At 42.7% G+C, this 71,402-nt stretch overlaps 2 protein-coding genes and 1 pseudogene across 3 annotated transcripts in view; all 3 read left to right on the forward strand.

Annotated features, from left to right (window-relative positions):
- The first annotated feature begins 20,734 nt into the window (after nt 1-20,734).
- Nucleotides 20,735-51,253, forward strand: LOC147345765 (liprin-alpha-1-like). The gene is made up of 3 exons (XM_086372494.1): nt 20,735-21,260; nt 49,728-49,823; nt 50,294-51,253. Exons 1-3 carry the CDS (start codon nt 21,207-21,209, stop codon nt 50,513-50,515), a joined length of 372 nt encoding a protein of 123 aa, XP_086228620.1. The 5' UTR covers nt 20,735-21,206; the 3' UTR covers nt 50,516-51,253.
- A 285-nt stretch (nt 51,254-51,538) lies between these two features.
- Nucleotides 51,539-52,413, forward strand: LOC147345766 (liprin-alpha-1-like). Its single transcript, XM_086372493.1, has 2 exons — nt 51,539-51,659; nt 51,882-52,413. Exons 1-2 carry the CDS (start codon nt 51,561-51,563, stop codon nt 52,194-52,196), a joined length of 414 nt encoding a protein of 137 aa, XP_086228619.1. The 5' UTR covers nt 51,539-51,560; the 3' UTR covers nt 52,197-52,413.
- A 16,880-nt stretch (nt 52,414-69,293) lies between these two features.
- LOC147345767 (liprin-alpha-1-like) overlaps nt 69,294-71,402 on the forward strand; it is a 13,267-nt pseudogene continuing 11,158 nt past the window's right edge. The window contains exons 1-2 of the transcript XR_015153344.1: nt 69,294-69,399; nt 70,414-70,574. The product of XR_015153344.1 is annotated as a liprin-alpha-1-like (transcript). The remainder of the gene's footprint in view (nt 69,400-70,413; nt 70,575-71,402) is intronic.

The raw sequence follows: 71,402 nt of genomic DNA on the forward strand, positions 1-71,402 counted from the left end.
AATTATAAAATATATATATATGAAGTTTGCTGAAGAAGAAAAAAATAGGGTCTTTTTTTTTTTTTCCTTTTTTTTTTTCCTTTTTTTTTTTTTTTTTGCAAAGTAATAGGTTATAAAAGTGAAAATTAAAGGAACAATAGAGGACTTAAATTTTTTTTTTTAATTAAAAAAAAAAGAATGATCGTAAAAATAATAAAAATATCTAGGACTTTTTTGTTTTTGTTTTTTTTTTGTGGGTGTTGTGGGTTCAGTTCATTTTTGGCTAGTTCCTTGGTCAGATTTATATTTCTCAAGATCTATAGGCCCCTTCCTATGTAGTCCGTAGTAACCACAGGGTTTTGATCTATTGCCTGTAGCTTCCAAGGCGTTTCCCTCTGTTATATCTTCTTCTGTTTGCTAGTCTCTTCAGTATCTGGTTTCCGCCCTGACTCAAAGGGCACGGTGGAGGACACTTTTTTTTTTTTTTTTTTTAGGCTTACTTGTTCAGTCGCGCTGTGGGGAGGGAGGGAGGGATGCTGCAAACAAATAACACTGGCGTGGGCTCGCAGTGCCTCAGCCACCCTGGGTCTGCCCCCGCTCACGGCGCGTGTAGCCTCCCTGTCCACACTGCTCGGACTCTAGGTTGTTCCGCCGGGAACAATCCGAGGCTGGCCCTGGGCTGCATGCACCTCCCAGGTCCAAGCTGCTCAGGTTCAGGCACTCGGGTAGTCCTCAGAGGCGCAGACTCAGTTGGGCCTGCGTTTTGTGCTCTTCCCAGGTCCGAGCGCCAATTTGCTCTTCCCAGGCGAGCGCCAATGCTGCGACTTATCGCCTCCCCGCCACTTGGTTATCTGGATGTAAAACCGGCGCACCTTCTCAGGCAGATGTTGACCGTCCAGACCCCCAAGAAGTTTTAGTTAGCAAAGAAGCCTGCTTACAATTTTATAGATAATGTCTCTCTGGGGCTGCGATTGCCCCCTTCTGGCTCTGGCTGCCTGTCACCGGAGGGGGAAGGTCTGCAGCCGGCTATCTCTGCTCAGTCCTTTGTTTCGTGCGCGGGCCCGGCGGTCTTAGGTTAGGGCTGGCTTTTCGCGTGGTAGGTATCCCACAGTCTGGTTTGCTAGCCCAAATTATTTCACTCAGACAGCGCTCAGGGTATTCAGGCCAAATTCTTACTCTCAGCGATGCAGCCCACGCCGCGCCTCCCTGCCCAGCCCCGTCTTGCTAATGGCGGATGCAGGCGTCTGCGCTGCTTCTCTGCTGGGGGAGTTACTGTAGGGTTCGCAATCTGCGAGTTTTAAATTGTTCATTTATTTTTTCTCCCTGTTATGTTGCCCTCTGTGCTTCCAAAGCTCGGCACAGATTCGGCAGTGAGAAGGTTTCCTGATGTTTGGAAACTTCTCTCTTTTTAAGATTCCCTTCCCGGGACGGAACTCCGTCCCTCCCTCTTTTGTCTCCCTTTTTTTGTTTTTAATATTTTTTCCTACCTCCCCTCGAAGAGTTGGGTTGCTTCTCTGGGTGCCCGATGTCCTCTGCCGGCACTCAGAAGCTGTCCTGTGGAATTTACTCGATGTTTAAATGCTCTTTTGATGAATTTGTGGGGGAGAAAGTGTTCTCCCCGTCCTACTCCTCCGCCATCTTGGCTCCTCCTCCCTCTAAATATTTAATTTTTTAAAGTTCTCTATTACTCTGTCATGGTCTTTGTAGACCAGGACCTGGGAACTGGAGTTGACGAGAAGAGGGACACAGGGGACACAAGTCTCGAGTGAAACAAGGGTTCTTTATTTGCAGAAAAGCATGTTTATATATCTTCATACAAGGCAGCTTTAGGCAGTAAAAAAAAAAAAGAAAAAACCTGAGCAAAAACAAAGCCAAGCAAATAACAGTCTTCAAAGGGCCAGAAAGCATTGCGTGTCCACATAACTGAGCAGATCACGTTTCAGTGAGGTCCCTGGAGGGAGTCACTGAAGGGACTAAGCAAGTGCCCTTTCTCAGGATCTCAGTCCCAGGAACTGCGTGCAGCTCTGCTTGTACCTGCAGCAACTGATTAGGAATAGAGAATCCTTGAGAAATGGCACACAAAAGAAAAGAATAACATATTGGATTCCTTAAAGCTGAATGTCCCCTGACATTACTCCTTTAATTTTCATTTTTACAGGCTACTATTACCTTGCAAAAAAAAAAAAAACAAAGACCCTAGTTTTAAAGCAAACACCATGTATATATTTCATAATTTTTGTGACTTTGTTTTGTTTTTCTAATATTGTGTTTTTCAGCATCTAACCTCTACTCTAGATTTTTAATATTTTCTTTTTGGTATTTGTTATCAATTTGTACCTTTAAGAACCCAATCTTCAGTACCCATTTTTACTTGGGAGTGTGATTACTGGCTTGATTGCTCTCTGACCTTTTTGACCCTGCTTTGTCTCCACCAGGTCGCCTCTATCTCCTCCCTCCCCCTTCTTTTCTCTACCCAACTCTGTGAATCTCTTTGTGTGTCCCGGACTGTGGAGAATACTTAGGGACCTGATTAGTGCCTGGATCTGTCTCTCTCCTTTTCATTGACCCTTTTCTCCTCCTGGTCACCTCTGTCTCCTTCCTCCCTCTTCTCTTCTCTTTGTAACTCTGTGAACCTCTCCAGGTGTTCCTCGCTGTGGAGGAGCTTTTCATCATTAACCTAGATGTTTTATCATTGGTGCTGTATAGATGGAGAAGTCTTGAGGCTACTGTAAGAATAAGACTGAAAACCAGAGGCAGGAGGCTTAAGTCCAAAACTTGAGAGCACCAGAGAACTCCTGACTCCTGGGAACATTAATCTATAAGAACTCATCCAAAAGTCTCCATACCTTCACAGAAACCAAGCACCACCCAAGAGCCAACAAGTTCCAGAACAAGACAAGCCATGCAAATTCTCCAGCAACGTAGGAACATAGCCCTGAACTTCAATATACATGTTGCCCAAAGTCACACCAAAATCACAGACATCCCAAAACTCACTACGGGACACTTCATTGCAGTCCAGACAGAAGAACTCCAGCTCCACCCACCAGAACACCGACACCAGCTTCCCTAACCAGGAAATCTTGACAAGCCAATCGTCCAACCCCACCCACAGCGAGCTACCTCCACAATAAAGAGGAACCACAAACTGCCAGAATACGGGAAGTCCACCCCAAACACAGCAATCTAAACAAGATGAAAAAGCAGATAAATACTCAGCAGGTAAAGGAACATGATAAATGCCCAGCAAACCAAACAAAAGAGGAGGAGATAGGGAGTCTGCCTGAAAAGGAATTCAGAATAATGATAGTAAAAATGATCCAAAATCTTGAAAACATAATGGAGTTACAGATAAATAGCCTGGAGACAAGGATTGAGAAAATGCAAGACATGTTTAACAAGGACCTAGAAGAAATAAAAAATAGTCAATCAATAATGAATAATGCAATAAATGAGATCAAAAACACTCTGGAGGGAACCAAGAGTTGAATAGTGGAGGCAGAAGATAGTATAAGTGAGCTAGAAGATAGAATGGTAGAAATAAATGAAGCAGAGAGGAAAAGAAGAAAAGAGAATTAAAAGAAATGAGTACAACCTCAGAGACCTCTGGGACAATGCTAAATGCCCCAACATTCGAGTCAGAGGAGTCCCAGAAGAAGAAGACAAAAAGGCCACGAAAACATACTTGAGGTGATAATAGTTGTAAACTTCCGTAAAATGAGGAAGGAAATAGTCATCCAAGTCCAAGAAACCCAGAGAGTCCCAAACAGGATAAACCCAAGGTGAAACACCCCAAGACACATATTAATCAAATTAACAAAGGTCAAACACAAAGAACAAATATTAAAAGTAGCAAGGGAAAAACAACAAATAACACACAAGAGGATTCCCATAAGGATAACAGGTGATCTTTCAATAGAAACTCCAGGCCAGAAGGGAATGGCAGGACATACTTAAATTTATGAAAGAGAAAAAGCTACAACCCAGATTACTGTACCCAGCAAGGATCTCATTCAAATATGAAGGAAAAATCACAAGCTTTACAGATAAGCAAAAGCTGAGAGAATTCAGCCCCACCAAACCAGCTGTTCAACAAATGCTAAAGGATCTTCTCTAGATAGGAAACACAGAAAAGGTGTATAAACTTGAACCCAAAACAACAAAGTAAATGGCAATGGGGTCATACTTATCAATAATTAACTTAAATGTAAGCGGGTTGAATGCCCAACCAAAACACAAAGACTGACTGAATGGATACAAAAACTAGACCCCTATATATGTTGTCTACAAAAGACCACTTCAAAACAGGGGACACATACAGACTGAGAGTGAAGGGCTGGAAAAAGTTATTTGACGCAAATGGAAACCAAAAGAAATCAGGAGTAGCAATACTCATATCAGATAAAATAGACTTTAAAATAAAGGCTGTGAAAAGAAACAAAGAAGGAAACTACATAATGACCAATGGATCAATCCAAGAAGAAGATATAACAATTATAAATATATATGCAGCCACATAGGAGCAAGAAACAAGAAAAAAGTCAAACAATATGTAAGGCAAATGCTAACAAGTATGAAAGTGGAAATTAACAATAACACAATAATAGTGGGTGACTTTAATACCCCACTCACACCAATGGATAGATCAACTAAACAGAAAAGTAACAAGGAAACACAAACTTTAAATGACACAATGGACCAGTTAGACCTAAATGATATCTATAGGACATTTCACCCCAAAACAATGAATTTCACCATTTTCTCAAGTTCACATGGAACCTTCTCCAAGATAGATCACATCCTGGGTCATAAATCTAGCCTTGGTAAATTCAAAAAAATTGAAATCATTCCAAACATCTTTTCTGACCACAATGCAGTAAGATTAGACGTCAATTACAGGAGAAAAACTATTAAAAATGCCAACATATGCAGGCTGAACAATGCGCTTCTGAATAACCAACAAATCACAGAAGAAATTTAAAAAAAAATCAAAATACATAGAAATGAAGGAAAATGAAAACAAAACAACCCAAAACCTATGGGACACTGTAACAGCAGCATTAAGGGGAAGGCTCATAGCAATACAGGCTTACCTCAAGAAACAAGAAAAAAGTCAAATAAATAACCTAACTCTACACCTAAAGCAACTAGAAAAGGAAGAAATGAAGAACCCCAGGGCTAGTACAAGGAAAGAAATCTTAAAAATTAGGGCAGAAAGAAATGCAAAAGTAACAAAGGAGACCATAGTAAACAAAGCAAAAAGCTGTTTCTTTGAGAAGATAAATACAATTGACAAACCACTAGCCAGACTCATCAAGAAACAAAGGGAGAAAAATTAAATCAACAAACTTAGAAATGAAAATGGAGAAATCACAACAGACAGCACAGAAATACAAAGGATTATAAGAGACTACTATCAGCAACTATATGTCAATGAAATGGACAACTTGGAAGAAATGGACAAATTCTTAGAAAAGTTTAACTTTCCAAAACTGAACCAGGAAGAAATAGAAAATCTTAACAGATCCATCACAAGCATGGAAATCAAAACTGTAATCAGAAACCTTCCAGCAAACAAAAGCCCAGGTCCAGATGGCTTCACAGCTGAATTCTACAAAAAATTTAGAGAAGAGCTAACACCTATCCTACTGAAACTCTTCCAGAAAGTTGCAGAGGAAAGTAAACTTCCAAACTCATTCTAGGAGGCCACCATCACCCTAATACCAAAATCAGACAAAGATGCCACAAAAAAATAGAAAGAAAGAAAGAAAAGAAAAGAAAGAAAGAAAAGAAAACTACAGGCCAATATCACTGATGAACACAGATGCAAGGATCCTTAACAAAATTCTAGCAAACAGAATCCAACAACATATTAAAAAGATCATACATCATGACCAAGTGGGCTTTATCCCAGGGATGCAAGGATTTTTCAATATCCACAAATCAATCAAAGTAATACACCACATTAACAAATTGAAAGATAAAAACCATATGATTATCTCAACAGATGCAGAGAAAGCCTTTGACAAAATTCAACATCCATTTATGATAAAAACTTTCCAGAAAGCAGGAACAGAAGGAACATATCTAAACATAATAAAAGCTATTTATGACAAACTTACAGCAAACACTATCCTCAGTGGTGAAAAATTGAAAGCATTTCCCCTCAAGTCAGGAACAAGACAAGGGTGCCCACTCTCACCACTACTAATCAACATAGTTTTGGAAGCTTTGGCCACAGCAATCAGAGCAGAAAAATAAATAAAAGGAATCCAGATTGGAAGAGAAGAAGTAAAACTTTCACTGTTTGCAGTTGACATGATCTTCTACATAGAAAACCCTAGAAATTCCATCAGAAAATTACTAGAGCTAATCAATGAATATAGTAAAGTTGCAGGATATCAAATTAACACACAGAAATCCCTTGCATTCCTATACATGAACAATGAGAAAACAGAAAGAGAAATTAAGGAAGCAATTCCATTCACCATTGCAACGAAAAGAATAAAATATTTAGAATATACCTACCTAAAGAAACAAAAGATATATATATGGCCAAAACTTCCAAAACTATGTTGATTAGTAGTGGTGAGAGTGGGCACCCTTGTCTTGTTCCTGACTTGAGGGGAAATGCTTTCAATTTTTCACCACTAAGGATAGTGTTTGCTGTAAGTTTGTCATATATAGCTTTTATTATGTTGAGATATGTTGAGATATATATATGTTATATATATTATAACATATATATATATATAAAGACTTTCTATTGGTGGTTATAATATTGAATGAAAGAAAGATGGGATTAAAGAGAGCCCAACGCTTTATCCCTGTTAGATCTGAATATTTTTATCCCTGAAAATAAGGTCCCTTTCATTGATCCTCTCAACTAGCATCCTCTGGACCTCTCCTTGTTCAGCCCTTCATCAGTGTGACTGCTGATCCCCCAATGAACACCACCATTCACATTGTGTTCATGGTGAGCACATTGGCTCAATGTCCTTGAAAATTTAACATTACTTTCATTTAAAAATTTTTTTAATTCCTTTTAAAAATATTTATTTGGCTGCACTGGATCTTAGTTGCAGCACACAAGATCTTGGATCTTTAGTTGCAGTTTGTGGGATCTAGTTCCCAGTTGTTCTTCAGTCGCTAAGTCGTGTGTGACTCTGAAACCCCATCAACTGCTGCACTCCAGGCTTCCCTGTCTTTCACTAGTTCCCAGACCAGGGATTAAACCTAGGTCCTCTGCATTGGGAGGGTGGAATCTTAGTTACTGGACCACCAGGGAAGCCCCTCAACATTATTTTTAAAGGAAACATTTCAACCATAAAGAAAAGTTTACAGACTTGCCTAAGAAACACCCTTTTCTCCCTGCAGAGATTTTTTAAAGTGTTAACATTTTGCTTCATGTGTGTGATTAAGAGTTGAAGCCTCTTTTACATGCTGCCCAGATCTCATTTCCCACCCTGCCTGCCTAGAGGCATCCACTGTCATAAAATTTAGTGTGCTGCCTACTTGTCCACTTTTTATGCTTATTACATATACATGTTTGGCCTTGTAAACAGTGTGACTGTTTTAAAGAGCTATCATAATTTACATACTTTGTAGTTCGCTTCTTTCACTCAGTGGTCTATTTCTGAGATGTGATCATGTTGATACATTCAATGATAATTTCTACATCATTCCCACCTCCCACTAGGAGCCAAGATATGTTCTATGCCTGACAGTTTTCACAAGACCATGTGTAAATTGCATAAAAATGTGAGAGCAGCACATCTCTAGAGGATCTGAAGGTACAAGGGATCTAGAAGTACGCGAAGCACGTCTATACTGCTTTTCATAAATGCTTTTAGCTGCTTCACTCACCTTCAGTAGAGGCAGTGTTGGCTCCACAAGACACAATGACTTGATAAGAATCAGCCTATGGATCAATGTTATTTTTTTTTAAGTATTACTGCATTAGTGTTTATTAACGAAATTGAAAATGTCATTTCAGATCCCTTTTATGGTGCAATTCGCATAGCTCATCTTCTGACATTAAATGATATTTATGACTGTCTAAGCTCAGTATTTATTATCATTTAGGGAGCATCTTTAAAACAGATTGTTTCACTGGTGGCTCAAACAGTAAAGAATCTGGCTGCAATGCAGGAGACCTGGGTTCCATCCCTGGGTCGGGAAGATCCCCTGGAGAAGGGAATGGCAACCCACTCCAGTATTCTTGCCTGGAGAAGTCCATGGACAGAGGAACCTGGTGGGCTACAGTCCATTGGGTCACAAAGAGTCGGACACGACTGAGGGACTAACACTTCCACTTTTCTTTGTATAAAATAGTTGCCTATAATTAAAGATGCCACAGAGATGTGTCCCAAGGGTTTGGACAAACCACAGATTATATAGCTGTTTTTGGTCAGTCTCCTGACATGGGGTGGCAAAGATTCAGACAGAAGATTATACTAAAATACACCATTTTAACCAAGTGTACAGTTGAAGAACGTTAAGTACAGTCATACTAAGCTACAAGATCAAAGTATTTCTTTAAGTCCTGTGTGCTACCATAGAACAAAATGATGCCTGTGAAGTCTAGGTTGAAAAGGGAGGGAAAGGAAGAGAAAGGAAGGTAGGTAAAATGATAGAGGCAAAGGTAACAGCTTTGGCTTGGAATGAGTGAATCCAGACTCAGCCCTTAAAACGCTGCCTGGCTTTGGCTAAGTCTTTTTAACCTTTCTGGGCCGTTCTTTTCCGCGTCTGAATAATGAGAGGTTAGGTTTAGATGATTTCTAAGGAATCTTTAAGTTCTAGAATAGCTTATGGAGAAAAAAATAAAATCACTTACGAAGAAAAAGAGAGAAGAAACATTTCCTAAAGAACAGAAGATGGGGAATGCCACCAATAACCTCAAGCCCCACCTGCTGACTAAAGTGGGTGTCGGTAAAGAGGGTATCTGCTCTGCTGCTTCAGCCTGGAGCTCTGCAATATGAAAGCTGACTACTTCTATCTGCACCCAGTACCACTCTCAGCACCCACCTCTTAATCAATTCCAATCCCCGGGTTCCCAGGGGGCACGCTGGTTCTCAAACAGGTTTTGGTGGTCTCTCAATAATAGCGTTCCAGGCTTGAGTGATGAGAGTCGCTGCACTGGCTCAGCAGAGAAGGGAGGGAGAGCTTTGCAAAGGGGACTGAGGGCATTTAAGAAAAGCTTCCAGAGGGCAGAACGACTCCGTTGGAGCAGGACAGGGCCAGGCATCAGCCTCGGCGCGAGGTAAAGTGTAACGAAACCTGCAGACGGGTATCCAGAAGCTGGGTTCAAAATAGGAGCGCTTGGGCGAGCGTGCGCAGTGCGCCTGCGCAGTACGTGCGTGCGCATGTGCCGCGGCCATCGCGAAAGCTCTTGGTCGCTCGGAGGCACACGCTGGTGGTCCTCGGTGGGTCCGTTTACCTGAGGGACCTTTGGCCGCCCCCGGTCGGCGCCACAGCCCCCCGGGAGCCCAGCCCCGAGGTGTGAGGTGAGCCCTGGGCCGTGCAGGCCCCTTCCCGTCCTGCTCAGCGGGAAAAAGGACTTGGGAGTGGGGACTTAGGAGGTGCCGCCGCGGCTGCCCGCTCCTCGGTCTAAGCCTGTGCCAAAGAGCCACGAGCAGCTGCGGCACCTCCTCCTCAAGGATCGTTATTCTCGTCTCTGACAAAACAAAAGCCTTGGGCGCTGTGCTGTGGAGGGGTGTCTCCGGGCTTTCTCGGGTGGGTGGCGGGCCGGCAGGGGAGCCCGGGTTTGGGGCTGGGCGGACTGTGTGCGCGGACTGGATTAACCCTCTCGGTCCCGAATCTGCGCCGAGCAACCTGGTCGAGTGTGGCCCACGCTCCCTGCACGCCGCCCTCGGCCCAGCCCTGGGGCTCGGTTGGCGCCGCAGGGGCGTGTGGCACTCCCAGGCCACTGGGGGCTGTGGGTGGAACATGCAGCTGCTGGCGGGGAGGACGATGCACGGAGGGCTGGGTGCGGGGGTGCAGGCGGCATCGCAGCATCTGGACTGTTTCCTGTTTCTAGTCCTGAAAGTTGTCCCCTCTCCTCCCTCCCGTCAGTTTTGCAAAGTCTGCATATTCCTCCTCGAGGCTTTCCCCTCTGCCCCCTTGGACGCTCCGTGTGTTTGCCCTGGGGTACCTCGGGGAGGTTCATCCATAGCCTCTGAAATAAGGTTCTGTTAAACATTTCAAGACATTTTAACATCTTCCTAGAGGCCTTTTTCAGAATTAGTTGCCTTCCTCAATAAGAGAATAAGGGGTGGTTTTTTCTTTCTTTCTTTCTTTCTTTCTTTCTTTTTTCTTAACAAAAAATATGCCACTAATTTAGGCAGAGGAGTCAACTCGAAGTTGCAAAATATCTAGGAAGGACAAAAGGTCTGGTTTTGGGCCCAGAATAAATGAAATTTTGAATTTTTGTTCCCTTCTGAATGTAGGCAGACAGAGCAGCAGAGCAGACCAGCAGCTATAGAAATAAATGACTGCTCTATAAGATTGGTCGAACCATATCTTATTTTATAGAAGTAGTTTGGAGAGACCTGTAATGTTTATATACGGGAATTGGGTTACTTGGCAAAGCCAATACCGCAGGAGCAAGGAAACAAACACTTGACAAGGGGGATGTTAACCTCCCTCTTGAGCCTTCTGAAGCCTTTAGTGGCATGCTAACAGTCAAAGGGATGGATAAATCCATAGTTCTGTTATTAAGAACCATTTACTCCTCAAGATAATGATTTCCCTCCGTCCTTTTTTTTTTTTTACCCATCCGTACTTTTAAGCAAATCAATACCATCTTTTTCCTGCATAAGAAGAAGGGGGAAAAAAAGTGTTTGTTTGAAGTACCAAACCACAACATAGAGGTAATAAGATAGGAAAGTGATGTAAAAGTTTAAGTGGGCAGGCTTGCAAGGATGTAGCTGAAAATAAAAGATAATTGAGATGCAGTTCTTCTTACAGTGTTGCCTTTTATTTAGTGAAATAAGAGGTTCCTCCTCTACTCCCCTCCCCACAAATGCTTTGAAACTGTCAGGAAAATAAGGTAATTAGTTTTCAGGAAGCATTTAACAGGAGGCTTCCTGTGTGCTGTTTTGGATCTGTCAGAAATTCTCTGTTCCTTATTAATTCCTAAATACTCAAGCGTCTCCCGGGGGCTGAGGAATCCAGGCATTTCCTTCATTAGATTTTCTATACGGAGATAAGTACCCTCTCCTTCTTGTGAACCATACAGTAAAAGTGATTGTTTACAACTCTCTCTCTCTCTTTAATATGGATCGCCTATGTTTTATAAGTCTGGAATTTTAATCTTTATCTTTGCTGAGAATAACTACCTTGTAAGACAGTTTATATGCCCACACCATGTTCATTAAAACACCTTTGCTCCATCAGAGCTCTGATCCCCGTGTCTTTCTTTTTCTCTATCAGGCTATTTCTTTGGAGCACAGAAGCCCTCTGAATTCACTTTTCTGCCCAGGCTTCTAAGACCCTCTTGAGAAGGCGCTGTGTGCCTTCACCGCATTGAGAGGGAGCCTGAGGCCTCCGTGAACTGAGCGAGCCCCGTGCCAGGGGCTTTCTTGGCTTTCTGCGTAAACCAAGGACTATCAGCCTCTTTCTCTCCTTTACTTTCTTATCGTTGACTCTGGACCACCAGGGTCTGGTCCGTTAAAGGACCTCAACAATTAGTAAAGCCTATGGTCTTACCTTCTATTTCCTCCTCCTCCATTTTTTCTTATTTCTTTTTCTCTTCCACTAATATTCCCTGCCTCTACATCTCTCCTAAATCTACCAGTGCCCTATTAATAGAGGAAGAAAGCACTTTAGGTTCTTTGATCCCTTTTTTCATCTTAGGTACTATATTCCTCTGACCTTTATTTTGTGCTTTGAACATTCAGGTGGATTTTTCTAGAGAGATCCCAGCCATGATTGAGATATTTGAAGTAGGGAGACTTGTTGCTGCTGCCACCAAGTCGCTTCAGTCATGTCCGACTCTATGCGACCCCATAGACAGCAGCCCACAAGGCTACCGCATTCCTGGGATTCTCCAGGAAAGAACACTGGAGTGGGTTGCCATTTCCTTCTCCAATGCGTAAAAGTGAAAAGTAAAAGTGAAGTCACTCAGTCGTGTCCGACTCTTGGTGATCCCATGGACTGCAGTGCACCAGGCTCCTCAGTCCATGGGATTCTCCAGGCAAGAGTACTGGAGTGGGTTGCCATTTCCTTCTCCAATGCGTAAAAGTGAAAAGTGAAAGTGAAGTCGCTCAGTCGTGTCCGACTCTTGGCCATCTCATGGACTGCAGTGCACCAGGCTCCTCAGTCCATGGGATTCTCCAGGCAAGAGTACTGGAGTGGGGTGCCATTGCCTTCTCCGGGGAAGCTAAATAGTAAAGTGCACGTTCTTTGTTTGTATAGCACAGTGTTGTGAGCGTGTCATCACTGGGCAAAGAGAGGGGGTTTTAAATTCACTGTAAGTCCTCTGTTGCCCACTTGACAGGCAAAACATCTCTCTCCCCGACTTAAATTTCGTAAGTGTTAGTAAAACTGTGAGATTTCATACTGAAAACTTATTCTGAGCATGTTAGTTTGTTGATGGTAGACTGCTGTTGACTTTTATTTTCTTCAGGAGACATGTGCTAGGAAACAGTTCTTACTGCATCTTTACCTTCTTTCACAGGGAAGAGCAGTGTTGGCCTCAAGCATTTTTTAACCTCTAAATCTCTAGAATTAGAGACATTGAAAGCTGCAGCTGCCCACAAAAAGAGCAGTAGTGCAAATGAAAAGCAAAACTTTGAAATATGTATGAGAGGAATTGTTCAGTATAGATTTGGGAGAAGAAGGGTCGCAGCGTCTTAAGGAAAGAAGTGAAGGTTTTTAATAGTGGCATTTCCAGAAGGTTAGGAATGAATGTTTGAAGAGTACCAGCTCCTCTTTGAGTAGAAATTAGTTTTAACTGACTGTTGCATCAGAAATGATGAATCTGTCTTTGAGTTACAATTTGTTACGCTGAGAACTAGCAACAGTTTTGGGGGATCCAAGGAATGCGCTGTGAATGAAGTTTAAGAAAAAACAACTAGGCTGCTGCTGCTCCTGCTAAGTCACTTCAGTCATGTCTGACTCTGTGCAACCCCATGGACTACAGCCTACTAGGTTCCTCCATCCACGGGATCTTCCAGGCAAGGGTACTGGAGTGGGGTGCCATTGCCTTCTCCAAACAACTAGGCTAGTAGGCCTAAAAAAAAAAAAATCCTGGTCCTCAAAGTTTATCTCATTAAACTAATTTTATAGTTAAAACATGCAACCATGCTAAAGGGGGAAAAAAATCAGGAGCTTGATATTAGAGCATTTCCTGAACACATTTTAATGGAACAGGGAAACGAGGCTGGAATTTCAACCAGGTTTTTTTATTTGTTTGTTTTTTTAAAGTCCAGACTCTGGCCATCTTTTAGGACTTCCCTGGTGGCTCAGATGGTTAAGTGTCTGCCTACAATGTGGGAGACCTGGGTTCACTCCCTGGGTTGGGAAGATCCCCTGGAGAAAGCAATGGTAACCCACTCCAGTACTATTGCCTGGAAAATCCCATGGACAGAGAGGCCTGGTAGGCTACAGTCCATGGGGTCACAAAGAGTCGGAAACGACTGAGAGACTCCACTTCACTTCTGGCCATCTTTTAACTTTCCGGTTTTAGTTTTAAAAGATCTTCTGCTTCTGCTGTCTCTAGAATTAAAAGTATATATAAGTTGTAAGATGGACTGGATTTTGATGCCTACTATTCATTTTAGTTTTGAACTTTATTTGTTTTTCCTGTATTTTTTTAAGCCACATCACTCAGCACACTGGAAGATTAGATTATCTTTTGTAATCAGTAGATGACTAGACGGACTTTAAAAATGAGATAATGTAGCAAAGTGATACCTAGAGATTTGTAAGAATCTAGGCCCTATGAATTAAATATGCTGCTGCTAAATCGCTTCAGTCATTTCCAACTCTGTGCGACCCCACAGACGGCAGCCTACCAGGCTTCTCTGCCCATGGGATTTTCCAGGCAAGAGTACTGGAGTGGGTTGCCATTGCCTTCTCTGATGAATTAAATATGGAGCAGAGATCAGCCCTGGGATTTCTTTGGAAGGAATGATGCTAAAGCTGAAATTCCAGTACTTTGGCCACCTCATGTGAAGAATTAAATCATTGGAAAAGACTCTGATGCTGTGAGGGATTGGGGGCAGGAGGAGAAGGGGATGACAGAGGGTGAGATGGCTGGATGGCATCACTGACTTGATGGACGTGAGTCTGGGTGAACTCCGGGAGTTGGTGATGGACAGGGAGGCCTGGCGTGCTGCGATTCATGGGGTCGCAAAGAGTCGGACACGACTTAGCGACTGAACTGAACTGATGCTTTAGCAACCAGAAAACAGTATCCTGAGAACGAATTTATTTTTTAAACAAGATATGGAAAACAAAAGGCCAAAACCCACATGAGTTTTAGGAAAAGGAATCTAGCACTTCGAGCAGTGATATGCTCTCAGTGTGTACTTTGCTCTCTTACAAGATGATGATTTCCTTGAGAGAAGAAGCTTTAGAGGTAGTGAGTGCTAATCCTTATAATGCAGTCTTGGAAAACTCTGAAAGAAGACAAAAGAATATCCTCCAGTTCCCATTGTAGCCAGTGTGTTTGAGGCAACCTTTAATTTGTGAATTGGAAACGCAAAATGCTATGTATATGTATAGTGTGTCCAGATAAGTAAATCTAAGCTGAGAAAGATGAAAGGAATCACTTTCTGTACAGAAAATGTGAATTGGAATAGAATTGCTAGTATCTTTTGTTGCAGGGCCTTGCTGACAAGCCCCCAGGGCCCACTTTTGTCATTGTCTCTTCTGGGATTCTGCCGGCTTTCTTTCCTCTTCACAGTTGCCATCTCTTGCTTTTCCCACCTGAGTTCTTTGGGTCTGGCTTTGTAGCCAGCCTCTGAAGACAGTCTTCCAAGATTGCATGCCCTTTATTGCTGCTCTTCAGGACAAATACTCAACTTATTTTCGGGGCTTTTACTTTTTAACATCAAAAGGGAACTGGTAAATTGGGGAATATCAGATTCCTGATGTTACACATTGATAAAAATTAAACAGAACTGGACATGGAACAACAGACTGGTTCCAAATAGGAAAAGGAATACGTCAAAGCTGTATATTGTCACCCTGCTTATTTAATTTATATGCAGAGTACATCATGAGAAACGCTGGGCTGGAGGAAGCACAAGCTGAAATTAAGATTGCCAGGAGAATATCAATAACCTCAGATATGCAGATGACACCACCTTTATGGCAGAAAGTGAAGAAGAATTAAAGAGCCTCTTGATGAACGTGCAAGAGGAGAGTGAAAAAGTTGGCTTAAAGCTCAACATGCAGAAAACGAAGATCATGGCATCTGGTCCCATCACTTCATGGGAAATAGATGGGGAAACAGTATCAGACTTTATTTTTGGGGGCTCCAGAATCACTGCAGATGGTGATTTTAGCCATGAAATGAAAAGACGCTTACTCCTTGGAAGAAAATTTATGACCAACCTAGATACTATATTAAAAACCAGAGATATTACTTTGCCAACGGTCCGTCTATTCAAGGCTATGGTTTTTCCTGTGGTCATGTATGGATGTGAGAGTTGGGCTGTGAAGAAAGCTGAGCGCTGAAGAATTGATGCTTTTGAACTGTGGTGTTGGAGAAGACTCTTCAGAGTCCATTGGACTGCAAGGAAATCCAACCAGTCCATCCTAAAGGAGGTCAGTCTTGGGTGTTCATTGGAAAGACTGATGTTGAAGCTGAAACTCCAATACTTTGGCTACCTCATGCGAAGAATTGACTCTGGAAAAGACCCTGATTCTGGGAGGGATTGGGGTCAGGAGGAGAAGGGGATGACAGAGGATGAGGTGGCTGGATGGCATCACCAACTCAATGGATATGAGTTTGGGTAAACTCTTGGAGTTGGTGATGGACAGGGAGTCCTGGCTTGCTGTGATTTACGGGGTTGCAAAGAGTCGGACATGACTGAGCGACTGAACTGAACTTTTTATCATCAAAAGAGAACTGGTAAATTGGGGAATATCAGATTTCTGATGTTACACATTGATAAAAATTAAAATGTAGGGTTAAATGTATCTAGTCCTTTTTGTTTTCTGAGGAAATAGTCATCAGGTCACTTAATTGGAAATTAGTTTTCCACATATATTGCTCTGTAAAGAAGTGAATGTCTTCGCTCAGGGTTAGGGCATGAAAAACTGTTGCCAGACCCCTCACTTTTTACTGGTCCTTGATGCCTGAGACTGTTCCCTCCAGTTAATCCACCAATTCCCTTTATTCAACTGAGATTCTGCAGATTGCTATAGTAAAAGATATAATATCAAAAAGAATGGAAAAAAATCTTTTAACCTTTATGTGATCAGTTGCTGTATTTGGTCAGTATTTCCTGGTTTCCTCAATCTTCTGTGTCCTCTCTGAAACTTACAGCTTCTTCAAGGATGGTTCTCTTAGGAAAAAGGACTGTTGCTATGCATTCTCACGTGATCCTGATTAGAAGCATTCATTTCATTATGTTATTGAAAAGCAACTTAGAATATATATCAAAAGTTTGTTTTTTTTTAATGTGCATAATATTTGGTTCATGTGAGAGGTGATCTGATTTTTTTCAGTATTCAAAACCAATTTTTGACCCATTCTAAATTTATCATCATTTTTTTTTTTTTTTTTGCTTTTCTTGCTACCTGTAGTAGGGTATTTTTGTGTCCCTTGGCTTGTTATTTAATCAACAGCCAGTAAATCATTGATTCAAGTAGTAGTATTGTCAGCACACATTCATAGATTTAGCACTTAATGTTCCCATACATAAATAACATGCGACAGACTTTAAAATAACATTGCAGCGTTTATAATACTGTACTACTTTTTTGTTTTGTTTTTGTTTTTTGACCACGCTTTGCAGCTTGTGGGACCTTAATTCCCTGACCAGTGATGAAATGCGAGCTCCCTGACATAGAAGTGTGGAGTCCTAATCACTGGATTGCCAGGGAAGTCCCTATAATATTGTATTTTTAAACAGTTCAGGTAATTTTATTCTGTCCTGTGTATGTATATTTTTGACAGAAGTGGGAGACTATATGCTGTTTTGTAAACCATTTAAAATTTTATTTTTCAGTTTTTGTATTGTTACTGTCTTTTGAAGTCAGTATATACAGATCCTGCTCATCATTTTTAGTTAGTGTATTATATGTTGGTTGTACCTTAGTTTAACCAATTCCTTATTGGCAGACTTTCAGATTGTCTCTGGGTTTTTGTACTAACATTTCAGTTATACATCATGTGTACTTGTGTTTACTTTCTTAGCATAAATTGTAGAATAGGTCTGCTGAATCAAATTATATACATTTTAAGGGCTTTTGATGTACATAGCTATTTTTTTTTTTTGAAATACCAACTAGTTTGCTTTTCCTCCAGTAGTATTTGAAAATGGAGAATTTCCTGGTGGTCTAGTGGTTAGACACTCCACTACTCTGGCCCGGGTTCAGTCCTTGTTTGGGGAACTAAGATTCTGCAAGCCGTGTGGGACAGCCAAAAAAAAAAAAAAACAAAAGAAAGTACTTCCAAGTGTTGGAATGTTGAATATATTCCTTTTTCTGCACCCTCTCCTATACTGTGTTCTGTTATTCTTACTTTGCTCATCTGATTGGCAAAAATGTTAAATATCATGTTTGTATGTTTTTATTAGTAAAGTTGAGTATCTTTTCATATGTTTGTTGGCCATTTGTAAATTTATGTCCTTTTTCGATTCTTCTATTAAGGTAGTATTCTTTATCTGCTTTTTAAAAAATTCATTTTATATATTACTTTTGCTAAGCACATAATTATGTGCAAATATCCTGTACTATTTTAAGTTATTCTATTTTAGGATAGCATTTCTCAAAATATGACTTATAGATCACTTGTAACAGTACAGAGATAATCGTTAGAAAGCATGTATATCATTCATTTTCCAGAGGTTCGGATTTCTTAGACCCGTGGGGTTTCTATGAATCTACTGCACATTAAAATTAGGGAACCTCTAATTTGGAAGAAATATGAATTCCTTAATATTTTTACTGTTCCTATTTTTCTTCTTGTCTCATGGCATTCTACTGTTTTTTCTTATTTATCTTAATAATCATAAACTACAGTCTTAATGTATTAAGGTTTTATCCTATTCCAGCCTAACAATAATTTTACAAAAATGTTTGGATATATGGAAATTTGAATGTTAAAGTACATAAAGGAAAGCACTTTTGTAAGTCTGTGAGAAGTATTGTTTGTAAATGAGGCAAAAGGAATAACTGAGGGAAAACCAAGTAAAATAGAGTAGACAGAAGTATAAGGGGGTTTCTCATCTAGTTTAAAAAACTCAATATTACTTTGTTTCTTCCTCAAGTTTTGTGTGGTCATCTTCTTTGAACCGTCAATTTAGAACCCATACAGCTTGAATAATAGTCTAAATGAAAATTTTGAAATTCTCATTGTTATACACATATTCAGTAGGGAGCAATGTTCCCTTTAATTTTTTTTAAGTTGCAAGCAGATGAACATGCTGCATAAGGAGCAAACTACAAACATGGAACTTCTATGGATGTTTGATACTGTAGCCAAATAAAGCTTTCAGGGCTTATTTGACACATTTAATGATAGGCATAATTGTTACCATGCTGCATGATAATTAAGCTTAAATATACATGACTGTGTTTAATATCTCTTTTCCATAGCCAGACATCACATTTCTGGGCCCAGCTTGAAGGAGGAAAAAATATGGCAGGCCAAGAAGCTTTAACAAATATTTCTGGTTTAGAGATTTCCGTATTAGAGAGATGAAACGTTTGGGGCAGAGGTTGCTTGTAACTTTGGTGTCTCTAATTCCTAAGGTTGTAGACTTTACTTTTCTCTTCTTCTAAAGACCATATGCTTGGGGGAGAAATTGGGAAGATTCAGCCATGGCTTGACTTTCTCCAAATAGTTTTTTCTGCCCAGTAATGAAAGCCTGGGATGCAGAGGGCCCTGTCATTGGTAGTGCGCAAAGGACAGTTTCTTTCTCTGCTTTAGCCAAGACGGTTCAAGTTCTCTGTCACAGGCCCTAGTATCTATTTGAGTTGTCCTGTTAACCTGGGTCTCTGAGAATTTCTGAACCTGACTTTCTCATGTTTTCCCAGCTGAGGTTGTGTACTTCAAACAGAAATATTTGACATCTGTGAAGCAAAAATAAAGTAAAAGCAGACTTAACATCATTACAAAACCAAATGGAAGTATGATAGTTTTAGAATACGCTTTTTTCCTACCAATCCTGCCTTCCACTCTACCTACCCTTCCAGCCCCAAAAGAGATGCATGTTTTTGCCCCTAGAAAAAAAAGTGAATGTGAAAGTTGCATCCAACTCTCTGCGACCCCACGGACTGTAGCCTGCCAGGCTCCTCTGTCCATGGCATTCTCCAGGCAAGAACACTGGAGTGGGTTGCCATTTCCTCCTCCAGGGAATCTTCCCAACCCAGGGATCGAACCCATGTCTCTAGCATTGCAGGTGGATTCTTTACTGTCTGAGCCACCAGGGAAGCCCCCAGGAAAGGCAGTGTCAAATCCAACTCTGAAACTTGGTAGAAACTCTTCACTGGAAATCATTCATATTCCATGCTGTAACTTTCTAGAGTTGACTCTTCTCTGCAGCCTGACTCTGTATAACGAAGCATTTGTTGGTCAAACGTTTTCTCCATCTATGTACTGAATTTTTGCACTATCTAAAAGGATGAAGCATTGTTGGGAAAATGTCCTGATAGTACTTTTAGAATCTTCTGTTTGCCAGTTCAGTATTGGTTGATAGAAGTAAGTCTTTGTATCTGCTGTCATTCAGTAATAAAACTACCTAAAGTTTGATGTTGCTTTACCTTTTATAGAGTGCATTATTTTATAATTTACTCATACATCTTTGATAGGGAGGTGCAATTTTTAGAAAGGAAAATTCTGAGCTCAGAGAAGTTAAGTGATTCACATAGTTGGAAAGAGGCTTCAATCCATATCTTTTGATTTCTTTATAGTTTACACCTTTCACAGATACCATCTGCTGAATCATGTAATGATTAAAACGTATATAATAACATTTAAATAACTTGTTATTAAGTGTGGCAGATATTTAAATAAAATTTAGGACAACAGCATGCAAGTTTTTCAAAATGGATCAATTATGTCTTGTGACAAAGGAACAACTACCACTGTAGATGGGAAATTAAACTAGATGTTATATAAACAACTGAGGGAGGAAATAATGCTTTCCTTTAAATGCTGTTTATGGATTCTCTTGTATATCTATAGCAAGAATGAGAAGGTAGAGAAACCGTCGTATTTTTTCTGAAATATCCATGTATTTTCTCTGTAAGGCAGTCAAAGTTTGTGATTGTTGTTGTTGTTAGCCACACGCCTGGCACTTGGAATTTTAGTTCTCCACCAGGGAGTACACTGGAGCTCATCAGTGGATGTGTGCAGTTTTAATCACTGGACCACCGGAAAGTCCCAAAGGCAGTATGTTAAAATTTCTCTTTCTAGTACCTGATTGTTAGTTTGTAGAAGCACAACTGATTTTTGTATACTGATTTTGTATCCTGCAACTTTACTGAGCTAATCAAAGTTTTAATATCAAGCTTGCAATATTTTAAGAGGAAATTGCTAATTTCACCCAATTTTTTTTCAATTATTTTTCAGATACTTCAGTCAAAGGAATAAATAGCTCTTCTCCTAAGATGGAACCTGTTGTTTGGGAATGTGGTTGATCAACTTGACACGTTGGCCACATGGTACCCGATGTAAGAAAATGAAAAGAAGAGGCAAGATGATGTCATTTTCCCATATTGTGAAACCAAAAACAAATGCCTTTTGTGAGACCAAGCTAACAAACCTCTGACGGTGCAGAGTAATTCTGTTTGAAGAACTTAACAGTAAGAGAGAAGAAGTACTTTCAAGCTGAGACCTGTAGGTGTACAAAGATCTAAAATACATACTGAGTAGGCCTGATCATCTGAATCCCATTCAATCGAGAAAGCGTGGCTATGGGTTGGATCATCTTTTAACTGTGGCCCTTGACTATGTTTGTGGGCCAAACCGGTGGGCACAGTTTATTTTCTTTGAGCCTATTACCTTGAGGGTGTGCCAGGATTTGCCTTATAACACTGCCTTCATGCCCAATCTTCTGAATCACTATGACCAACAGATGGTAGTTTTAGCAATGGAGGTAAGACTTCATCTATTATTTGGCATATCGTAGAAAATTATTCTTGTATTGCCCTTTTAATCAGTCTAATGAATGTGTTTGATAAACAACAGGAACAACTAACATGTTATTTTTAATTGCATCTTGTACATTAAAAAGTTATGTATTTAGGCTCAGACTCTGATAGATTGAAGATTTCATGTTTGGGGGATGTTACTTATCTTAGTTTTCAGATATTATTCTTTTATGAAGAACTTTGAAACATTGGAACTGGGGAAGTAATAGCTTTTCAGAAGTTTAAATTGTCCAAGTTATGGTTACATCTTTTCTGTTATTTGATAATAAGACTTTAAAGAGCAGACTATAATAATAATATTCATAATTCACTTAGTAAATATTGAAGGTAACATGATTTTGAAAATGGGTGCTTTGGTTCAGCCTTGAGGCTGGTGGGTTTACAGTATTTACATTGTCTTAAATACTTAAGATGGTATCCTGGTCTTACTATCTTTACATCAATTTAAGAACAGTGACTCCCAAGCAGTGATAGAGGTTTTGTTGTGTGAATTATCTGTTCTTGACCTCTCAATACGTCATGAAAATCTGTTGCCTTAACTTGAATTTTTCTAATGATAATTCTTTAGGCACTTTTTATTTATTTATTATTATTATTTTTTTTTTTTACTTTACAATATTGTATTGGTTTTGCCATACATCAACATGCATCCATCACAGGTATACACGTGTTCCCCATCCTGAACCCCCCTCCCACCTCCCTCCCCATACCATCCCTCTGGGTCATCCCAGTGCACCAGCCCCAAGCTTCCTGTATCCTGCATCAAACCCGGACTGGCGATTCGTTTCTTATATGATATTATACATGTTTTAATGCCATTTCCCCAAATCATCCCCCCTCCCTCTCCCACAGAGTCCAAAAAACTGTTCTATACATCTGTGTCTCTTTTGCTGTCTCGCATACAGGGTTGTTGTTACCATCTTTAGGCACTTTTTAATTATTTTACTTTAGAAGCTATGACAAATTAATGGATACAGTTAATAATAGGTTTAAATAATTTTGTATGTGTTTCGACAGTGGTTTTAGAATTGTGGACAAAGATATGTTTACCAGATAGGAATTAGGGGGCAGTAAACTGTGACAACAAGAGGTAAAAGCTTTGGAATTGTATAAACTGCAGCAGCAGCTACCACTTTCTACCTGTATTACTTTGGTCAAGTTACTTGGGCTTTCTTACCATTGTCACTTTGCTTGTAAAATAGAGTTAACACTTTGGAAGATACAAAATGAAGTGTTGATACAAAATGAAGCGTTTATAAAGTATTTGGCACAGTACTTTTGGAGTAAGTTCTGTTAAAGTGATAGCTTTTACCGTTTTCTCATATTCTAAGATTAATGTAGCTACATAGTACATAGAATTTAAAGTTGTTGTTTTAATTTTAGTCTTTAAGTCTTTGTTACAGTGCTTTCAGCAAATCAAATACTACTTGTTTTGGAATCTTCATTTTATTGTAAAATTCAAAGATTTAATACTTCCAAGTAAACTAGCCTAAATCTGGGAAATTTTGTAGAAAGATGATTATTCATAGATTTTGAAACATAGAGGGCAAGTTGTATAGTCCAAATACTTGAAAATATTGTAGAGGTTGAATAAAATATTTCTGCTCTTCCACTGACTACACACAGTCTAACTGGTAAGGAGAGATTTGGTATAGACTGTTAGAGTGGGTATATGAAAATGGGTATTGGTTTAATATAGGAATTTGGTTCCTTGCATGGTAGTCCCTGTTGGGTGTTAAAACTACCCAGTTCTCTCACCAAAAAAGTGAAAGAGGACTATCTTTGGTTCTGGTATCATTTTAAGTCAGTATAATTCCTTTGGAAAGCAAATAGAGTTGTCAGAAATAAGTCATAAAGATTTATATAGTGATTTGGGTTTAACTTTTGCCTCTTTCACGTAGTAGCTTTCAGACTTTGAAATTAAGACACCTAACATCTCTGTGATCTGGAGAAGGAAACCCACTCCAGTCCTCTTGCCTGGAAAAGCCCATGGACAGAGGAGCCTGGTAGGCTACAGTCCATGGGGTCGCAAGGAGTCAGACACGACTGAGTCACTTCACTTCACTTCACTTCAACATCTTTGTGAAAATCATTTGTGAAAAGGCACTAATAACAAAAATACTTTGAATGGCTATTAGGATTAAATGAGAGATTTAAGTAGCTAGCACAATGCATGATGCAGAATAGATGGTCCAGAAGTGTTACTTCTATTCCAAATTTCATTTCTAAGTGACCCTAGAGAGAAAGTACTAGAAAGACGATGTATTTGTTTCATATGAATTTGCATCTCTCATTGTGGGCTCCTGGGGCTTTCATAATGGTCTTTCCTAATGGTGGCATGGTGAGCTGTCTCTGTCCTCTCTTCAAACATGCCCATATAGGCTAGACATTTTGCTGGCAGTGAGACTGCATCTTTTTGAATTTCACTCCTTCTAGGGAGAGCACCTAGATGTGTAAGAGAAAGCTCTGGTGATATGAAGTGATGTCAGGGATAGTTGGCTTGGTTGTCATATCAGGCCAGTGATGCCACTGACAGAGTCTCCTGACAGTCGGAGAGTGTAAAGTTTCTGTAATAGCAAAGGATATGGAAATTCAGCAATCAACACAGCACACTTGCAAATAGAAGTAAGGATTCTTAGATCCTTACAAGGACTTGTCTGCTGATGACACCCTCCTGTCTCTGATCCAGGAACTTTGGATCAGCTTGCCAGCTTTTAGTGGGAGCAAATAATTGGAGCAGGTAACCTCAGCACATTCTTGAGTGTTCTTTGTGGGACTGGATGAGTTGAAAGACATTTCCTAGGTAAAGCATCTTTCAGCAGACCCAGGCTTCAAGCCTGCCTTGGGTTCATTCCTGTACTGATGTTTGGTGAAATCAAAATGAGTGCTTCGAATGAAATAATATATGGTATTGAGCTAAGGATGCCAGGAGAGAAATTGCAGAATTTGGGTTATTTCAAATTGGCTTATTATTGTTCACAATCAACAAGTTGGGTGTTCTTTCATTGGGTAGAGAGAATTCCTCCTCAATACTTCGATTGAAATTGGAACATGTTCAAATAAATGGGGTGAATGTCCATTTATTAAATTGGAGAAAAGATCCTTGTTAGTATGTTAGTATGTTTATTTCTCTTTACAAAACGTGCATTTATACACAAACACACATGTTAAATTTTTCTTAAGTTCTTAACTTGATGTCTGTCTTTTCCCCGAGTATTGTGGCTTTTGATAGAAACAAGATTGCTCATTCCTGAGTTTGGCACTCTGTTTTGAACTGTCTCAATTGCCAAGTACACGGTACAGTACAGTTGTCTCCAATGTACAATTGACATTGTACAGGAGACAGGAATCAAGACCATCCCCAAGAAAAAGAAATGCAAAAAAGCAAAATGGCTGTCTGAGGAGGCCTTACAAATAGCTGTGAAAAGACGGGAAGGAAAAGCAAAGGAGAAAGGAAAGGTATCCCCATTTGAATGCAGAGTTCCAAACAATAGCAAAGAGAGATAAGAAAGCCTTCCTCAGCGATCAGTGCAAAGAGATAGAGGAAAACAATAGAATGGGAAAGACTAGAGATCTCTTCAAGAAAATTAGAGATACCAAGGGAACATTTCATGCAAAGATGGGCTCAATAAAGGACAGAAATAGTAGGGACCTAACAGAAGCAGAGGATACTAAGAGGTGGCAAGAATACACAGAACTGTCCAAAAAAGATCTTCATGACCCAGGTAATCACGATCGTGTGATCACTCACCTAGAGCCAGGCATCCTGGAATGTCAAGTCAAGTGGGCCTTAGAAAGCATCACTACGAACAAAGCTAGTGGAGGGGATGGAATTCCAGTTGAGCTATTTCAAATCCTAAAAGATGACACTGTGAAAGTGCGGCACTCGATATGCCAGCAAATATGGAACACTCAGCAGTGGCCACAGGACCAGAAAAGGTCAGTTTTCATTCCAATCCCAAAGAAAGACAAAGGCAAAGCATGCTCAAACTACCGCACAATTGCACTCATCTCACACTCCAGTTCAGTTCAGTTCAGTCGCTCAGTCACATCCGACTCTTTGCAACCCCATGAATCGCAGCACGCCAGGCCTCCCTGTCCATCACCAACTCCCGGAGTTCACTCAGACTCATGTTCATCGAGTCGGTGATGCCATCCAGCCATCTCATCCTCTGTCGTCCCCTTCCCCTCCAGCCCCCAATCCCTCCCAGCATCAGAGTCTTTTCCAATGAGTCAACTCTTCACATGAGGTGGCCAAAATATTGGAGTTTCAGCTTCAGCGTCAGTCCCTCCATTGAACACCCGGGACTGATCTCCTTTAGGATGGGCTGGTTGCATCTCCTTGCAGTCCAAGGGACTCTCAAGAGTCTTCTCCAACACCACAGTTCAAAAGCATCAATTCTTCAGCGCTCAGCTTTCTTCACAGTCCAACTCTCACATCCATACATGACCACTGGGAAAACCATAGCCTTGACTAGACGGACCTTTGTTGGCAAAGTAGTATCTCTGCTTTTCAATATGCTATCTAGGTTAGTCATAACTTTCCTTCCAAGGAGTAAGCGTTTTTTAATTTCATGGCTGCAGTCACCATCTGCAGTGATTTTGGAGCCCAGAAAAATAAAGTCTGACACTGTTTCCACCATGTCCCCATCTCTCTGCCATGAAGTGATGGGACCGGATGCCATGATCTTCGTTTTCTGAATGTTGAGCTTTAAGCCAACTTTTTCACTCTCCTCTTTTACTTTCATCAAGAGGCTTTTTAGTTCTTCTTCACTTTCCTGCCATAAGGGTGGTGTCATCTGCGTATCTGATGCTATTGATATTTCTCCTGGCAGTCTTGATTGCAGCTTGTACTTCTTCCAGCCCAACAATTCTCATGATGTACTCTGCATAGAAGTTAAATAAGCAGGGTGACAACATACAGCCTTGACGTACTCCTTTTCCTATTTGGAACCAGTCTATTGTTCCATGTCCAGTTCTAACTGTTGCTTCCTGACCTGCATACAGATTTCTCAAGAGGCAGGTCAGGTGGTCTGGTATACCCATCTCTTTCAGAATTTTCCACAGTTTATTGTGGTTGACACAGTCAAAGGCTTTGGCATCGTCAATAAAGCAGAAATAGATGTTTTTCTGGAACTCTCTTGCTTTTTCCATGATCCAGCAGATGCTGGCAATTAAGTAATGCTTAAAATTCTCCAAGCCAGGCTTCAGCAATACGTGGAAAGAGAACTTCCAGATGTTCAAGCTGGTTTTAGACAAGGCAGAAGAACGAGAGATCAAATTGCCAACATCCGCTGGATCAAGGAAAATGCAAGAGAGTTCCAGCAAAACATCTATTTCTGCTTTATTGACTACGCTAAAGCCTTTGACTGTGTGGATCACAATAAACTGTGGAAAATTCTGAAAGGTATGGGAATACCAGACCACCTCACCTGCCGCTTGAGAAACCTGTATGCAGGTCAGGAAGAACTGGACATGGAACAACAGACTGGTTCCAAATAGGAAAAGGAGTACGTCAAGGCTGTATATTGTCACCCTGCTTATTTAACTTCTATGCAGAGTACATCATGAGAAACGCTGGGCTGGAAGAAGCACAAGCTGCAATCAAGATTGCCGGGAGAAATATCAATAACCTCAGATATGCAGATGACACCACCCTTATGGCATAACGTGAAGAAGAATTAAAGAGCCTCTTGATGAACGTGAAAGAGGAGAGTGAAAAAGTTGGCTTAAAGGTCACCATGTAGAAAACGAAGATATGGCATCCGGTCCCATCACTTCATGGCAGAGAGATGGGGACGCAGTGGAAACAGTGGCTGACTTTATTTTGGGGGGCTCCAGAATCACTACAGATAGTGATTGCTGCCATGAAATTAAAAGATGCTTACTCCTTGGAAGGAAAGTTACGACCAACTTACACAGCATATTAAAAAGCAGAGACATTACTTTGCTAACAAAGGTCTGTCTAGTGAAGGCTATGGTTTTTCCAGTGGTCATGTATAGATGTGAGAGTTGGCCTATAAAGAAAGCTGGGCGCTGAAGAATTGATGCTTTTGAACTGTCGTGTTGGAGAAGGTTCTTGAGAGTCCCTTGGACTGCAAGGAGATGCAACCAGTCCATTCTAAAGGAGATCAGTCCTAGGTGTTCATTGGGCGGACTGATGTTGAAGTTGAAACTCCAATACTTTGGCCACCTGATGCGAAGAGCTGACTCATTGGAAAAGACCCTGGTGTTGGGACAGATTGAGGGCAGGAGGAGAAGGGGACGGCAAAGGATGAGATGGTTGGATGACATTATTGACTCGATCGATATGGATTTGGGTAGACTCTGGGAGTTGGTGATGGGCAGCGAGGCCTGGCGTGCTGCGGTTCATGGGATCACAAAGAGTTGGACATGACTGAGCTACTGAACTGAACTGATATGCTTCTTAATTTATAGTTTCTCCTTCCCTTTCCCATCTTCCTTTTTTCTCGTAACACACTTGCCCTGCAGATTGTCTCAGACTTTATTTTGCTGTTTGCATCCCTGTGATGCTTTTGACCATGTTCCTCTGTCTGTTTTTGTTTTGAAAGAATAGTTCCAAGGCCCTGTAATATCTGCTTGTTACTCTGTATAATTTTAGCAGCCGTCGATCTTTCCCTAGGTCAAGAATTTTATTAGGGGTTTGTAAAATGGTGATATTCTGTCATTCTTCGTTTCTCAGCTAGAATACTTTATCAACAGAAACTTCCTCATTTTGATTATTGGACTGTTGAGTTACTCTTGTGTTCAGTTTATATAAAAAAGACAGTAAATATGCAACTGTTCTCCTTTGTTAGTTTTTAGGATAATAAATTGATTCATAAGAATCTTTCAAAAGTGACTAATGAGATCTTTCTCCTTTCAAATATCATCATTCTCCTTTCAAGTATCATTATGAAGTCATGGATTTTTATCATATTTTATGTGTTTCAGTCCTTTTGCAGTTATTATTTTGTTGCGGCTCAGTCTGTTCTGCTTTTGGCAGTGAGCACCTCTTCAAGATAGCTCCTAAGTGTTTTTGATACTATCCTAGTGGTTTCTGACTGCTTCCTTGCTTTCTGGTATGATCCAACCTCATTTCGTAAAATTCTGCCTCAGAAGTTGAATTATCAGTTTCTTTTGTGAGCGCTGGTTCCTTTTAGTTGGAAGGAATTTTCACGGATTTTTACAGACTGCTCTCTGGGTGCTATGCTTATTGATACTAGGTTAGTAATTGATAGGTCTCTTCAAAGATGGAGCTAGGAAATACTTTTTTAAAAAAAGAAAGTTCAGCATGAGTTTATACTGATAACTTGTAATGAAATATTATTGGAGAGTTTTTATTTAAAATTTTAGAATTTTTGTTTCTTCTCATACCGAAACCTTATGATATACAGACATTACATAATTTCAGAATAATATCAGTATCATTACTGAAAGCACTGTAAGGTTTCTTTGTATTCCTTATGTCCTTAGGATGCATTTCACCAAGGATGTGCAGTCAGATTGCTGTGTTTTAGAGTTAAGCACTCCTCTGTTTGGTTTAACTCAATACACAGTGTAGGTTTGTTTTTCATTTTGATTTTGAGGAATGACTTAAAAATATTTTTTTGTTTAAATTTATTTTATAATCATGTTTAACAACTTGATATATATGACAAGGTACATTGAGAGGAGTCTAGTTTCTGGACTGTGTTTGTGCTTAGTCCCTCATTTGTGTCTGACTCTTTGAGACCCAATGGACTGTAGCCTGTTAGGCTCCTGTGTCCGTGGGGATTCTGCAGGCAAGAATACTGGAGTGGGTAGTCATGCCCCCCTTCAGGGGATCTTCCAAACCCAGGGATTGAACTCAGGTCTCCCGAATTTCAGGCAAATTATTTACCATCTGAGCCACCAGGGAAGGCCATGAATACTGGAGTGGATAGCCTATCCTTTCTCCAAGGGATCTTCCCGACCCAGGAATTGAATCGGAGTCTGCAGCTGGATTCTTTACCAGCTGAATCCTAACCTTATTCTTTCCTTCCCTTGGGGGTAGTTGTTTTTTTAAAGCTTTTTGTTTATCCTTCCATTAAAAGTTATAGTAATTGTAGAAAATGTCTATATAATATCTGTGTATAGCTATATATTCTTCCACGCTCTTTTGGTATAGTGTCATACTGTTTGTTTTCTCTACCTTGTTTTTTTTTTACTTAACAATATATCCTGGCTATTTCATAGTAGCACTTATAGATAATATTCCTCAGAATTTTTTTTTAAATTGTGTCAAAATATATATGTTGCACTAGTGGTAAAGAAACTGCCTGCCAATGCAGGAGATGTGGGTTCGAGCCTAAGGTTGGGGAGATCCCCTCGAGGGAGGGCATGGCTTCCCAATCCAGTATTCTTGCCTGGAGAATCCAATGGACAGTGGAGTGTGACAGGCTACAATCCATAGTGTTGCAAAGAGTTCGACATGACTGAAGTGACTTATCATGCATGTACACAAAATATATATAACATAAAACTTAACCATTTGAATCTTTTCTTGTTTGTTTTTTGGCATGCCATGCAGTTTGTGGGATCCTAATTCCTCAACGAGGGATTCAACCCAGTCCCCAGCAGTGACAGTTCAGAGTCCTAACCATGAAACCACCAAGGAATTCCCCCATTCCAGTCATTTTTAAGTGTGCAGTTCAGTGGCATTAAGTACAGTCACCTTGGTATGTCATTACCACTATCCTTTACTTTTTCAGCTTCTGAAACTGAAACACTACCTATTAAACACTAATTCCCTGTTCTCCCCTCCCCTCAACCTTTGGCAACCACCATTCTACTTTTTTTCTTTCTCTCTGAATTTGACTACTCCAGTACCTCATTTAAGTGAAATCATAAAATAGTTGTCCTTTTGTGATTGGCTTATTTCACTTTGTACAATGTCTTCAAGATTCACACATGTTGTAACAAGTGTCAGAATTTCCTTCCTTTCTAAGACTGAATAATATTTTGTTGCATATTTATGCCCAACGTTTAGTTTAATCATTCATGCATCAGACACTTGAGTTCCTTCCACTTTTTGGCTATTATGAATATAGCTGCTATGAATACAGATGTATAAATATTTGTTCCAGACATTGCTTTAAATTTTTTTGGTTATTCTCAGAAGTGAAATTTTAGGATAGCATGATAATTCTGTTTAATTTTTTGAGGACCCTCTGAACTGTTTTGTATAGCAGCTGATCCATTCTACATTTTTGCTAGCGATGCGCAAGGGTTCCAGTATCTCTGTATCCTCACCAACACTAGTTATTTTCTGGGTTTTTGTTTTGGAATAATAGCCATTGTATTGGGTACGAACTTGTCCTCATTTTTTAGTTCAGGTCCTACTGCAGGACACTTGCGTTTGAAAGCAGAACTTGCTATTGAGGTCCTTATTCATCTTTGTAGGGCCAGCAGGTAACATAGTACCTAACACATCAGATCAGATGAGGTCAGATCAGTCGCTCAGTCGTGTGCGACTCTTTGCGACCCCATGAATCACAGCACACCAGGCCTCCCTGTCCATCACCAACTCCTGGAGTTCACTCAGACTCATGTCCATCGAATCAGTGATGCCATCCAGCCATCTCATCCTCTGTCATCCCCTTCTCCTCCTGCCCCCAATCCCTCCCAGCATCAGTCTTTTCCAATGAGTCAACTCTTCGCATGAGGTGGCCAAAGTACTGGAGTTTCAGCTTTAGCATCATTCCTTCCAAAGAAATCCCAGGGCTGATCTTTAGGCAGGCAGGGTAGGGAGTTCTGAGATATCATGGAAACAAGCCACAAATATGTTCCCTCAGATATCCACACATTCTTTCCTCTTAAATGGCAAAATGTGCATTGACTCCTATACTTGCAACAAAGTAAATGATTTTTGGAATAAAAAAAAAAAAAAAAAAAAAAACTCTTTCTGTGCTAAAAAAAAAAAAAAAAGAAAGAAATCCCAGGGCTGATCTCCTTTAGAATGGACTGGTTGGATCTCCTTGTAGTCCAAGGGACTCTGAAGAATCTTCTCCAACACCACAGTTCAAAAGCATCAATTCTTCAGCGCTCAGCTTTCTTCACAGTCCAACTCTCACATCCATACATGACTGCAGGAAAAACCATAGCCTTGACTGGACGAACCTTTGTTGGTAAAGTAATGTCTCTGCTTTTGAATATGCTATCTAGGTTGGTCATAACTTTCCTTCCAAGGAGTAAGTGTCTTTTAATTTCATGGCTGCAGTCATCAGCTGCAGTGATTTTGGAGCCCAGAAAAATAAAGTCTGACAGTGTTTCCCCATTTTTTCCCATGAAGTGTTGGGACCGGATGCCATGCTCTTCGTTTTCTGAATGTTGAGCTTTAAGCCAACTTTTTCACTCTCCTCTTTCACTGTCACCAAGAGGCTTTTTAGTTCCTCTTCACTTTCTGCCATAAGGGTGGTGTTATCTGCATATCTGAGGTTATTGATATTTCTCCCGGCAATCTTGATTCCAGCTTGTGTGTCTTCCAGGCCAGCGTTTCTCATGATGTACTCTGCATAGAAGTTAAATAAACCGGGTGACAATAAACAGCCTTGACGAACTCCTTTTCCTATTTGGAACCAGTCATAGGTAAGTGCTAAATAAATGTTTGAGTGAGTTAATGAACTTCATAAACTGTGAATTCCAGAAGAGGTGGTGGTAGTCGTGTAGAGGTTGTAGAGCTGTACCCAAGCACATGATCTCCTGGAATTGTAAGTAGCTGTGAGTTTGTTGGGGTTAGTAATGGTAGTCCTGACAGGAGTACCAGAGATACCACTTTTCTGTGAACACCAGTGTTTTACTTGGCCCCCCCCTTTTTTTTTTTTTTTTGGAGCAGGGAAAGGTCAAAGTGACTTGAAGCTTTCGACAGTATGTGTTTACACTTGTAAGTAGTATAGTAAAGTAAAGGACTAAAACAAACCTGCTTTCTTATCTCTAGACCTCTCATTCTCTTTCTGCCTAAAGAATCATCTCATCTCCATCTTTGCCTGTCAAATTCTAATGGTTATACTTGATGGATCCCTCCAGGCTTCTCTGTCAGTGGGATTTCCCAGGCAAGAATACTGGAGTGGCTTTGCCATTTCCTCCTCCAGGGAATCTCCCTGAGCCAGGGATTGAACCAGAGTCTCCTGCTTGGCAGGTGGATTCTTTACTACTGAGCCACCAGGGAAGCCAAATCTGATACATTAATTAATAGGGAAAAAAAAGGAAGAGATAATAAAATACTATATATGGTATCATCCTGTTTTTGTTGAAGAAAAGAAGTATATTCATGTTCATGTAGTGTAAGTGATCTGGAAAGATTTTTGTCAAGACCAACAGTGATTGTTCTTGAATTAGCACAGTTTATTGTGTTTTCTGTGTTTTTCATTTAATGTTTGTGTTTTCTGCGGTTTTTTTTTGTAAGAAACACATTGTATTTTTAAAATAGTAAAATTAGTACAGAAACTTTATTTTTAAAAATCCCAGCTGTCCTTTTTTGTCTAGCTCCCAGTTGCAGTGTCTAAGACTTAGTAACTTTTATTAAATATGTTTTTATCTGAATGACTGAAACTTAAGGAAGAACTTGGTAAATGCCATAAATAGGCATATAGTGCTGAGAGGATTCAAAGAGAAAGAAAAGGATCATGTGTGGAAAGGATCAGTTGCAGATGATGTTTGAATTGACCTTGAAAGACAGAGTTTTCTGTTGTTTTGTTTTTAAGAGGATACTATAATTTAATACCTCTTTGTACCCGTGATTAACATTTTGTGGATAGGCATTTGAGGAAATGAAATTTCTTTGATTGTATTTATTCTTTAAACTCATGGCTTATATTTTTAGGATACGTGCATTATCCAGCAGACTGACTTATTATCTTCTATTTGGGTTAGTATTATTACGGTGGTTTTCCCTAAGCAAACAACAGCCTGGTGAAGTGGATTGAAGAGCCTATTGTGTGATAGGGAAAGCAGCCAGGAATTAGGAAACTTCTGAATCGAAAAGTGTGGAAAATACACAAGTAGTGGAGAATTAATTGCATTTAGTGATTTCTGACTTGAAGAAAAAATAAGCTTTAAAAATTTTAATTGATTATCTTGCATTTTAGATCACTTTAAAAGAATGCCTTAAAATGCTTATTGTAAAGTATTAATTGTGATGAATTTGGTTTGTAAAGTTTTATCTTTTGAGTCAGACTATAATTCACAACCATTCATGATACTTGAAATGTTAAAAGTACTTCCTGAAGAAAAGTCAGATTTTATGGGCTGCTCCAGGAGCTCCCCTTTGACTTAAGATAAATATACTCCTGTGATAAAGTCATATTTCTGCAAACTAGCTCACTGAACTAATATTGGAAAGTATTTAATATGCTGTCATAAGACATTAACAAAATGAATTTGTAAAAGAAAAGCAAATCTATGGGACTAAAGGTATTTTACAAACATAGAATTTTTTATATATTCTATATAAAGTAATTCTTAAAGTTTTAGACCTTTTCTCTTTAGAATTTTATTCTTACAAAAACGTTTTCAAAGGTCTTATTTTACGTCACTTAAAATTATTCTAAAAAATTGTTTAAAATAATGTCTTACTCTAATTTGGATCTAAAATAGAATGAATACCATATTTGAATTTTCAAGGCCGTTCCACATTTGGTTTCACATTTAGTAAATTTAGTCATAATATTCCCAAACCCAGTAGGATACAGTTTCTGTGGTTCTCAGACCCTTTGTAGAGTGACAGAGATTGGAATTCTGAATCTCACGAGTCAAATGTTGGCCTTTGACTCTGTTCCCCTTTCACACTCCTTGCTAAGCTTGGGCTGTTGCTATGCTTGAAGGCTTGTCAGCTAGCAGGTTCCTATGGTAACAGGAATGGAAATTTCAAAGAAGAAAGAGAATAGGAGCACAAAGGCTTGGTTGATTTGACTTTGAACAAAAAATACAAGGTTCCCTGTCTTGCACCTTTGTTGAAGAAACCAGAAATTTAATATTAGAAAGTTATTTTTGAGTTTGTAAACTTCATATACCCTGGTCTTAATTTAGTGAATAAAAGTGCTGCTGCTTAGGGGAGGACTCAGTAAGAATCTTCTAAAAACTTTATCAGCTGAAGGTTCTTTTTTCCTCCTTTATAGAGCTTTGATAGTCTGTGTTCCTTATATATATTCTCAACTTGGCAGTATGCTGGCTAACATTTAATTTTTACTTTGATGAAGTTAAAAATTGTGAAGAGTTCTAATCAGGGCAGTTTGCTTATTTGAAAAATATTAATGTTTTTTGTTTTGACATAATTGTATTGAGGTATGATTTGTATACGGTTAACTGTACCCATTGAACAGTGTTCAGCTTGAGTTTTGACAGAAGTATATATCTGTGAAACCATCATCACTATCAAGAAATCATACATTTCCATCACCTCAAAAGCTTCCTAGGGATCTTCCCTGTAGCTCAGACACTAAAGAATCTGCCTGCAATGCAGGAGACCCAGGTTCGATTCCTGGATTGGGAAGATCCTCTGGAGAAGGGAATGGCAATCCACTCCAGTATTGTTGCGTGGAGAATCCCATGGACAGAGGAGCCTGGTGGGCCACAGTCCGTGGGGTCGCACAGAGTCCAACACTACTGAGCGACTAACACTGCTGCTGCTGCTGCTAGGTCGCTTGAGTCATGTCCGACTCTGTGCAACCCCATCGACGGCAGCCCACCAGGCTTCCCCTCCCTGGGATTCTCCAGGCAACTGACACTACTACGCTGCAAAAGCTTCCCTGTGCCCATTGTAGTCCACCCCTCTGAGTTGACTCCCTGCAGAAACAGCCACTGATCTGCTTTCTGTCACTGTGGATTAGTGTGTTCATTTTCTAGAGTTTTATATGAATGTACTTTTTTATGTCTGGTTTCTTTCACCCAGAATTGGGATTTAGATTTTAATGCATGTTTTATTTTGCTTCTTAAAAACACCATTCCAGTTGACAATTGACTTTTTCACTTGGTAGTTGATTGCGCACAGGGAATTGAGCAGGGTTCCTGGTGCCCATCAAATAGGCCTTCTGCAGCTTTATTAATTTGTAACTCTTTCCTAATCTGTTTTTAAGCTGTCATTTACTAGGAGCTGTATCCTATTTTATATATTCTTATTTGTATATGTTGTTGTTGTTCGGTCGCTAAGTTGTGTCCGACTCTTTGCAACCCCATGGACTGCAGCATGCCAGGCTTCCCTGTCCTTCACCATCTCCCGGAATTTGCTCAAACTCATCTCCATTGAGTCTGTGATGCCATCCAGTCATCTCATCCTCTGTCATCTCCTTGTCCTCCTGCCCTCAGTCTTTCCCAGCATCAGGGTCTTTTCTAGTGAGTCGGCTCTTCACATCAGGTGGCCAAAGTGTTGGAGCTTCAGCATCAGTCCTTGCAGTGAATATTCAGGGTTGATTCCCTTTAGGATTGACTGGACTGGTTTGATCTCCTTAATACTTCTATATATATTAACACCATTTTATAGAGGAAAAGCTGAAATTTAGAGAGGTTACAGAGAACAAACTGGTTAATAAGCTCAAGGGCTCTGGACAAGAATGCCAAGGTTGAACTCTTGGGACTGTCTCTGTAGCTCTGTGATCTTCAGCGAGCTACTTAGCTTTCTGTGTCTTCTTTTCTTCACATTTATTATCAAATGGTATGACTAATGATAGTACCTGCCTTATGGGATTGTTGAGAAGATTAAGTTAGGTGTGTGAAGCACTTACAGCACTGCCCAGCCTGTAGTGAGCGTCCATCAATGCTAGCTGAGCCACAGCACAAGATACTTAGAGCTAGTGAGTGACAGAAGCATACACTTAAAGCCTTATACTCAGTGCAAACAGCACAAAATGGTGATTCAAGTCAGTTTTATAATTCATGATGGGGCTCACAAATGCAGGTTTTACTAACATGGTAACATATCAATGTCAGATTAGTTGGTATTGTATAGTTGAGGACTAAGCAAGTTTGAGACTTACTTAAGGCATACATATGCTTGTATGTATGATGTCTATACATACATCAGCATGTGAATATAATGCATTTTTAAGCTTTGAATTTTTTTTTTTTTGGTGGCACTGGGTCTTTGTTGCTGTGCACAGTCTTTCTCTAGTTGTGGTTTAAGAGCTTCTCCGTTGCAGGGGCTTCTCTTGTTTCAGGGCACAGGCTCGAAAGTGCATAGGCTTCAGTAGTCATGGAGCGTGGGCTTAATAGTTGCAACTTGCAGGCTCCAGAGCTCGGGCTCACTAGTTGTGGCCCACTGGCTCAGTTGCCCTGTGGCATGTGGGATCTTCCCAGACCAGGGATTGAACTGGTGTCCCTTGCATTACAAGGTGGATTCTTAACCACTGGACCACCAGGGAATCCCTAAACTTGAAAATAGTTATAGACTCACAGGGAGAAGGCAATGGCAACCCACTCCAGTACTCTTGCCTGGAAAATCCCATGGATGGAGGAGCCTGGTGGGCTGCAGGCCATGGGCTGGCTAAGAGTCGGACACGACTGAGCGACTTCACTTTCAGTTTTCCCTTTCATGCATTGGAGAAGGAAATGTCAACCCACTCCAGTGTTCTTGCCTGGAGAATCCCAGGGACAGGGGAGTCTGGTGAGCTGCCATCTATGGGGTCGCACAGGGTTGGACGCGACTGAAGCAACTTAGCAACAGCAGCAGCTCAGGAAATTAAAGGAGTGTAGAAATTCTATATACTGTAGCTAGTTTCACTGGGGGCGGGGGGCTGGGGAACTGTGCCTTGCTATCTTATGTAGCCATTAGTATCAAAACTGGGACCTTGGACTTCCCTAGTGGTCAAGTGGTTAAGAATCCTCCTGCCAGTTTGATACTGGGGGCACCAGTTTGATCCCTGATCCAGGAAGATCCCACATGCTTCGGGACAGCTGAGCCCAGGTACCACAACTACTGAAGCCTCTATTCCCTAGAGTCTGTGTTCTGCAACAAGAGAAGCCGCTGCAATGAGAAGCCCGCACACTGCAACTAGAGAGTAGCCCCCACTCACTGCAGCTAGAGAAAGCCTGCACTCAGCAGTGAAGACCCAGCACAGCCAAATAAATAAATAAAAAGTTTTAAAGGCACAGGTGATCTAAAAAAAAAAAAGGAAAGTTATCATAGGTATACTCTTTAGCCCGTTATCATATTTCACCCGTTTTTACATGTACTCATTTTTGTGTCTGTATATGCACATGTCCATGTATTTTTATTGTCTTTGCATTTGTATCACATGTATAAGTTCATGTAGTCATCACTTTGGTTAAGATACTGTGGAAATTCCCTGGCAATCCAGTGGTTAGGATTCTGTGCTTCCACTGCAGGGGGCACGAGTTCAGATCCCTGGTTGGGGAACTGAGATCCCACAAGACCCCCAGTGTGGCAAAAAGAAAACAAAACCCCAAAATGATACAGAACTGTTTTTATCACCACATCTTTCTTGTGCTTCCTTTCTCCCTACCACTCTTTCCTGTTCCCAGGCAACCACTAATTTGTTCTCTGTCCCTTTAATTTTGTCAAGAATGTTATATAAATAGATTCATACAGTGTATAATCTTTTGATTGACTTTTTTCATTTAGCATAATACCTTGAGACCCATCCAAGGTGCTTCATGTACCACTAGTGACTGTTTTTAATTGCTGAGAAGTATTCGGTTACAGAGGTGTTCTGCAGTTTGTTTAATCATCCACTGAAGAATACTGAGTTGTTTCCAGCTTTTTGCTATTGCAAATAAAGCTGCTCTGAACATTCATGTACAGGTTTCTGTGCAGACGTAAATTTTCCTTTCATGTAAATAAAGGCCCAGGAGTGTGATTGCTGGGTTGCAGGATAAGCATGTATTTGAATTTTTAAGAAACTACTCAGCTATTTTCCATAGAAGTTCTACCATTTTACATTCTACCAGCAGTGTATGAGAGACGTATGTTCTCAGCATTCTTACCACCGTTTGGTATTTTCACTATTTTTTATTCAGCTTTTCTCAGATGATGTGATATCTTACATGATTTCAATTTGCATTTCCCTTATGACTAATAATATTGAACATCTTCATGTGCCATTCATGTATCTTCTTTGATAAAATGTCTGTTCATGTCTATTGTTCATTTTCAGTTGAATTGCTTTTTACTTTTGAGCTTTGAGAGTTCTTTATAGATTCTAGATACAAATCCTTTGTTGGAAATATAGTTTGTAAATAGTTTATTCTAGTCTGTAGCTTGCTTTTTCAGCCTTTTAACAAAGTCTAGGAGACTAGAAGTCTTAAATTTTAACAAAGTCCAGTTTACCAAGTTTTTTTCCTTTTAGGGACTGCATTTTTGGTGTCGTTTCTAAGAATTCTTCAGTGGGTCTGCAAATTCTCTGAAGTTTTATAGCTTTATGTCTCACATTTAAATCTATGATCAATTTTGAGTTAATTTGTATCAAGTGAGTTTCATTTTTTTGCCTGTGAATATCTAATAGCTTAAGCACCATTTGTTGGGAAGGCTATCTATCCTTCCACCATTGAACTACTTTTGCTTCTTCCTCAAAAATCAGTTATCTGTCCTTGTATAGATTTATATTTGGGTTCTCTATTCTGTCTTGTTGATCTTTGTGCCTACTTCACCACCAATACCACAGTGTCTTGATTTTTGGAGCGCCAAAGAATTGATGCTTTTGAACTGTGCTGTTGGAGAAGACTCTTGAGAGTCCCTTGGACTGCAAGGAGATGCAACCAGTCCATTCTAAAGGAGATCAGTCCTGGGTGTTCTTTGGAAGGAATGATGCTAAAGCTGTAACTCCAATACTTTGGCCACCTCATGCGAAGAGTTGACTCCTTTGAAAAGACTCTGATGCTGGGAGGGATTGGGGGACAAGAGGAGATGGGGGACCACAGAGGATGAGACGGTTGGATGGCATCAGCAACTCAATGGACATGAGTTTGAGTAAACTCTGGGAGTTGCTGATGGACAGGGATACCTGGCTTGCTGCAATCCACGGGGTCTCAAAGAGTTGGACACGACTGAGCAACTAAACTGAACTGAATATTAAGTAATCTGGACTTCATAGAATTGGTTTGGATTAGTTCTCTGCTGTTTTCTGGAAGAGATTGTGTAGAATTGGTATCCCTTTAAAATTGTTAGATTTTACCAATGAAAGCATCAGGCCTGAACATCTTTGTTCAGGAGATTTTAAACTACAAATTCAATTTGTTGAATCATTACAGGACTGTTCATATTATCAGTTTCATCTTGGGTGAGTTTTGGCAGTCTGAGGAATTGGTCTACTTCATCTAAATTGTCTGGTTTATATGCATAGAGTTGTTTGTAATATTACTTAGGTATTTTTAACATTTTTATTGGAAAGTGAAAGTTAGTTTTGGTTGTGCTGGGTTTTCATTGCTGTGTGCAGTCTTTCCCTAGTTGCAGAGTGTGGGGGCTACTCTTTGTTTTAGGCTTTTCATTGTGGTGGCTTCTCTTGTTGCAGAGCCTGGGCTGCAGAGTGTGTGGGCTTCAGTAGTTGTGGCACATGGGCATGTCACTATGAAGCATGAGGGAATTTCCTGGACCAGGGATTGAACCCATGTCCCCTGCATTGGCAGGCAGATTCTTAACCACTGGGCCACTAGGGAAGTCCTTCCTTATTATATTTTTAATGTCAGTACAGTCTCTAGTGATACCCTCTTTTTCATTCTTGATATTGGTTAAGTTGTGTTTCTCTGTCGTTTTAGATCATTTGTACTAGAACCTTATCAATTGTACTAAAGTTTTCAAAGAACCAGCTCTTGGGTTGTGTGATTTTTTTTAAAAAATTGATTTTCTGATTTCAGTGTCATTGACTTCTCTTCTTTGTTATTTCCTTTCCTTTGCTTGCTTTTGCTTTATTTTGCTCTTTATGGTTATTATGAATAACACTGCTCTGTTATGAACATTCATATGCACATTTTTGCTTCAGTTCAGGTCAGTCGCTCAGCCGTGTCCAACTCTCTGCAACCCCATGGACTGTAGCATGCCAGGCCTCCCTGTCCATCACCAACTGCCAGAGGTTGCTCAAACTTCTGTCCATTTAGTCGGTGATGCCATCCAACCATCTCATCCTCTGTCGTCCCCTTCTCGTCCCGTCTTCAATCTTTCCCAGCATCAAGGTCTTTCCCAGTGAATCAGTTCTTCCCATCAGGTGGCCACAGTATTGGAGTTTCAGCTTCAGCATCAGTCCTTCCAATGAATTATTCAGGACTGATTTCCTTTATGATAGAGTGGTTTGATCTCCTTGCCGTCCAAGGGACTCTCAAGAGTCTTCTTCAACACCACAGTTCAAAAGCCTCAATTCTTTGGCACTCAGCTTTCTTTATAGTTCAATTCTCACATCCATACATGACTACTGGAAAAACTACAGCTTTGATGAGACGGACCTTTGTTGGTAAGTAATGTCTCTGCTTTTTAATATGCCGTCTAAGATGACCATAACTTTTCTTCCAAGGAGCAAGTGTCTTTTAATATCATGGATGCAGTCAGCATCTGCAGTGATTTTGGAGGCCCCCAAAATAGTCTGTCACTGTTTCCATTGTTTGCCTGTCTATTTGCCATGAAGTGATGGGACTGGATGCCGTGATCTTAGTTTTCTGAATGTTGAGTTGTAAGCCCACTTTTTCACTCTCCTCTTTCACTTTTCATGCAGAGGCTCTTTGGTCCTTCTTTGCTTTCTGCCGTAAGGGTCGTGTCACCTGCACATCTGAGGTTATTGATATTTCTCCCAGCAATCTTGATTCCGGCTTGTGTTTTGTCCAGTCTGGCATTTCACATGATGTACTCTGCATAGAAGTTAAATAAGCAGGATTATTTTTGCTTAGACATGATTTAAAATTATTTGGGGTATATTCCTAGGAGTGGAATTCTGGATCACGTGGCAGTTTTATGTTTAACTGCTTGAATAGTCACCAGACTGTTCTCCATAGTGGTTGCCTCATTTTACATTCCTATCAGCAAATTTTTTTTGTACCTAGTCCAGCAATCTTACTCTCTTATGTAGTCGATAGTTCATTTATATATAATGCAATTGGTGATGTACTTGGGTTAATATCTGCCATCTTATTATTCGATTTCAGTTTTTCCAAACTGTTTTTCTTGTTCTCTCTCCTGTCTTGACTTCTTTTGTATTATTGTATTTCTCTCTCTGATTACCTAGTTAGTTGTGCATTCTTTTACTGCTTACCCCAGAAATTATGATATGTACTCTTGACTTACAGTATTCTAATACAAATAATAACTTGGATCACTCTCCCATTAGTGTTCCTCTGACTCCTGCTTTATCATTTTATTATTACACATAATTATTTTGTATTTTATATGTCTCTTCGGGCATTATTTTTTGTTTTTACAGAGAATATTCATTTCTGTTTTCCCACATCTTCCTATTTATTTAGGGGCTTCTAAGACGCTCAAAGCATTTTATGAAAGAGTTACACATTTCAAAGTTTGTTGATATTTCTAGAAAGCCATTCACATGTAACATATTTATTAAGAACATGGGGTTTACAGTCCCATCTGTAACACTTTGAGTCTCAGTTTCCTCATGGAAATATAGGGAATAATATGTTAAATACAGTAATATCTACCTCATAGGTGGCTGTGAAGATTCAATGAGAAAATAAAGTTAAGCCTCGTACTAGAATGCCATACACAAAGAAAAATTTCATTATTCTGTTGTGGCAAGTACATAATTCCTGAGGTTTAAAAAAGAATTGTTCTTATATTCTGTATTAGAATCATCATTTTGTCGTTTAAACATTGATTTTCAAAAGAACATGTTTCCTTTCCTAAAGTTTCCCCCTTCATTTTTTTCTCTTTCATCCATCTAATCCAATTATCTATGTCCCAAGGAATATTGATACTAGAACCTGTGTTTCAATAATAGAAATGTGTTACCGTAATAGAAGCAGCTTAGCCAAGACCGTCAAGTTCACCTTAGAGCCATTTGTAGAATTAAAACAAAAATTATTTGTGTAGAAAACAAACAACCCATTATTTCTATTTTCAGCCACAGAAGGCAGCCCATCTGTTGTTTATCTAATCTTGATTCAGAAACATCCAAAAATAGAACAATAACATCATATCTAACTTATAATTTTAGTTTCATTTTCTGATAACAGTGTTTCCCCTTCACCAGACAATAACAGAAGGACCTGACAGAGGAGCACAGAACTAGAGAAACACTGTTTATGTGTTTAAAAGACAAACTAGAGAAGCATTGTTTATGAAAGGACCATAAGGAAATGGGAATGTGTTGCTCTTCCAACATTAATGACAGCAAGTAATTCTCTATGAATATATAGTATATACTACTAATCTCTTTTTTTTTTTTCTGCTACTAATCTTTAAAGTTGGTAAGTATCCTGCCTGTGACTTCCTAGCACCAAAATGATTTTTCCTCAACATTGTTCAGTGCCTGTCATAGAGGGAAAGAGGGAGAGTTACTGAAAAAATATTCAAAGTCTCTTATAGGAAAATATTTTGAAATATTATATTTTAGAAGTATAGACTATTAAATTTATTTTAAAAGTATTCATCCTATTATGTACAGGCTGTAAAATGCTATCAAGGGGCACTTTTGGATAAATACTTTAAAATATACGAGTCATTTTGGCCTGTGTGAAACAGACTAAATAGCCTAAGCCATGAGTTCCGTTTTAGTCTTAACTCAGATCAACTGGTGGTGGTGGTGGTCATTCGTTAAGTCGTGTCCGACTCTTTGTGACCCATGAACTGCAGCACGCCAGGCTTCCCTGTCCTTCACTATCAAAGAGCCCTGTCTTTTTCACTATCAAAGAGCCCTGTCTTTTTCGGCTACTGTTGTAAATCCCGTAGACTAGCTGATAAACAACAGAAAGTTCTTTCTTGTAGTCCTGGAGGCTGGGGAGTTCCAAGATCATCAGCAGGTGCCACGTCTGGTGAGTCATGTTTCCTGGTTCCTAGACTGCCTGCTGCTTCTCCCTGTCCTCGCAGCACGGGAGCCCATTCCTTCCTGGCCTGACCCCTCCCAGAGTGCCTGCCTCCTAGGATCATCACCACGTGCGGGGTGAAGTTTGAGGGCCCATAAACTGTCAGCCCATTGCAGTCCCTAAGTATACTCTGCATTATTTCAGTCTTTTGAAATAATTCGAGCTTTCCTAATAGCCCAGTACATGTTCTTTTTGTTATATGTTCGTTGGGCTCTTGAAAATAATATGTATCAGTGGGAATGCAGTGTTCCGTGTGTATCAGTTACATCAGGTTTGTCACTCATGTAATTCAGATTCCAGTAGCCACATTGAGTAAAAGCAGAAGTAGGTGAAATTACCTGTAATATATTTTATTTTAACACACCCCAAATATTGTCATTTCAGTGTGTAATCAACATAATAAAACCTAATGCAATAGTTCACGTTCTTTTTTTCATGCTAAGTCTTTAAAATCCAGCATGTGTTTCAGGCTTGCAGCGCATCTCATTGTAGAGCCAGCCACATTTCAGGTACTTCATGGTTGCAGGTGACTACGTACCAGGGAGCCCAGTTCCAGGAGAGATGTGTCTTTAACGTCTCCCACTGGGATTATGAACTCGGCTGTTACTCCTTTTCTATTTCTGTCAGTTTTTATGTATTGATATTTTGAGGTTATGTTATTAGGTACATTCAAGTTTAGAATCCTCATCTTCTTGCTAGACTGAACTTGTATCAGTATGAGATGTTCTTTTTTATTGCTAGTAATGCTTCTTTCTTTAGACACTATTTGACAGTGATGTTGCCACGTCAGTTTTCTGTCCATGTTAGCTTGGGTATCTTTTACCTTCACCTGTCTAAAAGACCTTCCATCTTAACATGTACCTCTGAATAGTGTATAGTTTTCACTGGAATCAGTTTGAGTATTGGCTCTGTTTATAATGTTGATATTTCAGTGTGTAGACACCATGTTGCTGTGTGATTTCTGTTTGTCCCACCTAGTCTGTGTTCTTTGCTCTTGCCTTCTTTTAGAAGTATGAAGTGTTTCTCTAGTTCTGTGCTCCTCTGTCAGGTTGTTGGGTGTACATTTGCAGACACAGCGTGTGTTTTACATTCAAGTCTAACTTAGTACTCTTACTGCCTCCCTGACACGACTGTTTCCTCCTTGTCACTGTCACACTTTAAACGGTTAGATATATTTTTGGCATTAACATCATTGTTTTGTAGAGTTAGTATTTACCCTCACAGTTACCTCATTGTTGGTCTTTACTTGTTTTTTATATTTCCATCAGAGACTACTTTTCTTTTTCCCAAAGCACTGCCTTAATATTTTTTTTTAGTTCATGTGTGTGGGTGATGAGTTGTCTCATTTCCATTTGCCCTCAAAGTCTCTATTTTGCTTTCACTTTCGAAGAGAGTTTTTGTTGGATGTAGAATTCCAGGTTGGTGGTTATTTGTTTTTCAGCATTTTACAGATACCAGTCCATTATCTTCTGACTTCCTTGTTCTTGGAAAGTCAGCTCTCAGTGTTGTTGTGCCGTTTAAAGCCACACCCTTTTTCCTCTGAGTGCTTGAACATTTGCTTCTTGCCTTAGGCACCCACAGAGCTGCTGAAACCAATGTGTGGTTTTCATTTTTGACTCAATGGTCTGATTCTTGAACCAACTCTTACCACTGTCCCTGTCAGTCAGTTCAGTCGCTCTGTGTCTGACCCGTTGCAACCCCATGGGCTGCAGCACGCCAGGCTTCCCTGTCCATCACCAACTCCTGGAGCTTGCTCAAGCTCATGTCCATCGAGTCGGTGATGCCATCCAACCAGCTCATCCTCTGTCGTCCCCTTCTCCTCCTGCCTTCAGTCTTTCCCATCATCAGGTTCTTTTCCAATGAGTCAGCTCTTTGCATCAGGTGGCCAAAGTATTGGAGCTTCAGCATCAGTCTTTCCAGTGAATATTCAGGACTGATTTGCATTAGGATTGACTGACTGATTGGATCTCCTAGTAGTCCATGGGGCTTTCAAGAGTCTTCTCTGACTCCCCAGTTCAGAAGCATTGATTCTTTGGCATTCAGCCTTCTTCATGGGCCAACTCTCACATCCATACATGACTACTGGAAAAACCATAGCTTTGACTAGATGAACCTTTGTTTGGCAGAGTAATGTCTCTGCTTTTTAATATGCTGTCTAGATTTGTCATAGGTTTCCTTCCGAGGAGCAAGCATCTTTTAATTTCACTATCTGCAGTAATTTCGGAGCCCAAGAAAATAAAGTGTGTCACTGTTTCCACTGTTTCCCCATTTATTTGCCATAAAGTGATGGGGCTGGATGCTATGATCTTCAGTTTTTGAATGTTGAGATTTATGCCAGCTTTTTCACTCTCCCCTTTCACTTTCACTTTCACTAAGAGGCTCTTTAGTTTCAACCCCTGGAGGCATTTCTTATTCCCCTTTCTGTCTTTTCTCCACCATGAGGGTCCCCATTTATAGTTTTTAACAACATAGTTTAACAACAGATTCCTTCAATACATTCTATCCATTTTCCCTCTTATATATATATTGTAACCGATCCGTCCTTCAGTTCACTGATCGTCTCTTCAGCTACGTCCAATCTGATGTTAAGCCCAGAGACTGAGTTCTTAAATTCAGTCACTGTTATTGTAAAGTTCTAGATTGGTTTTGATTCTCAGAAATTTTTCCTTTTGTCAAGTATATTTTTGAACAGGTGACATTTGCATCTGATACCTCTAGCATACCTCTGATACGCTGATATATATCTCATACCTCTGGATCTGGTTCAGTTCTTTTTCTCTTGGTCCTGTTTGTTGTTACACCCTCTTTTGCTTGTTTGGTTGCATGTTGGACATTATGTTTGGAAAACCCTAGAGGTTCTGAGTGATGCTGCCTTCTCCAGAGTTTCCTCTGACGCAGACCTCCAGTGGGGACAGAGCTGTCTGTTCACTCAGGGCCTGAGGGACTTGAGGCTTGGGGGTCCTTTTAAGCTCAGTCTCAGCAGCCTTCACCCACCTTCCCCCCCGACCCCAGGGAGGAGCTTTCCAGCGTCTCCAGTGTCTGGAAGCCTGGGGTGCCTCCCAGGGCCCCACGTTCTCGGCAGGTCCTGAAGCCCACCGTCTCTCCTGAGCACCAGGAGGTGACTGATAGTCAGCGCTCAGCCGGTTTGGGCAGAGTGTTGGGTACGTTTTCTGACATCCAGACTGACTCGTCAGGCCTGCGCTTGACTTTTTGTCTCCACAGCCCAAGGAACCCTCCAGAGCTGTGTTAGCCAGCCCCCTGTGCTTGACTTTTTCCCTTTCTTTTCTTCACAGAGTCAGCTTTGCTCAGATGCCCCGAGGGAACGAGAGGCCCTCTCAGTCTCCAGCTCCCTCACTGAGCTTCGCTTTTGTTTGAAATCTTGGATTGTGGCTGCCTAAGGACCTCTTTTAAACCTTATTTAGCTTTTCTAGCTCTTGGTAGGCTGACCTACAAGATGCTTGCATCTGTCACTGGAAGTGGAGACACACTGTGGGGGGGGTCTTCTGTCATCTGAATCCACATGTAACAGTCACAATAATTGTCTTGATCAAGTTTATTTGATACCAGGGAAAACAAGAACCAGGGGTCCTTGCTTGGTACCCATGGTTGTGTTTCTGGTCAGAGTCCCCAGCTTGCCTGGGCTGTTTCAGTGCCACGTGAACGTGGGAAGGAGGTGGAGCAGGCGGCCCACGCGGCCTGGAGACAGAGGAGCCGGTCTCCCCTCTGCCCTTGCCCCTGGCGGCCCAGGGCAGGCCTTGCATTGCCGGGCTGTTGGTGGTGGAGGCCAAGGCTGAGGAGGGAGGGGTTATGTGACCTGTATTCTGTGACATGGTCACATGTGGGTTTTCTTTTTCAGTTTGAAAAAATGACTGCTTTTAGTCTTCCCTCCAGTTTCACTTTAAGGTGGAAAATGAAGATTTTATTCGTAAAGTTGAGCACAGTGACCTTACAGTCTTTTTGAAAGCAACAGTTGATGTTTTAAGAACACATCTCAGAGAACTCCAGTAGATAAAGCTAAAAAAAGAGAACGTGTTCAGGGTGAACTGTGGGCAGGACCCCAAACTGTACCCTGTCTCTCCCAGAGTGTGTAATTGCTGAGATGGGTGGATATAGGACCCAAAGCACCCTGGGGACCGAGGTCCTCAAATGACAGCAGAGGGCCGGGCTGAGCCAGGAGCAAGTGGCCTGTGCCCTGGCGAGTGGAGAACCGCGAGGGTGGGAGTGGAGCCAGGAGAGGGGTGGGAGATTCAGGCGGGGTCTGGGAGGTGCGGGCTGTCGCGGCTCGAGGCAGGGACACCCCTGAACCTCCACCATGCAGTCCCCACGGGGCAGAGTCGTCTGGCAGCCGAGGGTCGAAGTAAAGAGGGCGAGTTCACAGCAGGTTGAATGAACCCCTGTACCCACTGTGGGTTCATTTTAAGTGCCTGGAGTGAGGTTGGTCAAGCCCTTGCTGAGCTCGAGTGAGGGAGTCCGACAGGGAGGACTGAGCTCAGGGTGAGAGTGAGGGGCAGCTAGCGTGGTGAGTCCTCCTCAGCTGAGTGGGTTCTGGGGACGCCCTTGAGTTCAGGGCTGCCCTTTCAGTAGCCTCACTGGAGGCTTGTTTGGGGGGTAGAGGGGGCAGAAGCCCACTTAGAAGACGTGCTCATTCCCAGGGGTGGTGGTTTCTGAAGGAGTTTATACTGGTTGGTTCGACTGTGACCCAGTACCTTGCAGGGTCGTGTTTGACAGGGGGCCTGAGCTGTGGGCACAGCCTGCCTTCTCCTGCACTGCGCACTCAATTGTTGACTTTTTGGCAGCCCCTCCCCCCTCTCTGCACCCTTGACAGTGGACCTGAGCCCAGCCCCCCTGTTGCCACGGAGCCCCTTGTGACCGAGTGGGTTCCAGTTCTGGGCTCCTGGGAGATGTGCTGGAGGCGGAGCCTTCATGCCATTTGGTGGTCATAGTGTGAGAGCAGTGGTCATAGTGTGAGAACGGTGTGTGTGAGAGTGGTGTGTGAGAGCAGTGTGTGTGAGAGTGGTGGTCGTAGTGTGAGATTGGTGGTGATAGCTCGGTAGCCGAGGTATCCTACCGTGAAACAGCGGTTGCCCCCGAGTCGGGGGCTGCCCCTATCCGCGAGGATGGGTCGCAGAAGGGCCCGCCTTTGGGCGTTATTCCAGCGCTGCAACCCAAAGGCAAAGGCGAAGACTAGGAAGGACTTGGCCTCGGCCCACGTCCTGAAAGCAGAGCGGCCTGAGGTGAGAGCAGCCAGGGGCTGGGCCCGTCAGATTGGCCCTCACCCGGCGAAGCATTGGGGTTGTGTTTCATTTTGTTAGCATGGTTGTGGGCCCTGCCGGCCAGGGCATTCTGCCTTAGTGGGCAGGATCGACCCCAGCAGGTTTACCTTGTAAGAGGTTGTGCAGTTGCTGCATGGAGGATGGGCGGGGGCCCCACAAGAAGGGAAACACTGGCTGAAGAAGTCACTGGGGCACATGGACTGAGCTATAGAGTCAGTCCTTGAAGCAGAAAGGGTAAGGCCCTTAATGTCTCCCTTCTTGCAAAGAAAGGATATACGGGCTGGAGGAATCTCTGGGGCATGAGGATCGAGCTAGAGAGTCAGTCCTTGAAGCAGAACAGCTAAGCCCGTTAATGTCTCCCATGTTACAAAACACACACCAGTGTGTCCAGTATTTTAATGACAGGTACCTACTGCTTACGTGTATGACATACACCCTCATAGCTACACATGTCTACTGCATGCCTCTTACAAGTGCTGGGCACTGTTCTGGGTGCTGAACACTCAGTATGTAGTAGGGGATACGTAGCCCAGGATTTTTTTAATTTCTGCAAGGAAAAATAGAAGAACGAAAGACTCCGTGTGGTTCAGTTTGAGCAAGTTCACCATGTGGATGGCCCCGCATGCACGCAAATTGTGGTAAAGTACATATAACATAAATTTAACATTTTAACCGGTTGATTGAATGACTGGGTGGCTTCTGTGGAGTCAGGCTAACAGATGGCTTTGAGGTGCCATCCGCCTTTTTCCCAGAGGAACACTCCAAAGCCTCGTGGCCTTGTAGACCTTCTTTTTTTTCTTCACTTTCCCCAGTGGCTCCAGGTCTGTGTGTCGTTTAAGAATCTCTTTATCCACTTTGTTGTTAGGTTTACGTTTTGGAAAGTTTCTCAAATGTCCCTGGGTCTTGAGAAGGCAGGCTTGGATTCCAGGTTCTCTCCTGCCACGTGCCTGCCAGGTCGAGGTGGAGGCTGAAGGCCACTCTGAGTTGTGGTGGTCTGTGTGGTCTTGGGGTCAGTGGACCCCTCTTCTCTGGAGGGGCATGGAGATCCTTTGTGTGGAGCCTGGAGAGACTTGACAGGGTCAGTCTTCACAGTCTCGCTCTCTTTTTAATTTATGTTTGCATTTAGTTTCTCATTTAACTGTTTTCTAGGAATTTCCAACTCCCGAAGGATACACCTACAGGGAGCAGCTTTGTAAAGCCAAAGAGGAAATCGCTCAGCTGAAAGCTGAAAGAAACAACACCAGGGTCAGTAGGGGGATTCTCACGTGTTGACATTTGCCCTGCGGGGGTCACCGCTGGCCTCCGTGTGCTGTCTTTAAACATTGTCTGATTTTCAAGTCATTTTCCACATCTTCCCACTGAACAGACCAGTGTGGATCAGTTCTGGGTTCTCATACCTTGCTTCAAATTTCTGATGAGAGCTAATATAATTTTAGTACATATGAGGGGGGAGTTCTCTTAACTTACATTTTTGTCCACGCTACACTTTGTGTGGGATCTTAGTTCTCTGACCAGGGGTTAAAACCCATGATCCTTGAAGAAGTGTGGAGTCTTAACTACTGGACCCCTGGGGAAGTCCACTCTAACTTTCGACTGAACTGGCAGGATTCCAATGAGCCTTAGCATGTTTCCGGCTATACCGTGAGGCTGAGAGGAGTTATCGGCCCGGAGTTCGAGCATGAGGTTGAAGGTGTTCCTTTGGCCCTGCCCTGCAGCTGCTGCTGGAGCACCTGGAGTGCCTGGTTTCGCGATATATTCCACCCGTCGGGATGACAGCAGGCAAGCGGCAGGCGCAGTCCCCAGCCGGCATGAGGAGTGAGGTGGAGGTGCTCAGGGCGCTGAAATTGCTCTTTGAACACCACAAGGCCCTGGACGAGAAGGTACCAGCCATCCGGCCGTCCTGGATTTGTACACTTGCTGCCTTGTTAGGCGGATGATGCACATATTTATGTAACTAGTTGACTTTTGAGCGTCTTGAATTCTTGTATATACTTTTTTTTTCTGTAAGAATTCAGAGTTTTATATGGTTAAAAAGCGTTGCCTGCATACATGCTCAGTCGTGTCCGAATCTTTGCAACCCTGTGGACTGTAGCCCACCATGCTCCTCTCTTCATGGGTCTTCCCAGTCATGAATACTGGAGTGGGTGGCCATCTTCTACTCCAGGGAATCTTCCTGACCCAGGGATCGAACCTGCCCTCGTGCATTGGCAGGCGGATTCTTTACCACTGAGCCACCTGGGAAGCCCCCAGTTAAAAAGTATTAGTTGGCATGAATGTCTCAAGATTTATTATATTCTGTATATCAATTTGCAGTTAAAAACTGGGTAATAATTAATTTAGGAGAACATTTTGTTCTCTCAAACTTAGAATTTAAAGCTGTTAACAAGCAGATTCTCTTGACGTTAAGATCAATGAGAGACATTCAAGGTATTCTGTGACAGTATCCATGTATTAGGGTGAGTATACACTAAGAAGTGTACTAACGTATATACACACATCAACACACAGTGACTCGGCCCCTTTTATTTGAGTTGAGAGCGTGATTACGAGTAGCACTCGAAAGGTGTAGTTTGTTAGAAGAAGAATTAGGTGCCACACATAAAGAGGTAAGTTTGATCAGTCTTTGTGTAATTTCCGTGAAGGGTTTGTCATTTGAATCCTTTCATTTTAAAAAAGAATGAAGTCTGTAGTGGTGGGCATCAGATGTTATTTATCTTTCTGATTGAGGACCCGCCCACCAGGGTTATTTTAATGACTAGTAAACTAGACTTGTGGCTCAGAGTTGCAGGATCTCTTAAGTACCCCTTTGTCCAGTAGAAGACAAATTCTGACTCTAATCACCTGGTGGTATTCGGGATGGATAGCATCACCATGTATTTTCTTTTTATGTTGTGTTTTCAGTTTAGAGTTGAGTTTTCCAGGTGGAGTTTTGCTGTCTTTACTTATTTCTTTACTCTGATTCAATTTTTTTGGTTTTAGCAAATGATTCTTTCAGAGGAGAATAACCAGGAAAAGATACTAACGGACAGGGTGCTTGATGTACATCATGAGCAAGAAAACATGCCAAGCGCCAATGGAAAGGCAAGTCCTTGGTCTCGCTCTCTGTCTGGTTCTCGTCTTACCATCCAGTCTGTGCGGGGCTGTTGGGACCTCTCACTGATGCACCATGTAGGTCTGAGTGGCCACGAGGGTCCTGTGAGCTCCCAGAGCGCAGAAGGCAGTTTTGACCTCACAGATTGCCCGGAAGTACTGTGTTCCCTCCCTCCCAAAACCAGGCTGTGTAAGGCTTCCTTTCCCCCTTAGAGACCCTCCGACGGCTCTCTAAGCCACAAGGAAGACATGGTTAAGAAGATGGAGCTCCAGGAAATCATAGAGAGGCAGTTGCGGGAGCAGAGCCAGATGGAGGAGCGCCTGGCAGCCCTCTCTGCCCACGTGAAACATCTGGAGGAGGACCTGGACACGGCCAGGAAGGACCTCCTCAAGTCCAAGAACATGAACAGAAAACTTGAGCAGGACATCCGCGAAGTGAGTGACTGCAGCTGTGTCTGTTGTCCTGAGGTGGAATGTGGGTTTCTTGTTCTCCCGGGGATATCAGCCTTGGGATGGCTGCGTGAGTAAGAGCAGAGCACTGGAGAGACCACAACTGGCTGCCTCCCTGCCTCCGCGTCGAGGTCTCTGGGGTAGAAGAGGCCTGGTCCAGACGGTCCGTTGGCAGTGGACCAACATGAGGGCAGCCCTGACGCTGTGCCACACCCTGGGTGTGGACTCCTCATTTCCACAAGTTCTAGGGGGCCCACTGTGTTCCTTTTTTAAAAATTCATTCATCCATTCATTCATTTATTGGCGTATAGTTGCTTTACACTGCTGTCTCAATTTCTGCTATACAGCAAAGTGAATCAGTCATCTATCTATCTATCTATCTATTTACGTGTCTGTCTCTCTTTTAGATTTCCTGCCCATTTGCTTCACCACAGAGCACTGAGCGGACTTCCCTGTGCTGTACACTAGGTCCTCACTCGTTGACTTTATGTGTAGTATCAGTGCTGTATATATGTCAACCCGAGTCTCCCGGTTCATCCCCGCCCCCCGCCCCCCGCCCCCCGCAACTGCCTGTCGAATGTGTTCCTGATGATGCTGAAATTTGCTTCTGATTCACTCAGGCGAGTCTGGTGACACCTGTGGAGCCTGTTCTCTCGGAGAGATGGGAGCATGCTGTGTGGGCTCTGCTGAGGCAGCTTGCCTGGCCATCTTCTCGAGTTTTCTGAGGTTCCGCTCCTTGAAGGGATGTGTGACAGTGATACCGGCGGTCAGACAAGTCGAGTGGTGTTTGCTCACCCTCAGATCCTCAGGCCCGAGCTGTGTAACCATGTGGAATCGTGATGTCTCTGGCGGTCATGTCTGCGGGTGTCCTGATTTATGAGAAACTCCCTAGCGGTCACTGTGAAAACAGAGAGTGCTGGGGACTCAGGCCTCTTCCTGTGAGCCTCGCCTCTCCTCTGTGCACAGACAGACAGCACCCACCCGGCCCACCCCTCCCCCGTGAGACCGTCTCAGAGAGAACCCCTCCAACATGTGGTACAGCAGGTGTACTTGTTTAGTAGCTTGGTGTGAGTAATTCTGTGTGAGAACTCAAAACAGAAATATTTGCACAGGTTTGCATAAGCTATTCACACTACTCTTTGGCAACAGGAGATTAGGTGGCACAGTTTAATACATATAGAATTCTAGAAAACGCATTTTCAAGACCTTTCACTTTTAAAGTTAGGACTTTGCCCACATTGGTTACTTAGTGACCAGGGAGGGACCTGAAGTGGATTTTGAAGTGGTGGACAGGAGTTGCACCAGCAGCAAGTTCTGGTCCTGGTTTGAGCATTTCATCCATGTGGTGTAACTCTGCTTTTGAAGAACTAGGCTTGAGAAGGCTGCTCCCAGTTGTGTACAATTTGACTTCTGTTTCCACTCGTTAATATTCTACTTTAATTCTGAGGAAATTGCATGAGACTTTTCCAACTTTCACTCGAGGAAACGAGCCTCAGAGCTCCCCGTTGGATCTGTTGAAGGTCCCTCCTTGTTCTAGGTCAAGCCCGCCTGTATGCTGTAGCCGACAGAGGTCCTGACTTCATGCCAGATACCTTCCCTCCTGGAATTCTTGGAATAACAGGGTAGTTTAGTATACTTTTCGTTTGCTGTTTGGGTTTATGATGTAGAAAAGAAGCTTGGTAAACCAAGTGGCTGGACAGAACGTTAAGACAGATGGGTGCCAATCGTGACCTTTGGGATAGGCGCATTTTTGCTCACATCCGAGAAAACTGCCGTGTCTAGGACTTTTATTCTGAGGATGTTAACTTTATGTTTGATTTGAAACTTAGGACGACATCAGTAATAAACTTGAAAATGAAATTGCAAATAAGGATTCTAGGCATCGACAGGTAATGGCTTTTATGAACCGTGTCTGACTTTTATAGTAGTGAATTACTGAGGAAGGAAGGTAAAGATCTTTTCATGTGACTCCCACATTGGAAATCAAGTCCCAGTGTAAAGTTCTTATGACCCTAAAATACTGTGTTCAAAAGTGTGGATGTACATCATGGTAAATCAGCTGTACTGGAAGGAAATACATTTTTAAAAAATTGCGGGTGACTGCAACTTACAGGTTTGAATTATTTGGGACTTGGTTTAACCATTTTGTGGAATTCCATTCCTGACTCTTTTGTTTTACTTGAAGGTGAATCTGTTGGCTTGTTAGAGTTGTTACCGAAAGAGTAGAGAGCAGCAGGGAACTTCACGGCAGCTGGCTGCCTGTTGGGAACTGGGGTCACTGTGACAAAAGGCAGGGTTAGAGCTCCGGTCTGATTAGGGTTTGTACTTCCTGTGGTGTGGTGAGCCTTACTCGCTCCTGTTCCCGAGTGGTCTCAGATAATCAGGACTTAACCAGGAAAACCAAATCTGGCTTCTCCAAAACAAAGTGAGTCAGTCTGGTGCGTGCCAAAGTGTATCATTGTCCCCACCCCAAAGATAAAATACTAGAAAGCCATTGAAAAGTATGATGGGGAATGCTAATTAAAAGCATCACGATATACAAAATAATGGCTGTAAAAGGCAGATCAGAAAATACTATGTACCATATGCTATTGTTTTCTGCAGGTTTTAAAGCATAGCATATTGTTTGTGTACGTACATAGAGGAATACGCACACAGAAAAAGTAAGAAAGCTGCTTAGAAACAAACGCTAACCTCTCAGGAACCTGAGCTTATAGATAGTTTAATTTTTTTCTTTTTTAAAAAAGAATCTGTCTAAATGTTCTACATTGAAAGTTTTTCAGAGTAAGAAGATCTGTTAAAAGAATAATCGTGCATTTACAAATACTAGTTGACTGGCATTTCACCAGGCATGCTCTTATCAGGTCTGTATTTCAGAGGAGATGAAAGCCATATTTTGGCTTACATGCCCGTAGCCATCTGCGGTCGGTAGGGTTCCCTCTAAATGATGATTCTGGTGACGTTTTAAGAAGGGTCTGTAGTGAACCCTTCTTCCCGTAACTTGTCAATAAGAATGAATAAGATTCTACAGATCTTCTTTAATATAGAAGAACTTTTTTTTTTTTTTTTTTAAGATGTCCTTGGGGAATGTTTAGGAAAAGCAAATACTCTGGCAGGAGGTGTTCTGCTCACTGAGACCAAGCCCAGGAACACTGAGAGAAAATATACCCTGAGGGAGCTTCCGAAACAGAATGAATCCACTAGACACGGGCATTTAGGTTTTGTCTCAGCTTACTTAAAGCGACAGTGGCTACACCTCTCGGCCTGTGTTGATCCTCTGCTCTCCCTTTGTAGACAGAGGATAAGAACCGCCAGTTGCAGGAGCGCCTGGAGCTGGTAGAGAAGCTGCAGCAGAGACTGCGGAGGGCAGAGACGCTGCCCGAGGTGGAGGCGGAGCACGCGCAGAGGGTGGCCTCGCTCTCCAAGGTGCTGCTCTGGGTCCCTGGGGGGCGGGCACAGGGAGGGCCTGTTCCCCTGCTCTCCCACCGCGCCCCTGCCCGTGCTGCTCAGTCCACACAGGAGCGCAGACGTGGGGGTCGTGCTGCCCGTCTGAGATGGGAGCGCTCCCTGAGTGTCAGGCACGCCCCACTTCTGCGTCATCCCTACGTTAATTTCCCTCCAGTTTTGCCCCAAGTTGTGTGTGTGCCTAGGACGCTTCAGCTCCGAGTCACTGCTGCTCAGAGTTCAGTCAGCCACTCAAAGCCTAGCAGGATAGAGACCTAGAAAAATCCCATTCTCGTTTAAGAGATGGCCAAAATAGCTCTGTAATGAACACAGTTTTAAGTTGTTATCCATACACTTGTTAAAGAAGTCCCAGCAGGGCACGTGCAGACCCGAGGCCCCACTCCCCACTCGCCGTCCCCAGAAGCCTGTGGGTGAGAGGCCATGTCCTTGGGATGTGGCGCTGCTGGGTGCACCGACCCCATTGCCAGCCAGCCAGCCCACCCTGTCCTTCTGATGGGAAAGGTGTTGCCCTGCGCTGCCGGTGTGCACTGGCTGAACATAGAGAGTCGGGCCGGGTCTGTGCTGACGCGGCTGTCGGAAGCCTTGCCAGGAGCTCAGTGAGTGCCCGAGGGGCCATCACGTCGCGGGAGGCCGCCGGTGTCCGGTGCTCACAGACCCTCCCAGAGCAGGGTCACTAACAGCCGCCAGGGGGCACCCTTCTGCCTGTGATCTTCCTCTCCAGGCTTGGTTTCTCCTCTCCCCTGGCATCTCTGCTGTCCATCCCCAGTCGGCCTTGTAGTCCGACCTTTTGTCTTCCGGAAGCTCTACCACTCAGGAGGCTAAACGGTTCGAACTTCCTTCCCAGCTTAGGAAGGTAGAACGTGTGCCTCGCGTTTGCCGCTGTCTGCTGCTCACGCGGGCTCGCCACAGGCAGTCCGAGGAGGGAGCGCAGCGGCCGTGGGTGTGGGGCCTGGGGCACGGGGAGCACGTCTCCTCTCACGAGCTGGTCACCAGCATCCTCCGTGAGCCATGTGTCACACACGAAGCCGCGCAGGCTGTGTGAGCAGGCATGTGGGCATGCCCCCGGCGAACCCAGGGCCCGTGGTTCACACAGAGCATGGCCCGCTTGCCGCCCCTGCGATCACAGCCCGCGTGCTGTCAGGACAGGGTTGTTGTGAGCGGAGCTGACGCTGTTCTTGGCCGACAGGCAGGAGAGAGAGACACAGCAGCATCGAGGATAGGCTGCGCCAGATGGAGGCCCAACTGGAGGCAAAGAACAAGGAGCTGCAGCGGGTGCCTGTGCTGACAGGGAGGCGACGTCTGGGCAGTAGACGTGGCTTGGGCAGGGGCCAGCACTGCCTTTCTCCACCAGTCCCGTCTCTGGCATCGAGTGTGTGCCTGTGTGGCCCCATCTGCTGATCCGGGCACCCACCTCCTTGGGAGCAGGGCCAGAGGTGGTCGCCCATAGGCAGTGGGTAGGAGCCAGGGCTTCCCCACATTCAAAGAGGCTGCTTGTTGCTCTGACCAGCCAGTCCGGGGAGCTGCTTGGGATACAGGTGGACCTCCCAACTGCCCCTCAGACAAACCTAGGGGTGCCAGCCTGGGGCCCATGAAACTGAAGGCATGGCACCCAGGTGTGGAGCCTGCTTGCCTCGGACGTGGCGCTGGAGTCCCACATGCCAAACCGCTGGTCCAGACATGGTGTATGTGTAGGATGGCTGCCTCTAGACAGGAGAACCGCAGTTGCCCTGCAACAGAAGGCGCATCAGGAAAGGGTGATGGTGGAGGCTCACATCACCGAGTCCTGAGAGAGGTTTCCTGGAAAGGTTGGCCACACGGCAATACAGGCCATCCAGGAAATGGAGTGGGGATCCCGGGTCCAGCCTCACGTGTCAGTACTGTCCCCACCATACCTGTGTTTTTGGGCCTGGACTGCAGAGCCTCACAGGCGAACTTCCAGGGAGCATTGGTTCTGAATCCCATCCTGAGACCCGCAGTGAGGCGCCCTCCCCGCTTAGGCAGAGAGCTCAATATCTGCCGATCAGGGGTGCACTTCTTACTTTCATAACTGCTGCTCAGAGGCTGTTGAGATCGGGATGCTGTTTATGACTAGACTAAGCCAATTCAAAGTCAACTTTTGTTTTGCTTTAAAAATCTTTGAATGCCGACGCCTTATTGTGGAAGCTGTGACAGGTTTTGTTTCCTTGGGCTCAAAAATCACTGCAGACGGTGACTGCAGCCATGAGATTAAAAAATGCTTGCTCCTTGGAAAGCTACGACAAACATAGACAGCATATTGAAAAGTAAGAGACATCACTTTGCCGACAAACCATATACTCAAACCATATATGACAAACCATATACTCAAAAACTATGGTTTTTCCGGTAGTAACATATGGGTGTGAGAGTTGGACCATAAAGAAGGCTGAGCACTGAAGAATTGATGCTTTCGAATTGTGTTGCTGGAGAAGACTCTGCTTTAACAGAAAATAAACTTTTTAAATGTATTACGATAGAGAATTGCAAACATGCACAAAAGTGGATGGAGTAGTATAATAAATACCCATGACCTGTCCCGTCAATTATTCTCAGCAATTTCTCATACAGAGCCAATCTCAAATAGATCATTCTTTTGTCTTCTCTCCATTTTTTTTAATACAGTAGGTCCTAAAACAGCTTTTTAAACCTTGAAATTGATGCTCATCTTATAAAACACAGACTTGGCAACTTTGTTATTGCATTTAAAAATTGCTTGAGGTAATTATTTCCAGTTTTTTAATATGAATTTTCATATTGGAAAAGACCCTGATGCTGGGAAAGATTGAAGTCAGGAAGAGAGTGGATGACAGAGGATGAGATGGTTGGACGGCATCACCAACTCAGTGGACATGAGTTTGAGCAGATGCTTAGCAGAAGTCGAGTTCCATTTTCCTTATGGCTAATCCACTGCTATATCACGTATAGCACTTCTGGTTTTGAACACTGAATGTGTTTGCATTATAGATGGATTTAGAGTGTGTGGCTGTTGTGTGTGGTTCAGAATTCTGAATAGTCCTTTCAGGGATCACCCAAAAGCTCAGACAAAGCGTGAGCCATTCACGTGGACTGTGCTGTGCATCAGAAAGATAATGCGAGCCACCTACACAATCTAAAATTTCCTAAAAACCAACGGGCTACTCGACGTCCTTCTTTCACCACGAGTCTTGAAATCCTCAGTGTGATTTCCACATCGGGCTTTGCACCAGCCTGTCTCACGTGCTCAGGGGCTGCACGAGGCGAGTGACTGCCGTGGCCGACAGCACAGAGCTTCCAGGTTGAGTTGAGTGACTCACAAACTTGGCCCGTTTGACTTGTTTTACCCCATGAGCAAGTGAAGTGGGCTGTAGAGGAATGAATGTGAGGAATGCAGGTGAGCTCCATGGAGACAGTTTAAAGCAGTGAGAGGAGGGAGGGCAATACAGTGAGTCATGTCCCCCTGACCCGAAACCCCCGCCTGAAGTCTAGCTTCTCTCTACAGACTTCATCGTTGTTAATGGCTTGCCATGTTTCCTCCAGAGAAACCTTTTCTACACCTGAGATGGAACTTCCTCCTCATTATGGTTTATAAGGGTTAATATTGTTCTGAGTGTTTCTATTTGCTAGGGACTCTTAGAGAACATTTTCTCAGAATTACAATGTTGGGAGTTGATACCTACTGATGTAACCTGTTCTGCACATTTTGGTGCAAGTCACTTTACATCCAGAAAGCAAGCGGTGCAGGCTGTGTCATTTGCTGTTTCGTAGGACCAGCTGATTCTAAACCTGGAAACCCTGAGAGCCGAAGTGGACCAGACGAGACTGCGAGGGGCTCCCTTCCACCACAGGTAGGCTGCTCCCCCGGGCAGCTCCCCTCAGCGCTGTCGAGTGTGACAAGGGCCTGTCTGGTGTGTGGACAGTATGACTGGGTGTTGCTCATGGTCGCACCTCAAGGAGCCTGTAGCTTCGTGGCCAGCGAGAGGGAAGAGACAAGCATCGTTCCTTAGGGTCAAACTTGGTACCACGGAGTGGTAGTCACAGGATTGACAACACTCAAAACCACAGGCAGAGGTTTGGAAGTAGGGGGCCGACCAGTTGGTATTTGGGCGTATTCATTTGAGGGGCCTGACAGACTGTGACACTGACGTTTCTGAAGAGTCACAGAAGGTTAATGACCTGTAGTCTTTTGACTGCGGTGGGAGGAATCACCTGGCTTGTGAATGAGGAGAGCAGATTACTGAGCATCCTGATTTTTTCTTCCTCGTTGTTATAGGGGCGGTAATTCTTATTAAGTATTTAAATGTTTCTTTGGCTTCTTCACGGAAAATGGTCACAAGTGAGAGAGAAACTTTAGCAAAGGTTATTAAGTGCTTACTGGTGACATTCATTCATCTGTAGGAAATGGACTACTGCTTGAATCCTGACTTAGGAGACAGTTTGGAGCCCATACGCATATTTCTGTGTTTGTGTGCTTAGGGGATCCTCGCAGTCCAGAGCCCCCACCCAGCCTTCTTCTAGAGAAAAGGAGATGTCATTTGAGACAAAGGCAGAGCCAGAAACTGGTCCTGTGTCTGAAACCATGGTGGGTGTTCAAGGAGAGCACGTGCCCTACAGAACAGGAGGGGACGTGGCCGGACTTGGTGGCAGAGCTCCTCCAGGGTGAGGGGCTGGGGCTGTCAGAGGTGGGGAACCCCTGCTCCCAGGGTGGACGAGGTGAGTGTGAGGAGGACTGCGTAGACAGTGGAGGAAGAGGAGGTGGACACGGCCTCCTCCTCTTGGGGGTTTTTGGGTAACGAGGAGGGACCTGGTGCCAGGAACCGAGGCCTGACACAATTGGGGGCTTCAGATGGAGAAGCCTGGGGCCTGGTCACCAGTCCCGTGTGTGTCAGTGAGAGTGAGAGACGAGAAGAGGAAGCAGCCGCGGGGCAGGAGGAGCCGCTGTGCTCTGAAGACAGTGGGCCACAGCGGCCGGTGCGAGGGAGGGATGTCTCCAGGAGGCAGCTCTGGAGGGGGTCACAGCAGTGACTTAGCAGCACAGGTGGGGCCTCAGAGTGGGGCTTGTGGGCAGTGTGGGCTGGGTGGGGGGCACTGTGCTGCCTCAGGAGGGAGGGAGTGGGGACTGAAAACTGGCTCACAGGCAGGGCAGGCACGGCGTATTTGGTGGGACCTCCCAGAGGAATTGGTCACTGCCGGGGACCAGCCCCAGCTGATCCAGGGTATTCGAAGCGGGGACGGCGTCGGCGAGGATCAGGAAACAACTGCTTAATTAAACGTTAATTAAGGATATAAAGAGTAATAGAATGAGGATAGCTCAGTGAAGAAATTCAGTGGAGAAAAGAGGCTGAAATAAGGATAGCTCAGTGAGGAAATTCAGTGGAGAAAAGAGGCTGAATAATTCAGCCAGAAGGTAAGAGAAAGAACGACATGGTGAGACCAAGTTTCGGTGAACAAGGCCCGCACTTTATTTTTCAAAGTAGTTTTTATACCTTAAGTTATGCATAGAGGATAATGAGGGAAGGGGTAGAGTCTTGCAGCAAGCCAGGCTTTCTTCCTGCAAACTTATCATATGCAAAAGCTTAGGTGATTTGCATCGTCTTCTGGCCCAGAGGCCTGTTAACACTTTAAGACCTTCTCTTCAGAAAACTTATTTTTCTCTAAAGGTGATTGGTCAGGAGCCACCCTCCAAAAGCATTAGATAAAGTTGCATTCCTACAGAGCAAAGGTGTGGTGGGCTATAACAAGAAAAAGAATTAACTCAAGGGTCCCAGGTTACAAACATTAAAGCTACTACTTACACCAATTATATTAATCAATACACTGCCAGGGACACAGCAGGTAAGGGATATGGAAACTTAGCAGCAAACATTGGCCCAACAAGTGAAAATCCCTTCACCAATACAATTTCTAATCAATCTTTTAACTACTCAAAAGAATCTGTGTTTAGACAGTTTAGAACATCTCCTGCCTCTCACAGTTGGGAGGCTCTGAACAATCACATGTGGCCGGAAAAACCTATTCAGGCAGGCTAGAGGATTTCCAAAGGAGTTTGTAGGTTGAAACACTGTCACACCCAGGAATTATTAACTGGAGCTGTAAGCTAACTCTTTTTTCAGAGAGGTAGTGGGGGACAGCCCCCCGTAAAGTCAGAGGTGTAGGTGAAAGCACAAAGCAGAAAGTAGGCAGACTCTGGTTTTGGGGGTAGATTGCTCGAGAATTTCCAGGGAGACTCCTGAGGCTTGATCCCCGCCTTTGCGTATGCCAAGCCTCCTTCCTCATGACCTTTGCCAGGGGCAGAGCTCGCTCCCCACATCTCCCCCTTTTTTATTTCTTAAAACAGCCAGAGGCAGCTCAGTCGCAAGCTTTTGAATGTTCTGCCGAAGAATCCTGACAATACAAGGAAGAATGATTATGAGAAGCAAAATTAGAACTAAAGATATTAGACAGAATGTTTTTTCCAGTAAAGTTAGAGAAGGTGTGAAATAAGTCATTAGCTGCTCCAGTGGTGGTAAAATCCAGTCGACAGTGTTCCAGGGTCTGTATTTGATTATGAAATTTCCCTAAGTCCAGGCCAGTGTCAGAGCTGTTGCAAACACCTGAGATATGTTTTTTGATTTTTTCCCATTCATAATCTGTCTCGTTTACCTTTAAAGATGTCACGCATATCCACCAGTAATCAGCATGGCAAGACAGAGCCATTTTCACTTTTAAAGCCTGTAACTCAGTCCCAGTATGCATTATTGCCTCTTCTAAGGCATCTACTCTCATCTCCAATTTTCTATCTATAACTTCCTGTGTTGCTAGACTTAAAGAGACATTTTTAGACATAGCATCAACATATTGGGCAGTATGCACTTGTTGAGTCAATGATATTGCTGCCACAGTAACAGAAGTAATTGCTGCTATTAAAGCTGCTATTCCTAAAATAAGTACCCACAAATCGTCATGATCACATTAAATCTTGTAGTTGTTTTAACACAGCAAGACTATAGTTATATGAATAAGTGGTTACATCATAAGATAAGGTGGACGTTGTAACACTACAAAGGAGCAAACATTATACTGAGGGTTTAAACAAGATGAGAGCACGCATTGTTCACAAGTCACTACATTGGGTCCACCAGTGAAAGTCACATGTACATTAAGTTTTCCAGAATCGTTGGTAAAGAGAAAAACATAAGGAGAGGGTAGACAAGCCAAAACAAAATAAGTAGAATTATTTTCTGGTTGGAGTTCGCACTGCAGCAGCCCCGTTGGTCCCGCCGGGATCTCGATGTTTATCTTGCCTCCCCTTCCGGCGGGCTCCTCTTTTGTGATCGAAGCTATGGGGGAACTGGATGTCTGGGGGTCTGCAACATGGCGAATCAACCTGTCCTGGATCTAAATTGGAGAATCTGCATCCTGTGGAAAAATACAAGCACATCCTCGACCGCTAGTTAATAATGGGTCAGGACCCTTCCATTGTCCTGAGAGGAGGTCCTTCCATTTGACTAATGGTTTTCCATTTAATTGCTCCAGGCATCAATGACGAAGCATTGCAGTAGTTCCAGCCAGATCAGTATTTAGAATATTTATTACAAAAAGAGCAAATATTTATTACGAAAAGAGCATGTTGCAAGATTTGATGGGGACAGCTATACTTAAACTCCCCTTCTTTTAGTTTTTGAATTTGGATTTTTAATGTTTGATGTGCTCTTTCCACAATGGCTTGTCCCTGGGGATTATAAGGGATGCCTGTATTATGTTTAATTTGAAACTTTATACAAAATTCCTGAAAAGACTTAGAAGTATAAGCAGGAGCATTGTCAGTTTTCAAGGCTTTTGGTAGGCCCAAATATGAAAAACAAGTAAAGAGATGTTGTATTACATCTTTAACTGCCTCTCCGGTACGAGCAGTTGCAATAATAAAATGAGAAAAGGTATCTACAGTTACATGAACAAAGGACAGTTTTCCAAATGAAGAGACATGAGTTACATCCATTTGCCAGAGTACATTAGGTTTGAGACTGCGAGGATTAACTCCCATAGGTAGACTATTATAAACAGTGGGGCAGTGTAGGCAAGAATGCACAATCTCTCGAGCAGTCTCTCTGGGAATTTGGAATTGATATCTTAAAGCAGTAGCATATTGATGATGAAGTGAATGAGAGGCTCTGGCCTCCTCAATCACAGTAGCCACTGTATTTCTGGTTAACAAGTTAGCCAAATCATTAAAGGCATTTTAAGGGCCGGGCAATCTGGAATGAGCCCAAATGTGTCCAATGAAAAATATTTTATTTTTTTTTTAATTTGTTTTTGTAATTTAGTTAACAAATGAAATATGGTAGTTTTATTTTCAGACAAAACCTCAGTTTTAATATGTGGAAACAACCTGACAATATACTGAGAATCAGAATAAAGGTTAAATTCCTCATCTGCAAACATAGGAAAAGCCTCTATGACTGTTGTTATTTCAGCGCTTTGAGCTGAAGTTTCCTGTGTTTCTAAAACCTTTTGGTGATTTTTAGTAACTATGGAGGCTTTACCGTTTGCTGACCCATCAGTAAAAACTATCTGAGCATTTGGAATAGGAGATTGTTTACATCTGACAGGAAAAATAACTGGATGTCTGGATATAAAATTTAGCAAAACATGTGAAGGTAAATGATGCAAAAATTTTGACCAAAATAGTTTCCTATAGCAATCTGCCAATTTTCAAACATTAGAAGAGCATCAAGTTGTTCCTTATTATATGGAATTACAATTTCTGATGGCTCTTTACCAAATAATTCAATGCTCCACTTTTTTCCTTTAATATCAAAGTAGCTATCAATCCTGGATAAGAAGCCACTACTTTTTTAGTTTGAGCGGAAAGATGGACCCACTCTAGGAGGCCGTTTTGCTATAAAACCAATTTTTTGTCTGGCCACCCCAATTACACCTATGGGGGTTTTATGGCAAAGGAATTATCAAGCAGTTGTCAATTTAATTTTTAAAATGTACATTTTAACAATAGAAATTTAGAGATATGTTAATTTAGGTCTAATGTTTAGTTTAGGTCTCTATAAATTTAAATAATACATGTATAACCTCCTTATCTCATTTTGATATACAGATATACCTAAATGCAAAGTGTATTTATATATGGCAACAAGTATAGACTTATTGACATAATATACTTGAATTAATCTTTATAATTAATGTTAATTAATATATATTAAGCAATACAACACATACACAGCTAATACCAACCAACACAAACCAATGTACTGTAATAATACATGTCACACATATATAATTATACAGTATACAGAACATATATCATCACAGCACATCAATCCATACCAATTAATATCAGCCACACACATTATATTACTGCAATATACATTTAATTACACAGTATATATATAATACATATATTGATTTATATACAAATTAAGTAAGTATAGATCTATTAAATAGAATTAGGCATACCTTTATTATGTTTTATTTATACCCATACCTAATTAGGCAAACTGTAGTTAGGCAAATATATTTATATTACGTATTTATAACAATATATAAAGTATTGTTAATTGTACCACCTGTTGATAACTAAGAAATTGAGAAAACCCTTCTCTGAGTATCTCCTATTTGAGACAGCACGTCCCTCCCCCATAGGGTAAAGGGGAGCTTAGGAACTACATACGGTTGGAAAGTTCCACAGGTATCCTCAAACTGCCAATCTAACATTTTTGAACTTTTAACTACTGTGGGGGCTTGAGGGCAAATGAAACAAAATTTGACCCCTGAAATCTATCAGGGCAACTTGCCAATCATCACTACTTTGTAAAAGACTTGCAGTTGATCCTTATTGAGTGAAATTACTATATTTGCTACTTCTTTTCTAAAAAGTTCCACACTCTTTTTTTCCTCCTTTTATAATTAATTGTGCCACCAAGCGGGGATAAGATAAAACTATATTTCTTGGGGTCACCGGTAGATGGAACCAATAGGCCTTTTTGTCACAATCACCCTGTAGGTGTGTTTTTTGGCAAGAATAATTTAATTTCATCTTTTGGTAATATTAATCCTAATTAACTGATCATTTAAAGTCTCATCTACTTTAACAAGAGCCAACTCTGTCTCATTAGTCAACTTAGAACTGGAATTAGGGTCGCTTTTTAAGCAATTAAACAAAGGCTTTAAATCTGCAGTGGTCAGTTTTAAATGAGGGCGTATCCAATTAATGTCCCCTAATAATTTTTGGAAATCATTTAAAGTTAGTAAACAATCTCTCCGCAGCTTCAAAGGGGCATTATCAGTTTTTAAAACTTTTGGCAGACCTAAATATGAGAAGCAAGTAAAGAGGTGTTGCACAACATGTTTATAAGCTTCTCCAGTTATCGTTTTGTAATCTAAATCTGGTTTATAGCCTTTTAGATGACAAGCAACCATCTAATCTTTGCTTGAATACTTCCAGCAACGGGGAACTCACTACTCTTCAAGGTTTTAAACTCTCCCTCACCCTTTTCTCTACAGCATTCCCACCCCGCATACCACTTTTTCTAATCTCAACTCATTTTCAGTAGTATGTGTTGGCCAGGAGTTGGGTCAGTCTTTCCCAGCAATGTTAAGAGACGTCTGTTCCTGTGTCTAATAGCCCTGACATTTTATTTTCTTGAATTAAAAGATCTTTTAAAGGCCTTGGAGCTGTAATTTCCTGCACCCCAAAAGCTAGATAACTAAATCTAAATGCTCTGTGGCTCTTAGCTTGAGAAGTCAAGGTTTTTCTTGTCTGATAGTAAGGTAAAAGCAAAAGCTGTGTTTACTCTTAGACATTTATTAATTTGCACAGTTTTGGTAGGCAGTGAGATCAAAACTGTAATTTCTCAATATAATCAGAATCTACTACACCATACACCACCCAAATTCCTTGAAAAGAAAGCGAGCTACACCCTAGCACAAGTCCTACAATGCCCTCAGGCAGGGGGCCAGCCACTCCCATTGGAATCAGAGCAACCGGCATATCAGGGGTTAATATTGTTCTCCAAGGAGCACTGCATATTGTGCACGCAGTCTGTTTTAAAATCTCCACTGTTCAAAAAACTTTTTATCTTCCTCAGTCTTAGGCAACACTTTGAGAGGCTTTGGGGGCAAAGTGGGGAACTCTTGGGCCCTGGAAGGCACAAACAGAGGCGGCAGCAATGGCCTTAAATCAGAAAGTGGTGGATAAGTTTTTTTTGTTTGTTTGTTTTTTAAAGGTTTGCGCAGAGGGGGAGGGAGCTCGCCAGGGCACCTGGTCACAGCGTCTCTTACAGTCTCTCTCTTCCTCTCTTCCTGCTTTTCTCACTTTTTTCTCCCCCTTCATTTTTCGCTACCCTTCTCTTTCCTTCGTTTCTTTCCCTTTACCCTCTTTCTCTCTTTTTCTTCCCTCCTCCCTCTCTTTCTCTCTGTATCTCTTTTTCTAACTTCCTTTCTTCCTTTCTCAATCTTGCTGCATTCCCTGATTCCTTCCTTCTCTGTTCCTCTCTCCTTTTCACTCTTTAGCTTTTTCTCTATCTTTAGATCTTTCTCTATTTTCTTTTTTTTTTTTACTTTTTTTTTCTTTTTTCTTTTTCTTTTCTTTTTTTTTTTTTTTTGCTTGGGTGAGGCCCCCCTGAGGGGGTTTTCTGCAAGGAGCAGGCTCTGTATATTGTGTATTTTTTTTTTAAAGCTCCTTTGTTTAAAAGAAATCTTTTTTATCTTTTTCAGCCTTATGCAATGCTCTGGGAGACTTTGGATGTAAACTGGGGAATTTTTAGGCCCTGGGAGGTGCAAGCGGAGGTGGAGTAGTCGCCTTAAATCAGAAATTGTTGGATAAATTTTTAAAGGTTTGTGTAGAGGGGGAGGGGGCTCTCCAGGGCGCCCGGCCGCAGCGTCCTGTAAGCCCTCTCCTTCCTCCGGAGGTAGAGCACAGTCTCCCTCCTTTTCTTCGTCAATGGCAGAAAATATGATCTGCGCAGAAGGTGGAGACCCACTACCATCCACCACTATAGCCTCTCCCATAGGCTATCCCACAGCCTCATGATGAGGGTCCAGAACATTTTTAATCATATTTATAGGATAAATTTTTAGTTGTTTTTTACCTTCACCCAAGTATCTAAATTAACAGTAACCTCTTTAACAGTTTCAAGATTACTTGTATAAAGAGTTACCATTCTTAGTTTCAGTGTTACCCATGTCAGAAAATTAAGTATAATAGAAGATAAAGCTTTTAGCTTTTAGAAGATCAGGCTTTTCTTTGGCCTTTTAACTCTAGAAACCGGGTTTTCTCTCAAACCCCTTTGACACTTTCAATAAAAACCGGGTTTTCTCTCAAACCCTTTAACACTTCCCACCAGTACTCGCCCTGTCTGTCCTACAGGGGGGTCCGCGGCACCCTGGGTGGGGGCCTATCCGTCCCGTAAATTGAACACTTTCTCAACACTTTTTCAATTCAACACTTTCTCAACACTTTTTCTGAGGTACCTACCTTCGAATCAGCCTGTTCGGGCGCCACTTGCCGGGGACCAGCCCCGGCTGATCCAGGGTATTCGAAGCGGGGACGGCGTCGGCGAGGATCAGGAAACAACTGCTTAATTAAACGTTAATTAAGGATATAAAGAGTAATAGAATGAGGATAGCTCAGTGAAGAAATTCAGTGGAGAAAAGAGGCTGAAATAAGGATAGCTCAGTGAGAAAATTCAGTGGAGAAAAGAGGCTGAATAATTCAGCCAGAAGGTAAGAGAAAGAACGACATGGTGAGACCAAGTTTCGGTGAACAAGGCCCGCACTTTATTTTTCAAAGTAGTTTTTATACCTTAAGTTATGCATAGAGGATAATGAGGGAAGGGGTAGAGTCTTGCAGCAAGCCAGGCTTTCTTCCTGCAAACTTATCATATGCAAAAGCTTAGGTGATTTGCATCATCTTCTGGCCTGGAGGCCTGTTAACACTTTAAGACCTTCTCTTCAGAAAACTTATTTTTCTCTAAAGGTGATTGGTCAGGAGCCACCCTCCAAAAGCATTAGATAAAGTTGCATTCCTACAGAGCAAAGGTGTGGTGGGCTATAACAAGAAAAAGAATTAACTCAAGGGTCCCAGGTTACAAACATTAAAGCTACTACTTACACCAATTATATTAATCAATACACTGCCAGGGACACAGCAGGTAAGGGATATGGAAACTTAGCAGCAAACATTGGCCCAACAAGTGAAAATCCCTTCACCAATACAATTTCTAATCAATCTTTTAACTACTCAAAAGAATCTGTGTTTAGACAGTTTAGAACATCTCCTGCCTCTCACAGTTGGGAGGCTCTGAACAATCACATGTGGCCGGAAAAACCTATTCAGGCAGGCTAGAGGATTTCCAAAGGAGTTTGTAGGTTGAAACACTGTCACACCCAGGAATTATTAACTGGAGCTGTAAGCTAACTCTTTTTTCAGAGAGGTAGTGGGGGACAGCCCCCCGTAAAGCCAGAGGTGTAGGTGAAAGCACAAAGCAGAAAGTAGGCAGACTCTGGTTTTGGGGGTAGATTGCTCGAGAATTTCCAGGGAGACTCCTGAGGCTTGATCCCGCCTTTGCGTATGCCAAGCCTCCTACCTCATGACCTTTGCCAGGGGTGGAGCTCGCTCCCCGCAGGTCAACCTGTCTCTGAGACCTTCTCCCGGAGGAAAGAGCTTCGGGTGAGGAGGGGGAGAGAGACGGAGGTTGCACCCCGCAAGGGGACTGGGAGGTGATGGTTGGGGGTCGACCCAACCCGGAGGCCTCTGTGGCCCTCAGAGGACCCTCGAGGGTCCCCAGTCCACAGCAGGACTGTGTCGTACCCCCCACTCAGTTCCCAAGTGTGCTCTAGCCCGAGGCCCTTGGGTGGAAGTGGAGCAGAGAAGGGAACAGTTCTGTCAGGAGGGAGGGGAGATGGGAGGGAAGACAGGTGTGGCTCCGGGAGATTCCAGACTTCCATCTCCTGTGCAGCACAGTGTTCACAAAACCGTTGAGCAGAGCAGCGTGTGACCCCGAGCAGGCTGAGCTGGTGTTTGGCCCTGGCCACTCTGCAGACGTATGGGGTGTCCTGTCCTCGGAGGAAGGCCCTGTCTCCTGGGTTTAGGGAATCCTGCACATGGAGGCACCACCTTCGTCCCAGAGACAAGACTGAGCAGAACCCAGGCGGTCCTGCAGTGCAGGCTGCTCACAGTCAAGGCGGGGCTGCCCTGCCTCCCAGCAGGCCCCTGCTGAGTGAGCTCCTGGCACCTGCAGGCCCAGGCCTTAGTGCTCAGGGCCTGAGCATCTGTGCTGGGCCTTGTTCAGCCCAGACTCTGGTGACACGCTCACCTCTGCTTTAATGGGAGACACCAGTGGTGCTCAGCTCCGAGCTGTGGGTCCAAGGCTTTTCTGCTGCGGGTTGTCTGAGGCGCCTTTAAAAACACTGAGAGCGGTGCAGACAGTGTTCCAGGCAGACCAGCGATTGTGATCCACAAACTTCCCGTGAGAGAGGGAGGTCAGAGCAGGCGTGGGCCAAAGGGGAGGTGGGGTGCCAAGGGGAAAGCAGAGCAGGTGCACACCCTGCCCTGGGACCTGAGAGCGGGCTCCAGGGGGACCCTGGACGCCCCAACCCCAGACAGCCGATCCTGTCCTAGTCAGCTCCACACCCTCGCGGCAGCACTGCCTTCCCCACATACGGGAGTTTTCCAGCTGCTGGGGATGAGCCCTGAGTGTCTGCAGAGCAGCGGGCGGCCTGTTGCTATTGGAGCCAGGAGGGCAGTGCCCTCCCAGGGGCCCTTTTGCTGTGAAATTGCCGATCTTCCAAATGGACAGGCTTTGGCTCGTCTGACAGAGTGAGCTCTCTTTTCTTCTAACAGCACTCTTCTTCCCCGTGTGTTTCAGCCGACCCCACTTGGGCAGCGCCCCTGACCTCAGGTTCCCTGTGGCGGACCGGCCGGCAGACTCCTTGGGCAATGGGGCGGTGCTGCGGTGCCCCCAGAAAGGCCGGCTGGCAGCGCTGCACGATGAGCCATCCGAGGCAAGGACCCCGCCGCCCCCTTCCCATCCCTGGTGGGCACCTTGTGAGGCACCTGCCCCCTCACACTGTGGTCCTGAGGTGGGTTTGGAACAAAGCGCTGATAGATTGCTTTACGTCTCCCCATTTTCCTTTTTCTGGCTAAGAGTTTACTTTGAAGGCATGCTTTTTTTTCCTTAACCAATTTTGATTATTTGTGGCCTACTGTGAGGCCCAGCATGGTACTAATTAGCACAGTTTTGAAATCGTCCTACGAGTAAATGGATACACATATCCATCAGCTTATAGTGAGAAGAATTCTCATTGGGAGTTTAAGTGCCTTTATCTTTTCACCTCATTCATGCCATGTATTTGTTCATACATGTCTGTGTTTTGAGCTTCCACATTCAGTGAGCAGTTAGTTTGGGCCAGACATGGTCAGAAGTAGGACTCCAGCAGTGAATTAAAAACCGTGTGTGTCCTTTATCCACTGCTACGTAACGAATCATTGCAAAGCTTAGTGACTTCCCAGGGAGCAGCTCACAGTCCCCAGTGCCTGTGCATTGTAGCAGGCGGGCCTGGTTCAGGGCCTCCTGAGGGCAAGGGAAGGCCCCCCAGGGCTGGATGGCAGGCTTTCAGACTCACCTGGCTGCTGGGGACAGGCCGAGGTCCCTGCCGTGTGGCTTTCCCATGGCCTGCCGCTCCTCGGAACACCCTCTGAGAGCGAGAGTGCGGGGTTTAGCCCGGGGCCTTTCACGCCCTGGTCTCAAGGCCGCACACCTTCACTTCTGTTTGCGAGAGTGAGCTGCGAAGTCCTGCCTCGCTCAGGGGCTGAGCGGGAGTTGCCCCTTC

The sequence above is a fragment of the Bos grunniens genome, chromosome 24, assembly GCF_055505025.1.
Source record: "Bos grunniens cultivar Pamir isolate PY7600 chromosome 24, Bosgru_T2T1.0, whole genome shotgun sequence".
Taxonomy (NCBI): domain Eukaryota; kingdom Metazoa; phylum Chordata; class Mammalia; order Artiodactyla; family Bovidae; genus Bos; species Bos grunniens.

What these genes read in the sequence shown, in the direction of transcription:
- LOC147345765 (XM_086372494.1), top strand. Translation starts at nt 21,207, where the DNA reads ATGCCCAATCTTCTGAATCACTATGACCAACAGATGGTAGTTTTAGCA. An exon ending in TGGTAGTTTTAGCAATGGAG is followed by an intron (nt 21,261 to 49,727) that starts GTAAGACTTCAT and finishes ACTGTTTTCTAG; the next exon opens with GAATTTCCAACTCCCGAAGG. An exon ending in CTGAAAGAAACAACACCAGG is followed by an intron (nt 49,824 to 50,293) that starts GTCAGTAGGGGG and finishes CCTGCCCTGCAG; the next exon opens with CTGCTGCTGGAGCACCTGGA.
- LOC147345766 (XM_086372493.1), top strand. Translation starts at nt 51,561, where the DNA reads ATGATTCTTTCAGAGGAGAATAACCAGGAAAAGATACTAACGGACAGG. An exon ending in TGCCAAGCGCCAATGGAAAG is followed by an intron (nt 51,660 to 51,881) that starts GCAAGTCCTTGG and finishes TTTCCCCCTTAG; the next exon opens with AGACCCTCCGACGGCTCTCT.